The 64,302-nt window shown below is 36.3% G+C and overlaps 3 protein-coding genes across 5 annotated transcripts; all 3 read left to right on the forward strand.

Moving 5' to 3' along the window:
* Positions 1-18,014: 18,014 nt before the first annotated feature.
* LOC146164250 (uncharacterized) lies at positions 18,015-23,371 on the forward strand. The gene is made up of 6 exons (XM_083382363.1): positions 18,015-18,211; positions 20,508-20,739; positions 21,300-21,424; positions 22,239-22,283; positions 22,392-22,537; positions 22,726-23,371. Exons 1-6 carry the CDS (start codon positions 18,082-18,084, stop codon positions 23,083-23,085), a joined length of 1,038 nt encoding a protein of 345 aa, XP_083238489.1. The 5' UTR covers positions 18,015-18,081; the 3' UTR covers positions 23,086-23,371.
* A 15,385-nt stretch (positions 23,372-38,756) lies between these two features.
* Positions 38,757-49,371, forward strand: LOC146164251 (aldo-keto reductase family 1 member B1-like). 2 transcript variants are annotated; one of them, XM_083383069.1, is made up of 8 exons: positions 38,757-38,956; positions 43,441-43,608; positions 43,731-43,847; positions 43,922-43,999; positions 44,088-44,311; positions 47,207-47,372; positions 48,368-48,450; positions 48,710-49,371. In XM_083383069.1, the coding sequence occupies exons 1-8, from the start codon at positions 38,888-38,890 to the stop codon at positions 48,753-48,755; spliced, it is 951 nt and encodes a 316-aa protein (XP_083239195.1). In that variant the 5' UTR covers positions 38,757-38,887; the 3' UTR covers positions 48,756-49,371. The 2 variants fall into 2 exon arrangements, with proteins under 2 accessions (XP_083239195.1, XP_083239196.1); XM_083383070.1 differs by lacking the exon at positions 38,757-38,956 and adding an exon at positions 42,288-43,100.
* Positions 49,372-53,532: 4,161 nt separating this feature from the next.
* Positions 53,533-62,850, forward strand: LOC146164252 (cannabinoid receptor 2-like). Of its 2 annotated transcripts, XM_083381604.1 has the most exons (7): positions 53,533-54,028; positions 55,565-55,787; positions 56,877-57,109; positions 58,454-58,477; positions 59,920-60,049; positions 61,175-61,310; positions 62,150-62,850. In XM_083381604.1, exons 1-7 carry the CDS (start codon positions 53,663-53,665, stop codon positions 62,388-62,390), a joined length of 1,353 nt encoding a protein of 450 aa, XP_083237730.1. In that variant the 5' UTR covers positions 53,533-53,662; the 3' UTR covers positions 62,391-62,850. The 2 variants fall into 2 exon arrangements, with proteins under 2 accessions (XP_083237730.1, XP_083237731.1); XM_083381605.1 differs by lacking the exon at positions 58,454-58,477.
* Positions 62,851-64,302: the final 1,452 nt, after the last annotated feature.

The raw sequence follows: 64,302 nt of genomic DNA on the forward strand, positions 1-64,302 counted from the left end.
GCCAGGGCAGTTTACAGCCTTGGAAAACATGTTCGACAAAGACCATTTACCGAACAAGAGGAGGTCAATGCAGGCTCTTCCATAGTGGGAGTGGGGCAGATAGCAGTTGGTAGGTGTAATTTTGCTTAGACATAACCGTATATGGTGTAATTCGATGTTTTCATCATTTACAGACAATGAAGAGCCAAACGACGATTTCGTTTTTTCTCAACAGTTCAACAAGCACAAATATTTCTGGTAAGTATTTAATGGATGTGTAACAAAACAACAAAATACAATATATTTTTAATTTACAGCAACTAACGAAACTCTTGAAGACCAGTTATTAATTAATGAAATCAATAACAGAAGCCAAGAACACAAATGAAGAAAACAACAGCACGAGGTCGAGTGGAAAAGACAAAACACGAATTGAAACGACAAAGGCATCAAATAAAAATGTTACTCTTACGAAAATCTTTATATGAATAGTACTTATAAAGCGTTTTTGTTTTTGTCTTTTCCACTCTTGCTGTTGCTTTCATAAATAAATAAAAAACAGTTTAAGAAAAAAGTTCTGCACAATCTGCTGGCGATAACGATTTCCAGCAATGTCCTCGCCCTCTCCTTCAACAACGACTGTCATCCCTTCCTCAATAAATGGTAGTAATTCCTCTTCAATTTCATCTTTAAGCTTAATAGCCAGATTTTGAAGGCATATCGTCGCAATTATAACTGGTAATGAGTTGGCTAGTTGTTATCGCTAAAGAATTCGAAGACAACGGAACCTTTGTTTTAGTACACTGAATGTCCGTTCCACAACTCTCCGCGTTTTAATTTGTGCCTTGTTATACTTTTGCTGATACCCATCGAACACAAAACGTTTTTAGGTTATCTTCAAATCGTTTTAATCTCGCACTCGTCTTGGTCTTATATAGGTCTTCAGAATGTATAAAATCGTAACGGTAATAAACGTGGGCTACAACCCGACTAGTAGACGTACTAAAAAATCGCATTTAAATCGATTACAAAAACGTCTTTATGGCACCTTTTAATCGTCTAAAAGTCGTTTTCGTTTTGGTCTTGTTTACGTCTATGTGAAATCGTAACGGTAAAACACGATCATAAAAATCGTTTAAAAAACGATTTCAGATTTTCGGGGGCTTTAAGACGTCTTTAGGCCATCTTTAATTCGTCCTAAACACATCCACTAATCGTCTAGGTCTTTTCGACCATAGACGTGTCTTTTTAAATTTAACTAACGTGTGGCAATATCAGCGTATTCCTTGCTTTCACCGCAACATATTAAACTTGCAAACTACAAAACAAAATATGATAAGATCAAGCTACAGTTTTATTTACATATCAATGTTCACAGTGGTAATATTAATCATGTGCTCTTTATAAAGGGCAACACAATGACGTGATCAATATTTCAGCATGATGTTGACGAAGAGTTTGTAGAAACTGTAAAGATATAAAAAAATAAACATCTTATAAAACCACATTCCTTTTATTGAATATAAAATACTAATAGGATACAAAATTAAGAATTCACTAAACAAAAAATATAGCCTACTTCTTTTAACTACATCAGGGAATAATGGTTGTTATAGGCAGGTTATGTGCACCCGATCCGTTAGAAATTAGTGCATTTCTAAGCAAAAAAGTCTACGACAATTAGGGCATCCAGAAAAGTCTAGACTTTTAGACCTTGAGGTCCTGGCAATGCACTAATTTGAACCTTTAGGTAAACTCCCGGCGTAGATAAATTGAAAATATTCGTTGAACATTCACAAAAGATTACAAAAAGTGTGAGATGGCATTAATAAAACTTGACCCATCCTAACCCAAACCCGAACCCGAACCCTAACCCAAATAATGTGCGTTAATGTAATAAAAATATAGTTTCTCGTCTATGGTATCATAGGATTGTTACGTCACAAATTTAGGTATTGGAGCCTAAAGCGTTTATGTAATTCTTAATTCAATGCACATTATTTGGGTTAGGGTGCTGGTTAGCGTTTGGGTTTAGGTAGGTCAAGTATTATTAAACTTAATCTTTTGAAGCACATTGATAAGTCAAATTAGTGCATTGTCCGAGACCTCAAAGTCTAAAAGTCGGGCTTTTTGATCCTTTGGATGCACTAATTGCCGTAGACCTTTTTGCTTAGAAATGCACTAATTCGGATCGGGTGTTATGTGGGACTTAAAATTTCTTTTTTTTTCAACGAATCTTAAAAAACCTGTGTACAGCTCAAATTAGGAATAATTTTTTATAAATAAACATTTCTCTAAAAAATGAAGATGTCCTACACAAAGATCATAAATATAAAAAACGTTCTGAACTAAATTAATAGCTCCTATCTATGACAAATATAATTTAACAAAACTAATTGTTGCAACAAAATCATTGATCCCTACTTTTCTTAATTCAATATTCAAAAACCACATGAGTTACTTCCGACTGCCCTGTATATACACAGCCAAAAATGTACAAAAGTCCTGTAAAAGGAATCCGATGAATTATTGTTTTTAGAACATTTGGTTAGGTGTACCACCAATGATTTGTTAATTGGTGTGCTTCAAGGGTGGAATATTAACACAAATTTTAAATCGAAATTTTGCTATTTTAAATAAGGCAAACTCAGGTATTTAGTTACAAGGTGAATATACACTGAAAATAACAGAAAAAGAATGATTGTACGTCATATTTCATTCACATCCTGATTATAAACAACTTGTTTATTTTAAACACTCACTGTTATTTTTACTGGGCTGCTTTAAAAAAGACATAAACTTGGGATGGCCTGCGGTGCGCTAAATTTGCTCACCTTATGCCTTTATGGACTCAGATAAATCTCACAATCAATTAGCACCGGCTTTTACTTTGCATGATGCTTAACAAAACCACACGATTTGATCAAATTCCAAAAATTGTTTATTTCACTGTACCTTCAAACCACATCAAACCAGGAACAACAGAATGTCATATATCAAAAAAACTCAAATAAAAAACAGGATCAACAAATGTATTATCATACGCATTTACAACAAACCAACAGTTCTGTTAACCTGCAAAACTAAAATAGGATATATATACCATAATTACCCACTTTTGAAAAACAGCTAGGCTAGCATTATGTCAATACAAATTCAAAAAAACAGTCACAAATTTCATAAATATACATCCAAGAAGGTTCACCAGTAAAGTCATTCTATTTTCATACAAACTTGAAAGTTTAAATAAAACAACACACACAATCACTGTATATATTACAAGCCAGCAGACCTTATAACATACCAGATCCAATACATTTAAATCTGTTAATGACACCTATTTTGACCTAGCTTTATAATATAAGTGTATTACTAAATTCAGAATTCTCTGATTGCCTTGAAGAAGCCCAAATTGTACACAGTCCACAAATCACAAACCTCTGACCGCAAGCAACTAAAGACCCATGAACATTTATGGCGACTTGGTGACTATGTCGATTTTTTATCTAAAGAAATAAAAAAATAAAAACTTTTTTTAAAATACTCAATTTCAATCATAGAATTGTTGTGTGTTTGCAGTTTTACTTGTTTTTTACCAGTACTCCTATATTGAATTAAAAAGCCATCACAATATAAATAGACATGATGCTACTCGCATGGGCATATTGAGTATGTACCAGGCTATCCATCTCCACCTATAGCCTAAACCTAAACTATATTTTTGGCTCTTTTAATTATGGTATGTTAACTCAAAAAATGTTTGCTCCATGCAGAAGCTTTGGCCTAGTTTTGTTATGTTTGTGTTTCTGTGTAAAGCAAATTTATTCAGCACAAAGCACCATGCAAACTATGGCATGTTGCACTGTGTGATACATAACCTCGACGAACAATTTCTGTTGACTTGGACTATCAATATCGTTATTTCTAGCATTAGAAGTTGAAAATTTCTCCCAAATTAACCAAAGATTTTTTTTTGCGCTTTTCATTGCACACAAGTTCGCCAAAAACAGCTGATTGATGTAACAGCGTCAAAGTAAGAAAAGCGTTATTTTGTGCCATCAACGCAACTATTAGTTACAAAGTATATATAGGGAATTGGTTTAATAGCTAAAATTAGATTTTACTTAGACAACTATGAGCTACATCTTCAATTCACATCCACATTCAGTATTGTGTTTTGCGGTCATACGCAGCACTCCAAAAACTAGAATACTCCCATGTACAATAAATGTATTTTGAGATTTTTTTCACTTTTGAGAAACAACTTGAAATAGTTTTATCGACAAAAAAGGTTAAAGAACCACTGAGATCATTCATTTTGATGCTTTATTGAACGCCACAGGCTAGTATTTATTTTTATGCAACATCTTCTTATGTTCATATTTTTGTTTTTGTATGAAGCAATCTGCTCTAATTTTTGCAATTTTAACTTTGTGTTGTGAGCTAATTAATTTTTTTATTTACATGGTAAAAAAAATATCAAAGCCCATACAGATGTAGGTATCATTTTGAACGTTGTGAATAGCCCTCTATTGATTTTTAACATGACTACTTCTGTATGGGCTTTGATATTCTAAAGCAGTGCTTTTCAACCTCTTTGCTGGAGTGGAACCCTATGGAAAAATTTCACTGGCTCGAGGAACCCCAGTGCAATAATTCCACTGGCTCGAGGAACCTCTGTAATAAACACACCTCAATTAGCTAAACAATTTAGAAATTGCGAGACCCTGGTTGAAAACCACTGTTCTAAAGTATGTCCTACTACAACCTCCAACCATTATGCTCCTAAATTTATTTTGTTTTTGATTGTTAAAATGGAGTTACTACTAAAGGTATTTAATGTAGAATATCGGATACCAACTAAATTTGCTGGTTATATCAGGCAAATCTAAATTTTATGTGGGTGGCCAGTTTCCAATAAGGTTCATGTTAGTGACAAAACAAATTTAGTGCTTGCTATAAATATTGACATGGAGTGCGGCGTTAGCGTTTTTTGAGGAAGGCAACCAGTTGCTTGCTAATAACCTTTACTCCTGACCTATTTTAAAAAGTTTTATTCAAAAGTTAGTGGGGCTAACACTTCATACCACATGCAGCGATTTTGCAATTTCCTCAAAAGGCGTGAAGTTGCCAAAGTAACATTACATCATAAAACACTCAAAAGTATAGTATGCGGTTGGTAACCCAAGGTCATCATTAGGCCAATATTCAACTTATTTGACATCCAAATTTGTAGTAAAGTACAGATATAACAGCGGTTCTCAACCTTTTAAGTACACGGACCGATAAAGTTTAAAAATAAATTTTGCAGACTGGTGAACCTTCAAAATTTAAAATCAGCCCAAAATTTAATTACGCAACAGTGGGCAACTAAAACCCTTCTTAGCTTTCACATACAACTGGTATTAAAGTTTGAGACTTAAACGGGTTGCACGTTGCAGTCTACTTTTAAAAAGTGAAGCAAAGCACTTGCAGCATTGTGACGTACAATGAAGTCCAAAGTAGACCATTAACTCATATGTTAAGTCGTTAGAATGCTGCAAATTATGTAGCTGGCGGAGTTCTCTAAATTTGATGGATAAGCCTTCAACATCCTACATTTTGTAATTTGTAATATATTTGGCAAACCGTGAAATTTACTTACATTTAAGCAACGCTCCATGCAGTGTCATACTATACAAAGTTAAAATCTAGTTTAATTCTTTAGGTCAGCAATTTTGGATGTGGAATGCAAGTAGTTTTAGGTGGGTTAGGGGTAAATATATTGGGGTAAATAGAAGCCATGTAAAATCGCTGTGAAATAATGTGTTTAGCTGCGAAAAGTATGCAATACTCAAAGGTTCAAGCTTTAAATTCAAAAGACCTCAGAGAGTTGACGATTTACCTGCTTTGATTTTAAAAGGAAATTTGGATGTTTTTTATAACAGGGAGTCGAAGCGAAACCGCACCGGCACTTTATGAACCGGTTTTGGGCCAATTTTCGAACCGTAACAGAACCCGAACCGTTTTTTGTAAGATTGTAAGGACACGTACCCGAACTTTAACCAAATCCAAACCTGTCAAAAAAATCAGTTCACTCCAACATGTATTTTACTGGGTTAAGTTATGCCATGTTCGAAATTGTATGAAAAAATTATAAATAATTCATTAAATAAAACAATGCTTTTTATTTTTTGGATAACTCAGTAATGAGATGATGTTTTTTCAATACGTTATGCAACTTAATAAAATTGACTTACAATTCAAAGATTATTCTCTACAATATTAACCAACATTTTAAGATTTAACGGAACTTATCCGAACCGGAACTTTACTAACCGGTTTTGAAACACTGATGGCCAAACCAGAACTTTTAAATTAATCGAAACCGAACCAGATTTCGAACCCAAAAAGTCAAACGGTTCGACTACCTGCTCTATAATATTTATTTTCCCCACAAAAAATTCTCATGAAACCTACTTCACTAGATAAGAGTTTGTCCAAAACTAACCCAACCCAGTACCGCCTAAATTCAAAGCGTGTGGTTAGGACTAAAATTAAAAACAAAAAATGCAACAACCAATGAAAGACTCTTGTAACTTACCAACAATTGTTTCTCAGGCAGCATCTACTTGATTGCTAAATCGAAGATGACATCAACAGCAGCAAAGCGTAATCCATCAGATTAAAAAAATAGTGAAAACTAAGACGATATTAACGGACTTATACCTTAAATTTGTTATCGTTAAAAGTCCTGTTTTGAACAAAGCTTTTATCCCTTTTCCCGCCACTCACTGTTTCAACGTTCTAGAAATTCGAAATTACGTCATAGCAAATCACATGTTGCGTGACCAATCTTCATATTTTTAGGATCTTAAAGGAGACACATTTTTTAATTTTTCGTCGGGTACGAAATAAACCATTGTTAAATATGTTATTGCACTAATGTTTACACACAAGAATTAGTATTCTTTGATTAGCTATCCATTTTAAACATTTCTATTTAGGTTTATGAAAATCGCTTCATTGGTCGACGTAAAAAGTTTACAGTGAAATCCTATTCATTTCCTGTCATCGAAATACGTTTCAAAGTAACGAAATTGCATGGGCGCCAGCATAAAATTTTAATCTTTCGTTTGCCGAAAATGCCACGAGAAAAACAAACAAAGTTTTAGCAGCAAGTTGTACAATAGAGTTGAAAAACCACCTCTATTTTTTGTGTGTTGATAATATTTCACGGGCTTGTCGCTGTCTTCTACAAACCTTGAACTGAGACGGTTTCCTTTGCAAAGAACGTGTAAGACAATATAATATCGTGCCGAAAATGTTAAAAATGTATCACGGATACCAAAAAATGCTCTCTTCCCGTAATTTCTAAAATAACGTGTTGTCGTCGTTGTACGTATATAGCAGCCACTTCGTCATATTGTGTTTACACAGAGAATTTTTTGTTTTAATCGATGTGTCGTAACGGAAAATTTTCAGTAAAAATCTATGGCCTAAATTCTTTGCAATCCCTTTCAATGTTTGCGTTACTTCTTGCAGCCAATGTGCAAACGATAAACGGAGAGTTTTCGGTAAAATTCCGTTACCTAGATTTCTTGCAACCACATTCTCAATGTTTGCGTTATCCTTGCAGCGAATTTGCAAAATTCCAATTGTTGACACCAATTTTTATGCGTCAAGGCATTTACATCCGTTTTAGCATATGTTTTCAAAACGCCGCGGTCTGAACATAAACCAGTTTCCCCGGTCGTGTGATTTCAAACTGTTGTCATTTAACTGAAGTCAGAAGCTGTTTCGCAATCGCGTTTTGACGTAAAAATTGTATGTTTCGCGTCAGAAATAAGTGCAAAGAAGGTTTTGAGGGATCCGCCCTTGTCACGTGAACTTTTATTAGATATTGTAAGAATTAATGACGTAAATCTTTCTTTGTTCGCAGAAATTTTCTTAACTGATTCTCGTCTATAAATAGCGTGTTCAATCAATATAAAATGGGCTTTTACGGCTTTTACTCAGACAGCAAACTCGAGTGCTTTTGTGACTGAACCAGTATCAACCAGTATCACCCAGTACTGCCTAGTGCAGAGAGAAAATACTGAGACAGCAAAATTGACTGTTCATGTATCTGAACTAAAGGAAAGAATTGGACCTGTCTGGCCTTACGACAGGCCATCTCAAATCTTGAAGGAGTGTGGTCGATTCATCTTGGCAATTATATAAATGATGACTCATTAATCAGACCCACCCCCTCACGTAAAACGTTTTAAAATGTTTTGGTTTGAAAATATACATTTTATATTGGTTTAAGAATAAATGTTTTAGGGAAATTATGGTGTGAAGCGTTCAATAAACGTTTTTTACACAAAAATTAGAAACGTTTTTCTATAATTTCTGTAGCAACGGTTTTCAGTTGTTTTAAGTAAAACGTTGTAAAGATTTGTGTTCGCAACGTTTAATTAACGTCTTTTAAACATTAAGTAAAAACCTTTAAATTTCCGCTAAGAAAATACGTTTTGGAATGGTTTTTAACAAAAGGTTTTAAAAAGGTTGTTTTTTCACGATTATTAAACCTTTTTTTGACGAATTATGAAAACACATCTATTTAGGTTTAGCATGTACGTTTTTTGATGGTTTTCAAAAAAGCGTTTTTTACAAACCGATTATTATACAACTTGTAGAGGTCTTCTTAAGACCACACAATATTCATAATTTTCTTGTATTTCCAAAAACGTCTCAAGACGTTTCTAAGTCGTCAAATTTAAGTCGAAGACGAGTTTTCCAGATGTACACCAAAATAAAACGTTTTCTAGCCAAGACGTGTTCAATGGGTACCTATTTGAAGGGCATCTGTAGGGTGTCATTAGACATGACCGGCAAGGGTAACCGCCATCTCCGAGCAACAAACCAGTGACCAACCCTGATTCGAATTTTGATCTCATAATACTATTATCAAATATTCTCGAATCATTGGTCGATCCCGGCCAACGAGCAACAAATCGGTCACCATCATATTTGCATTACAAACGCATTGGACGTTCAAAGAAAAGTAATCTTTCCGGTTTCTAAAGACCTCAGCTTGGTCACCTTCAGGTAAAGAAATCGGGATATGCCTGCAGTCAATCGCGCCAATAACACCAGGAAAACCAGCAATCCTGTGAAACATGTCTTTGACTTGAATGGCCTCATTTGCCGAAGTAGGAAATTTTATAAAAATATCTCTGTTAGCTGCATTTTTTTTACAATTCGACACACACTGCCGTGACTGCAGTGTATTAGGTCACCATCGGTTGTCTGAAAGTGTCCTGTTGCCAAGAATCGTACTGTGATTAATAATTTAAAAATTTCCGGAATGCCATGTCTCCGCGGACCTTCCAAATCTCTTCTTATTAGACGATACAGAAACGAGACAGACTCTTTGGAAAACCTGTATCGCTTCTTAAATTGCCTTTCGTCGTAAAACTCGATCGGATTTTGTACATCGAATAGTCTTCTTTTAGGAAGTGAATTACTTTGTTCACATAAATCTACAACGTTAATAACTGAAATAATTGACATTTTGTATTATACTCTTTTCAGCATATACTGTATTTCGGCAATGACTCAGAATAGCGTTGATCGCAGCCGCCAAGGTTAAAGTTGTGGTAACCGGCTTTATAATATCATATTGGCTATTAATTAAAAAAATCCTATTTAATGTAATTACAAGCCCCACAGGATGTAAAGTATATGTATAGCGTGGTATTTATTCTAAAATTTATAATTATTCTTCGAAAAAATCAACAAAAATGCCTTTTTTAAATAGCTGATCCACCTATTTTTTCGGATCAAAATCATGGATCAACATGACGCATTTTGATCTCGAATCAAGTTTGATCCGAGTTTGTGGAATGAAAACAGGAATGTTGATCCCGGATCAAGGTGAACTGATCCGTGATCCGAGTTTATTGTTAAGCTAACGACAAAACAGGATTGCTATGAAACTGTATGTTGAATCGTCAGCCGTTTCAAATGCAGTAGCGCAAAATAGTTTGCATCAACCTTAACGCAATTATTTTGTTTGTAAATTAATGTCCTGTTACCTATACGAGGTATGCACCTACGCCATTAATTTAGTTCAATTTATACACATGCTTACTAAAATTCATATAGTGAATGTATGTTAGACAATCTAAAACATGTAAATATTAACTTAAACATAAACATATAACGCAGGTACACCATTCATAATAACATAGTTATTCATTTTATACTTATGGTAAAATACCTGCCTTAGTGTATGCAATTGTTTACGTTTACTGACTATAAGACGGTAACTTTAGAAAGCGATAAAATATATTGATCAGTATGCGGCACCTATTGAAGTTTTAAGGTAAATATGTACCAGAGCAATTGTCACCAGATGCTGTTTAGTGCATATAAACAATTAAGTTTAGCCAGAGACAATCACAGGTTTTAAACAACTTTCACATAATTTGCCGATTTTACATTTAAGCGCCCTGTCTGTGCGATGTTTCCATTCACCTGAAAACACTGCCTGAATAGTATACAGATCATTGTGTCCATTGTCCACGCAGCATTATTTTTTTGAAGAGCGGGGCGCGAGTTTTGAGTAAATAGTGTCATGTAGCGCGCGACCACAAAAGTTTGTCAACTCCGTCGTTAGACAATAATCTTATGATATAGACTTCTAATTAGTATATGGTAATGTCTATAAGTTTACTTTTAACAGAATGGTTACACGGTGTAAAGACGAAGGTCTTGGATAATACAGTGTCAAATAAATGTTTTTCACATAAGTTAATCTAACATATGTGGTAACTCCTAACTTCTTACACAAAATTGCAAATTTTACGTCATTTATAGCAATTTTTATTGATGATGCCTTAACGATTTCATAACTTGGAATAATTAATCGATTTGCTTCAATTGACATTTTGGTTACCCTGATTTTTTTAAATATTAAACTAATCTTGAGTGTCTGACAGATTTTCTAGACCAGTGGTTCTCAACCTTTTATGCTTCGTAGCCCCCTTTGAAAGGTTCTCGACTCTCGTGGCCCCCTGCTTATAAAAATACCAAGCATTGTGTTTAACGTATTTGGCCTACTTGTTTTACTTCTTCGCGTTAAAAACAAATACAGCCATTAATCAACGAATAAATGCACTTACTTTTGAAAATTGTACAAATAAGGCATTTTAAATTAAATTAACTTATAGTTAGTCATTACAAATCTTGTTCTTCGATGCCGTCTGGTTATTTTTCATATTCGGCTCTGATTTGTACCGAGCCAGGCGATGTCATTACTTTCGTCGAGATGATTTCTCGATTTTCCTTTTATTAATGCGTTACTATTTACCTACTTGACAAATAAGTTGTGCATGAACCGCTGAATGTTGGCCTAAAAATGACCTTGAATAACCCTGTAGCATACTTTATGCCAGTGGTCGGCAAACTTTTTGTCAAAAGTACTCTTTTTCAGGGCTATTGAAGGCCCACGTAAAACCACTACGAAAAAGTGGCGGATTCAGGATACTTGATTATAAGATGAAATAGAACACGCCGCCTTGGTGAATAAAAGACTGCCATATCATAACGTAAAACATTTTCTAAAACGATTTTTTTTAATTACATACAAAAATAAAATATATAGTAAAAAAAATATAGTTCGACAGGCTCTCAGGACCCCATTTGGCCCGCGGCCTTTCCAAGTTAAACAATTTAAAAATGCTATGCCACACCAACTTTAAAATAAAGTGCAATGAGTGTACGAATGTACGACTATCACGCGGCCCACAATTACTTTATAACACAAAGCTATATTCAAAAGTAACTCGCGGGCCGCGGATCACAATTTGCCGACCACTGCTTTATGCGTTTTACGATGGAACGTTTTTTTTGCAACTGAACGCCCTCAAAGGAATTTGCACAACCGAGGGTCACGGATGAGAAACCCTCTTCTAGAGCATAACTAATACGTATGACGTCAGTATGACGTCTTGAACACTACATATTTAGGTGACTTTTTGGAAATTCCTGCCTTACTTGTTTGATTTCGTCGAAAAACCTTCTCATGTAATTTGTTTAGATTTTTAACTCTGTTTGCTGGCCTATTGCTTAATGTATTTTTTTTTTATCTAACAATAAGCTAGCGCAGTGATCGTCATATTGTGTGCGCTGCATAGTGTGCATCAAGATATTCTAAAGTGTGCCGCGAAACTTTTAGCAATTTAAAAATATATATAAAACCTATTTATATTACAAATAAGCATGCAGGCAAGCATACGAGACTTGAATGCATACTACCCTTTAGAAAACTTGTTAGGCCTATATTAACATGCATACCTTTTGTTTTGCCTGTATTAAGGGTGATTATCAAGTTACGCTATTGTTGTTTTATGGAAAGTGAATTTTTTTAATCTTTTAATGTGCTGCAAGCTAAAAAAAGTTTGAGAGCCACTAACCCAGGGGTCGGCAACCCCTAGCACGCGTGCCAAAAGTGACACCTTAGATGATTTGTCAGGGCACGCCAAATGATTTAACGCGCATGTTAATATCACCTTAAGAAAGTACAACATTACATCACCACCACATCAATAACATTATTATTTAGGGCTACCATATCTTCAGCACCCAAAAAGAGGACAGTTTTTGCCTGCAAGTAAACGAAAGTGGAATTGTGGCGGAGCCCGAAATTTGTTTGCAGTTTTAATGTAAAAGTTGGCAAAAACAGAGTTTGTACAGCACTGTAGGAATGATTTACAACCAAAACGAAACCAATAGAATCATTGCAAAAAACTTAAATAGTAACTTAGAGCTCGCGCCCCCGGTTAAGAACCGCTGCTATATACTCACTAGACAAACTTCTGTAAGTAATAAGAACATAGCTTACCATACAGTAACACTGATAGTAGTCCTACCAAATTCACAACTTTGCTTTATAAATAGGCCTTTTCAAGTGTAAGGTTCTGTTGCCTTTTTTCGGGCGCAATGTTTACAATAACAATCAAGAAGGTAGGGCTGGTAGGGCAATTTGTTTCAAAACCTGTTTTAAACCAGCAATTCAGCATGTTTCATGGCTACAGTATTTTTTGGAAATAAATACAACGTCTCGCCTAAAAGTCTTATTGAAAGCAACTTACTCGAAATGCGAAAAAAGAGGACATTTGGACATTTTTAAGCGTCCTCGGAGGACCATTCAGTTTTCTTGAGAAAAGAGGACAAATCCTCCTAAAAGAGGACATATGGTAGGCCTATATTATTACATCACTAACACTAGCGCTAACTAAATGATTGCACAAATGCACATATTTCCAGTTCTATCTGTAGGGTTCGTGTCACAACTTAGTGTCTTAACTGTTATATTTAACATTATTTTTGTTGGGGTTAAACTTGTTGTTTACGCCGAACCGTTAGTAATACGTCACAATGCCCTAAAATTGGCGTGATGTCGACTGCGTTAAAGCAGGGCATTCTACACTATTAAGCATGTGTATTTTTGTGTCACTGAGAAACCAGGCTAAAAGCGAAACTGCGCAGGGTTAGGGTATCTTTACAGAATTTGACTTATGAAATTAGATTTTTAATAGCGCCCAAGGTACGTAAATTATATGTCAGATGACAGCAGGGCTGGGGAGTTGGATTCGGGACTCAAGTAAGACTAGTTAAAACTATCCGAGTCCCGAGTCCGAATTTTGAAACTGATATTACCGCAAACTGCAAATTGTAATGGTGGAATAGCATATGGTGGCATGTTTTCCATGACCCTTATGAATGGATTGCTGAAAATCCATCTTATTTTTGTTGCATAAATTGGCGGTACACAGGCTGTAGAGTCTGATCCGGACTCGGGACTCGATGAAATTATACATTTGGCCGAGGTCGGACTCGGGTTGTTTAAAACCAAACATAGAAAAATGTTTGGCACGCGAGTTATTAATATTTTAAAATTATTCATATACTGGGCACACTACACACGAAAGGTTGCCGACCCCTGCACTAACCTATAGCACAACGTGAAATTACTCACCTCCAAAATCCAATTTCGGTCAATTTTATTTGAGTAATGCAAATTTTCGTATAGCGTCACTAGTGTTGCAGGATTTTTATCGCAAATTAGACTCTTAAGAATAAATAAAAGCGAGTTAAACGCACCGCCTGCATTTTTGATTTATTTGTGATGTTTAACGTGCCAAACAACTTGATAACCACAAGCACATTGGGTGCCATTATTAGGGTTGCCATACGTCAGGATTTTCCCTGACATGCCAGGGAACTTAGTTTTGAAATCTGCGTCAGGGAGAAATGGCAAAATCTGCTTATATGTCCGGGATTTAACTGTACTGTATGAAGTATATCAGCCATACATTCACAATTTCGAAAAGGATAATTGTAATAATTGTAAGGTACTAAAATTAGTTGAAATTTTTGTTCTGTTTAGTAAATAGCTTTGTTTTCACAGAAGTTACTTGTGCGTGCTTTTCATTGATACGTCACTTGCGACCAACTTTTAATCATTTTGCTTTCGCTTTAGAAAATAGCAGGCTGGCAGAATCTTGCCAGCCTTCTTTTTTGCCTAAATTCTTCGGTTTTTGGTCGCACCCCTAAAGTTAAATGATGTGTTTGCCCAAGGAATGTATGAACCTTGCCATGTTTGGGCAATAAACAAGGCTATTAATAAGTAAATAAAATAAAAAAAAGTTGCGCCGAAGGCGCAAAATTTTTTTGTGACATTAAGTCATTAACAAATACATAAGGGACATGTGAAGGTACAATCTGGGGTCTGGGGGTGCACATGTCTGCTCTTCTTACTCCTGTTACATAGATAAGCTGTTTTCCGGGGAACTTGTGTGAAAACATGCAGCTCAAAACCAAATTAAAAAGCAGGAAAAATATTCTTTGGATAAATTTCCAATTTATATTGCTCGAAATAATGATATTTATAATTAAATTGAATAGAAATTGTCACAATCTTGAACAGAAATTTGTCACAGTGCAACATGGCGCATAGTATGCATATTACCTTTGGGATATATAGATTTGTTGAAAACAAAGACACATAGACCCAGCAAAACCAGGCTGAAGCGCGGAACTTTTTTGCGTTTGCGTAATTAAAACAACAAAATATACTTTAGGCCTTAGATGGAGAAGCATAGCCTGGTACATCCTCAATATGCCGATGCGAATGTTATACCTGTACATTTAACAGGAAGGGGGAATTTAACTCAATGTACAGGAATTCAACTCAAAATAGGAGTATCAAAGCAAACCTGCCAACACATAACAATTCTATGATCAAAATTGTGTACTTTTTAAAATAATAAACAATCTTTATATGCCTTATACTGTTTTTTTCTTACTAAACAACGTGTTTCACACTACCGTGACTTTTTTCAAAATGGCATAATAAAATTAATTTTTGCCAATGGTAGTGTGAAATTTTTTATTACATATTACTGATTTTTTAAAAATAGACGTGGGTAAATATGTATGGAAACAACCACAAGGTATTTTGTAAAATGAATCTAGGAAAAAAAAAATTGAAAATTTTTGAAAATTTTTCAATTTTTTTTTTTTATAATTTTTTTTTACTCAGAATTTTTTGCACCAATTTTTTCGGTTTTCTGGCTGATTCTTCGGCCGACATAGTCGCCAAGTCGCCAGCTTTTTGCCATACTGGAAAATAGTTTTTGTGTATTGCTTTCTATTTTAGTCAGTTTTAGTTAGAAACGTTTAACCAGTAGTATGTTTGTTTATTTTTATACTGTAAGTTAAATAATGTCTAAACCAGCAAGATTAAATAGTTTTTTTTTACCAAATATGGAACAGCAGATAAACATTAATTGGACCTACAAGAACGCCTACTGTTGAAACATACTTGCTTTAATCAAGAGGTGTGGGAAACCAATTATTTGGCAAACGCACAAATTTTACCCGGCCAAAGTTCTGTTTATTAGATCAATTGTTTGGCTATATTATATATTACCCTTTAAGGTTCAAGTCCAGTTTGTTAATAAATAAATCTAAAATTTACGTCGTTGTTTCACTGCCCAATGTAATTGCTTTGCAAAATCTGTAGCAGGTAGTTGATTATTCATCTTCTGCTTCGTATTAAGCCTTAGCTCAGAAAACAACCACTCGAATTTGTTGTCTGCGTATTGGGCATTCTTTATTGATTGTGCACATTATTTATAGACGAAAATCAGTTAGAAAATTTCTGTGGAAAGAGGAAGGATTTACGTAGTCAATTCTTACAACATTTAACAAAAATTCACGTGACAAAGGGCGTTATCTAAAACTTTTTTCTATACATATCTCTGACGCGAAAATACAATTTCTACGTCAAAAATTGCGATTGCAACATAGGGCTGGCTTCACACAAATATCAACAATGTACATTTCACGAGGCTGCGGAAATATAAGTTTTGTTTACACCACGGCGCTTTAAAACATATGTTATTTTTATGAAACGGATGAGCGTGACATAAGATACAGCTCTGACGCATAAAATTGGTGTCAAACAGCTTTCGTTGCAAACTTTTGCTGCAATGTTTTTTTTACAGTATTTTGCCATGACGAAACATGCAGCGATAAAACAAAGAATTTTCTGTGATAAATAACAATTTGATGACGTGTCGCTACAAATCTAAGTTAAGTATTTTTGACTATGTTTTAGCTTGTCTTGGTAAAACCGGATTAGCGTGATTGCGCCGTGTGTCTTATCGCACACTCAAAAATGAAATTTTGGTCAACTCTGTACCAAGTCATTTTTTTAACGTTGTACGCGAGACACGAGTGTTTTGCATCTATTTAATTTTAAAATACATCACGTTTTGTAGTTTTATGACGTAACTTCCGACGTTCTCTGATCTGAAGTTAGTGAATGAAACCGCAGTAAATTTGTCCGGGATTTCGCGTTTCAAAATATGGTAACCCTATTATAAATGCCATTTGTATCGGGGTTGCCATTTTCCGGGCAAAATCTCAGACACATTTAAAACTTTTAAAGGAAAAAGTGTTCGACAAAACGCCCAACGTTGTAGCAACACTATTTATAGTTATCAATTTGCATCTATGATCGATTCGCCATATCTCTTTGAGAACCGTTAAAACGCAGTGTCGTGATACTAATAAGTTTAGGAACCACTTTTCTAAACAAAGAGTAGGCACTTTCTTTAAAAAATGGTTTATTATCGTTTTATTAATTGTTATTCGAAGAATCTCACAAAAGAGACGAATTAGTGAAACACCCTGAACGGGTCAAATATTTAATCATTACCAATTGACTACTCTTTGCAACACACAAACATCCCGAGGGGAAACGTGCGTCCTTCGCCCAATGGCGACATGCCCGAAATCGATCTATTCGTGACGGCCTTAAAACCAGCGAAAGTCGTTGCCCAACAAGCAGATGCGATAAGATAAGAGAGTAAAGAATCTTTGCTGTTAGGGTCAACGTTTTAACAAGTTATCAAGAAAGAAAAACACCCAGGTAGTGTAATCAAAGATAAACAAATTTGCTACAAGGCAGTTAGTCCCAAATGATGTTTGATAGCCGCACATTTCACAAAGAGAACGCTATTGACCTATTTTTTTAACGAACGAGATTTAAATCCTTTTCAACCAAATAATAAGCTGGAAGCGTTGCTAGCAATCACGTGCTACCAACCACATCCTAATAGATTTTAATATTAGGGCCGTTGCAAGCGTAGTAGTATCTCTTACCAATATAAAAGTACCACGATTCAATGATGTACCAAGAATGAGCTTTGTTTGATGACCGCTAATTTAGTGCATGAGCGCACTCTAGAGAAAAACAGCCACAGCTTCAAGCTTCAATTTTTAATGAGAAGTAGTAACGTGAGAATACCATTCAATAGCTTTGAGTCAGTGTTGTGAAAGGAATGAGATTGCAAAGTAAAAAAATTAGTATTCACTTTATTTACTTAAAACTACATTTATAAAAGGACATTGGCTGACAAATCGATGTACCAAATAGCCTTTGTTACGGTGATACCTAAAATGAATCTGTTCAGAATAACACGACATGTTGGATATTTACGAAATCGTAATTTTTAATTGTTGGTATTCTTGCTGTTAAGGATATTTTTCAAATCGGTAATAATGTTGAAGAATCGTGAAGCATCTAACCCCTACCGTGTGCCTCCTCAGCCGACACCAGTTTGGATCAAAATTTGCATTAGCTGTTTGTTTGTTTGGGTTCTAGGTCTCATGGGAGCTGTACTATTTAACAGTAAGTTGACGTATTTTAGTTAATATTCAGTATACAAAACTGATAGATAAAACTTAACAATTCCGTGACAAAAATCCTGAATGCAATCGCATACTTGCGTAATGAATACATATGGGAGATGCCATACTTTATAAGATAGTGCATACATTTTCATTGTAACAGTACTATAGCCTCACATAGGAATTTTTTCTATTTTCTAAGCCAATTGCGTAAACGATCTATCAAGAATATGAGTAACATTTGGTCTACTAAACGAAACAAAATTAGCCTATAACAAACAGAAACGGTATTTGGTTAGCGTTTAACATGAATTACAATAAAACATTGGATTTTTTTAATGTATATATGTTGTGTAATTTAATTAACAAAAGCAGCAATCGAGAAGCTTGATTTAAACGGAACCTTATGGTGAAATTAGTTGTATGAAAATAGTCCAGTGGTTCCACAACATATTTTCCAACCCATTGCAACGTTAACGAACAGGATACCAAAAAAACACAAACAAAAATACAAAATGTCTATAAAAGTATATTGCGATTTACGTTTTTGTATTTAGTAGATTTATTTGTTACATGAAGAATCCCGTTTTTGTATGACCCGACTTTTGTCTGAGCGTTCAGTGATCATATAGGCTGCGTAAAGTAACATTGTTTTAAATTATTGACTTCTGTACATTTTTACAATGTATTGCTGCCAATTTTATTATTATGAAAACCTAACATTTAAACAGCGCAAAATGGTTTAAGCAGCGCTTCTCACCAGGTAGGTCGATCAAGGAGGCCGATCAAGGAGGCCGTCCAATTTCAGCTATTTAAATTTATGTTTGGGCAATAGAAGCTATGAAACTGTTGACTGTAGAATTAAGTTATTTTTGGGATTTAGTACGAATCAATTTTCGCTAATTCCTGCATACCAAAGACAGTGGCAATGGAAAACATGCACTGATTTGACATCTCAGTTTTGGACTTGTATTGTATTTGTATTGTAATTTATCACCATATCTTATTGTTGCCCTAATATAAGTTCCCAGGCAAAGTGATCGGACAGGTAAAAAAGATAGTTAAAGTTGGCCGACCTTTAAAAAATCTTGAGAAGCATTGGTTTAGATTTAGAACATAAAAAAACACCTGACTGAGGTTAATATCCACGAAATTGTGCTAACGATTAGCACGCGATTTTAATTTGATCAAATAAAATTATTTGTAACGTATTGTAACAGTTTTCTGTTAGTGGCAGTTTTACGTTTTCCGGGTAAATGCAAAAAGAAACAAACATATTATAAGAACACACGAATTCTCAAAAAATCGATTGAACGAGGTTAGATAAGCGAATAAATCAGCAGCAGCGAATGCAATTTTGTCGTCCCTAGTGTACTGCTAACACTTTGCCCTCCAAAACGGATCGATAAGCAACTCCCCTGTTGCGTATATGTCAAATTTATTTTCTAACACAAAAAACACTGGATGCCTTCAAACGGGATAATCGAAATCAGTTGATTAATTAAGATCGCAGTCATACACACCTGTCTATGATTTTTTTAGTAAAACATACTTAACATGTTAGTTTGGTTATTCTAATTAGCCTAAACTAAATGTTATGATTTGGTAAATCATCTTTAAAAATCTAATATCTCTTCGGTATTTTGTTTTACTCGGAAAAAGTAGGGCATAAATTCAAGTTACTAAGAATTTAGAAAATCTTATCTAATTTTAACTTAATTGTGTTTTTTTGGTTTTGCCTTTCGGCTTTATCGATCAACTTGTACACATCAATAGAGCGAGAGCTTGCTGTATGGCGAAAAATTAGTCTTTAAATATTGATGTCGCCACGGCATAAATAATTTAGAGCCTTTGCAAGCCATCTGAAGACAGCAAAGTGTATTATTTTATTCACTTTGTTTGCGGCACCGTGTCCCGGCTGTCTGCGTTCGACGCATAATGTGGTCGTTTTGCTGCCATATCACCATCTGCTGCTTTCCTGCAGTGACGTGCACAAGAACCATGCGCTTTCTAAAGGAAATCGATACACTTTCATTTAAATATTGTACCTTTGTTGCAGTTACACAGTAACAATCACTTTAAAGTATTTATTACATTTAATATCAATATATATCGCTTGGTCATAAATTAAAACGGTTGAGCATCCATAAACGTAAAATTGCACGAGTCATTTCTAAAGCAAACTACGTAGCAATCGTGTTATTGAAAGCTGACGTAACAAACGATCAGAAAATCTTTTAAGATCGCCATCAAATAGGCACAAGAATTGTAGCATAATGCAATATATTTTTATCCAGTGGTAGGTCCACCTCGGTGTTCACAAGTGTGCGATTCAATCCCAAACACGAAAGAAGCAAAACCAAAGTCGATATCTCCAAAAAAGTCGGTAGTGATGGCTGACGAGGGGTCCTCAGTGAAAAAACTAATCGAAAACGACAACACTCAGCGACTTGTAAAGCGGGTCGATTCTCTTACTGCAGCAGTAGCCAGAATGCAGTCACGTGTTAGTGTTCTCGAGGAGTCATACAGGTTGTTCATGTTTTAAAGTGGTCTTATCACCCATACATTTTACGTTTTGAAGTCAAATAGTATATCTAATTTCTTGTTTTATAAATTGTTACACTTAGGTAGGTTCGACAAAGAGTTATGGTTGGATAAAAAACAAACTATAGAAATCGTATCAAAGTTCTTAAAAAAAAAAGTTTGCCTTAAAACATTAAAAGTTGGCCTTAAAACATTTATATCCGAATTCCGTCGGTAAGTATTGGTGACCAAAAGTGGTTCACTTTCACAAAAGTTATACATCTCTGCCCTGGAAGTTGTGTATATTGCAGGGGTGTGAAACCTGCGTTCGGCTAAGCTAAAATATGTGACCCGCGGTACGGTTAAATTACACCCAAACTCTTACGAGCATATTTATGACTCTTTTTAATAAATATGATCAATAATGTAAACATCCCTTGTTTCAATATTTGACTCCGTGTTGGCCACTACTTGCATGATACTTTCAAACAGGAACTTAAAAAAACACACACCGTAAATGCCTGAAATTGCTCATAACGCAAAGTTTTATATAATTGCTTGTACAGGACAAGCAAAACACGTGAATTTATCGAAGATTCGCCAACTGGAACTTCATCGTCGTCTAATTTGTCACCGACCGAGCTGTCAATTGTACTGAACAAAGTTCCTCAGCTGGAAGCTAACACTAGAGGTAGTGAATTGACTAGACTTAAATTTACTTGAGGGTTTTGTAATTCTATCCTATATTCAATGTTGACTGTAGTTTATGTAATTGTAGAACCTTCAAAATCACCACAAACCGGTGACAATAAAAATAGTTTGGTTATAGAAATTAAACTCTAAGCAAAACGCTTAAGAATATTTATGAAAGTTATCTAGGTATAGTTATCAAGTTTGATTTAGATATTTCCTTCGAAGGTGAATCAAATCTAGAATTTAACCTACCAAAATGAAAATTTGATGAACCATTTTAGAGCAAAAGCTACTCTTCCAATTTATTTTTCAATTTCCATTCAATGATCAAATTGATTAAAATGCATATTTATGTCACACTTTGTATTGCATTACGCTGGCGCATACTTTGTTGTTGTTTAATAATTTTGCTTCTCTCTTCTGTAGATGGAAATGCTTAGTGTCAAATCCCTTTTCTTGTTTTGAAATTGTTTCACCACTCCAGGAACTAAGAATAAATGCATTCTTATATGAGATTTTTAACATTTAAAAAAATAAATTTAAACATTTCTCTTATAGCTGTCCGTTAAAAACAATCTAAGTTGAAACGAAGCACTTATCTGTAACGTCATTCTAATAAATAATACTATTTTTTTGAAGTTTTTGTTTTAGTGCTCCTTGTTAGTACATGTATATTGTACTTTAAATTTGTCGCAGTTTTCCTAGGACCTAGAGGGATTGGTCTAAAGTTACCTAAAAGCACGATTTTTCTTTGTTTAATAAAATGGGTTCAACGTAGTTCGTTGGTCAATCTGTTATTTTGTATTTTACAGATCTCGAAGCTAAGCTTACTAAATACATGAGTGTTGCGAAAAAAGGTAAGTCATTTTTTGTTTTTGTAAATAGGCAGGCTGAATAATCATATTAAACTCCACAGTGCTACAAAATAATAATTACTGATGTGTACATATAAATTTGTATTTTAGTTTGCAAGAGTGGACATTATCGTTTTGGAGTCCACTGCTACGTGGTCGTAGATGCAGCTTTAACACAGCATGATGCAAAAAGTTGGTGCAAAACTAATTATGGTGACCAAGCAAATCTGGCAATAATCAAGGACAAACTGGCACAGGTTAACAACGAGAGTACCTTAATTAATTATTATTACTTTTGGTGTAATCAAGGAATTTCTCAGGAATTTCAAAAAACAAAGAATTTAATTTTCTAAAAGTCGACTGGTAGGACAATGAGTATTCTTGTTTACTAGGTGCCTGCGTTTTTATATTTTAAAGTCTAAATTGCCTTTTCAATAACTTACAGGACTTTATATCAAAAAAACTGCCCGATCGTCTGCATTCGTATTGGATCGGGATAGAACGGCAATCCCCAGCAAATTATGGAAACTTTTACCAGCCACTTTATCTATCTACTTCAGTCCCTATGACACCACTAGGTATAAGAAGTAACCAATTTGAATATGGTGACGGGACCCGAGTGCAAAATAAAAGTTGGCAAATGTGGCGTTCGAAGACTGATATCGAAGACGACGGCACCGACACAGGACCCAAAAACTGCGCTGGATTGTCATACGACCGATCGAGTGTGCAGTGGCGTTGGGATGAGAAGATATGCACAGAACGCATGGGTTACGTTTGCCAGTATTATATCATGACGCCCTAAATGTAGCAACAGTTAACATAACGTTTTAATTTTTTAATTCACATCTCGCAGATAGCCGACCATTTCTTGTATTGTGATTGTTTTACCCATACCACAGAAATAATAAATAGATTGCGGCGTGTGTTTTGTCGTAGTTTCACTACAAACAGAACTGGAACAACACAATCAACAGCTCATTTTTGGAAAAATATTATTTAATTCATTTTACTTTAATCTTATTTAAAAATTATATCAAAAGGCCTACCAATAGGGCAAAAATTAGATTCGTAAAACTTCTGAAATACCTCTCGGCACTCTTGGGCATCTTATAAAATGGCACCTCGGTTGGGAACCAATGTTTTAATATTACAAAATGCTCATCATTGATATTCCCTTATGGCTTGTTTTTATTATATTCGGTTAACCCATAAACATTAGTTACAATTAAGATATTTATCCACGCGTCTTTCGCCAAACATAATTTTGCAATAAGGCCTCAATGTTACTAACAATACCATAGTTAGTATTACTTCAATTACCAAAAAATCATAATTATATATATAGAAATTTACCTTTCTTTCTTGTTGTTATTCAAATAGTATGAAGTTGAATGTAAAGTTATCAATGCATAAACGTTTGATGCTTTCTCTTCGTTATGCTGTTGTCGTTTTGCCAGTTTGCGAGGTGCATACCAAGGTAAACTAAAATATATACATGGGTGGGCCAGTAAACAAAGTAAAAAATAATTAAGCAAACTGATCGCAACGGAAGGTTTTTTATTGGTTCATGACTAGAGGTTGTCAGGATCTCCCTCAAAAAGTTCCTGGGAAATATAGGGTTAAGAACCAAAAATACCAAAAATTCAAAATGACGATAGATATCCCAGATTGATTTCATACTATAGGACAGGGTGGTCCAAACCCAGGCCCGCGGGCCTCATTTGGCCCGCGACATCATTTTTTGTGGCCCGCGAAGCACTGTTGAATTATTATAATACGTAAAGTTGAGGGTTTATTCAAAGAAATATAAGTGACCAACGATTAGCAAGCATATTGCAATTGTTTGGGTATAGGCCTAGTTACAATATTAAATAAATTAACCGATTTACTATCGCCCATCAAGTTTTAATGCAGGGTTGGCAAGAACGCCTAATTTTGGTATGTGTTGGACCGGTTTAAAAGTAACAGTACGTCCTATATGGAACTTTCTAAAATGTCTGTTTTGCGAACTTGTATAGGTTACATTTGCGTTTTGTTTACGTCTTTTTAATGTACCGGTAAACATAACATAAAAAGTACGACCCTATATAAATTACTATTTTTGCTACTTTAAGGTAATTGAACGATGAAATATATAGCGCTTCGGAAAAGTATTGTTTTACAGGATTTCACTGTGACTAAAGGTTAACGCCCTGGACCTTTCCAACGTGCAATTCTAGCCAAATGTATCTAGTTAAAAACCATTCAACGCCTATAAATGCAGTATTCTGTTTTGTTAACTATGACTCATTTTTTTCAGCAGTCTCTTTATCACATTACTTTTTGACGATGCTTTTTGTCGTCATGTTTAAACATTTCATGCCCGGCCTTACGAAAAACGTTGATCGCTCCTAGCACGCATGTCGCATATATAGCCTACTTTATGTGGCCCGCCAAGTATATCAAAGAAATATTGTGGCCCGCGATGCTGTCAACCTTGGACCACCCTGCTATAGGATATGATGATCGAAACAATAAAGCCTATTGTACCAAATTGATTAGTCCAAGTTATAATGTCATACAAGCGCTATCAACAAAAAGCTATAAATGTATTTGCAAAATTAGTTTGGAAAAAGCACAGACCATTAATTTTAAGTATTGATCCAAGACTTGATGTGACGTACATTTCACACGCGTCTTTATGCAGTTACACAATATGACAGCGAGGAGATGTATAAAGTCCCAAACAATTGTTATCGCGCATTGGATTAGAATCACCATGTAAACTTTTGAAAACATATCCTTGACAAATCTATAGCATTTGTTTTCCCCAAAAAAACATTTCGCTAATGGTGATTTGCTAAGTGTGAAATGGCGTTTCTGTAAAAATAATTCCTATTTAAGGCGTGTTATGTAAGCTTAAAGTGCCCCAATGATGTGGTCAATGTTTCCTGCGACATTGGAAGAGTATCTAGGTTAGTGGTTTATCTAGGTTACCCAACCTTTTTGTTGTCGCGATCCCCATTTGATTTTTGAAAAGTTTTGCGACACAAAATTTTGTGTAGCCTATTACGGATCAATCAAATTTAAATGGAATCATATTCGAATTAGAAAAACGTTTACATTTCCGACCAAAACGTTTTCAAAATAAGAAAGTGAGGATTTATGATAAGTGAATGTACAATTAAGGCCATGTTTTAAGGCCTTATTCGCGTTATTTCGACCTGATGACCAAACATGTATTGTGCGCTTATGACGTAACAATGGAAAATTGAGTTCATATAAATTCGTAAATTAACTTGAACAAGTTGCATAGAGTAGATCAGTGGTTCTCAACCTTTTCAGCATACGGACGGTAAAATTTCAAAACAAAATTTGCGGACCGGTGGACCTTCAAAAATCAAAATTAGCCAAAAATGTAATTACAAAAAAATATGCAACAAGCAAGGAATGGAAATTTATTTAACAATTTTCTGCTGTCTTTTTGATATCATACGTGGTACACGTGGCTCTATTGAAGTTTTACATACAACTGTTTTTAAAGTTTAATACTAAAACGAGTTATAGCCTACCGTACTTTAAAGTTTAAACAGTTGGACAAAACACTTGCAGCATTGTGACGTACGATAGGTCCAGACCATTAACTCTATGTTACTTCACATTGCTTGCTGCAAATTACGGAACTGGCGAAGTTCTAAATTTGTCGGACAAGCCTTCAACATCTTGCATTTTACATGTGAGATATAAAATTGCAATATTAGGCGGACCGGCACCTGTCCGTGGACCGGCGGTTTAGAAACACTGGAGTAGATCGTATAGACTGGTTCAAACTATACGCGTATGCTTCTGGAGTCCGTTAGCGTCTGGCGCGGAACGCTAGCGCCGTCCGGTAGCGTTAACGGTAAATTTCCTCGCTTCTAATCGAAAGGGTCAAAGTTGAAGTATTTCAACTTTCAGCAACCAAGCGCGTTTAAAAAAAACGTTTCAATTTAAAGCCAGACGCGTCTAGTGTGAACCAACCTTAACGCTTGTAGAATCCTTTTCCACGCCAGATTACGTACACAACACGAAGTTAAAAAACCTTGGGTTACAAACAGTATTTTTGCCAGCGCTTATTCTGTAAATTCAATTTGTACGGTACGTTGCGCCATGTGGCCAATAACCTCCAAAAAGTAAAATTTATTTTTAAATTTACTGTAAATGCCGTTATTTCAAGCTATATCAGAATCTATTTATGTGCTAAGTGCCCACCTTTTAAATCAAAAGTTCTGCCAATTTAAACCAAATAAATGCACGCTTCGCGCGATGATACTGTTTTAGCTTCGTGAGTTCGTTCGAGAACAACAGATGGATTTCATTGCTTATGACTTGGTAACTTTGTAACATAATAAAAAACAAAACTATATTGTCATGCCATTGCAGTATATGCTGTCTTTTATTTGCTTTGCTTGTTACGGTCCTCAGCATTTTGCGTTGTGCAGACCTGCTGATATAAAAATTTGGCCTATATAATATAGTCTGACTGGGTATTTCACTTTTTGGGCAAATTTTTATTATTTTTTCAAGTCATAGCGACGTAAATTGTATTATCAAAACCAAGCTTCAAAACCAAGCCTGGCTCCGCTCTATGATAGACGATTCAAAGTTCTTGGCAGAAAGCGACAAATATTTCAAGCTCGACAAAAATGGAAAACCCGACGAAGTATCCATTGACCGCTTGAAAACCGCCTACGCCGCAAATGGAACAGACCACATCAAGGGAGGCGCAAACTAACATCATCAATACACCTGAGCCCGGCGACTATAAGGCAGGATGGATTAACAGGTGTTTCCTACAATGTCTTACATCAAAGCAACAACACGACCAAAATACAGCTGAGCGTCAACGTAAAACAACTGCAACTTTGACAACTCATGTGTTTTAACGCGTTCAACCACGCAAAAAACTAAATTCTACCTAATTTGAAAGAAACCACTTTGCTGAGTTTAAGACGCAACCATTTGGCCGGGTGAACGTCCTCGAAAAGAACTTCCCAAGCTACAGTAAGTCTACCTATTTTCACAGAGTTTCCTATATACACAAGAGCTATGCCAGTTGGAATTTCGGCATAGTCCAACGATGCCGCTCACAACGCACTTCGTAAACATTCCACTGAACTTCAAACCACAACCTGGTGTGAATGTGCTTCACACATTAACTCATCGAAGTTCAACCGACCGCTGTGTCTGCAATGAATTCTATAGGCCTGATAATAAATTGACGTCGTTTTACTGAAAAATCATTAGACCGCGTGGAACGTAAACTTAAAACAATTCTGGAAATTCTCCAGCAAGAAGTCGACTATGCATATCAGCTAGAATACACTCAGATGGCTTCACAAACCAAACAACCCTAGTTCCTCTTACGAACCTAAACCCCTCTTACTAACATACTAATATCCGCAGCAATACCCCTGAAAGAGTTGGTGTCTGACAGCGCTAATAGCGACACAGAGGCTCAAATTATATGTTTGTAAAATAACCCTGAAGCCAAATGCCAGACTTACCGAATCGTGCATGAAATATATCACTATGTATACACTTATTGATGTACCGCGTTTTATCAATGTATATCATAAATTGTTTCGTGTCGAAAAGGGTTCGATCAACCAAAAATAATTCATTATTAACAAAACAGACAGCCTTTAGCTGCCCATTTGAGTGGCTGTAGTCATAGAATCCACAGCCAATAATTTATGTTTCTTGTATTGTATTTTGAAATCGTTTGTGTGCACATTAATCGCAGAGAAAAATCTTTTAACAATTTCGCATCAACCCTTCCTATGTCTGGCTTGTTCAGTGGTGGGGAGTTTATATAGCATTTATCTAGTGTCAATATTACTCTGCATTGCCTAATTTGACGTCACTATACATGTGACCGGTGTTCACTAAGGCGTGGCCAAGCGCCGATACGAGTGTTTTGCCGTTCGATTGGATAACAATTCTGTTCGCTTGTATTCAACACGTCATAATAGACTAGCGGCTTGAATCCCCGTGTTACGTTATTGTGTGCACTAAGATTTGTAAATGTATACTCAACGAGCCATATCAACTGAGTGAAGTGACTCTGTCTAGAGTTCAAGAAGTTAAGGTCAGGTATTTTGGAGGCCTGCTCTTTTGGAGTCAGATACCTACAGTACACGCACAAGGAACGTGTAAGCGACTTAAGCAGGCGTCGGCTCTCGTCTTAAGATCCAGCGCTTACTTACTCGGGTAAAAACAGCACCTTATTAGCTAAAGTTGTTAGGAATCTAGTGTAACAATGCAGAATGTTATCTGTTAAAATTGTTCGGTACCACAGTGTCGACATGCCAAATTTGACACTAGGAAAGTATCGTTAATACGTCTTAACGACCCTTTGAAACAAATTAAACTAGATTAAAGTAAAGGCGCTGGTCTAGAATCCTACCAATTTTTTTTTTTTTTTTTTTTTTTTAGCGGCAAAAGGTACAGTAGCAAAATTTAGTTTTTTAAATGTAAATTCCAAAGGTTACAGTAAAGCTGGTTAGGCTGGACATATTTTTCCCAAAGGTGAAAGCATTTTCCCTATAAATTTGTACATGGAGGTATTATCTTGCAACTGGCGACACCTGGCGTATTTTATTGCAGGTTCACGGTCATTTATGTTTGCATTTTGCCCGAATTTAGAATTCTGTAGTTGCCGTTATGCTGTCAGAAAGAGCCAACCCTCTTCTGTAAAGCGAGAGCAAAAAAACCCCTATATGCATGGTGCGACGCCTAGCGGAACTCTTTAGCGTACCCTATATTATAAAAATAACTTGTCACTAGGTGGCAGCACAGAAACTCTGGTCCAGTCTTGGGGTAGCCTTATTCTATTCCTAAAACGTAACTATGGGTGCTTAGTGCATTAGCCTTTCTTTACGGAGGCCATTCTTTGAGGGTAATTTTGCTGGAATATCTACGGCCGCCTAGCATACGCAATTGCATTGACGTGCGCAAGTCTAGAATCCTACCAAAATATTGATGAACACGCCGCCAGAAAGAGTCAACCATATTCTGTACAGCGAGAGCAGTAACCCCTATATGCATGGTGCGACGCTTAGCGGAACTCTTAGCGTACCCTACCACAATATTTCGGCTTTTTGCCCAAACAACAAAACGCTGTTTCTTTAAAACTACCAATTTTCTGGACTTCAAACCCGCGCGTGTGGTTTCAGCAGACCGAAGCACACTTAGCTCTGAAACCAATAACTGCTGATGACACAAAGTATCTACGCCGTGTCCGCGTTAGATCAAGAAGCAGCCCGAAGAGGCTTATAGATCTTTCGGAAAAAGACCAAGATCATCACAAATACGATGATCTAAAAGGGCGCTTGCTATCGACTTCTTCCATGTCCAGTCACGAAAGAGCAGCAAAATTGATCAACATGCCAGAACTCGGCGACCGCAAGCCATTCGCATTAATGGATGACAATAATGACATGCTAAGTTTGCTTGAAAGACACAAAATGTTTTCTTTTTGATCACATTTTCCTAGAAACTATATGCGCGTTGTTCGTGCAACAGAGATTTCACTGACCTGCGCTTGTCGATGCAACGCGCAGATACTCTAAGGTTGGCACGCATTCCAACACAGTGGCTATCTGTTGTAAAAAAGAGCCATCTCGCCGTCAAACATGGCATAAACCTGACAAAAAAGTGAATGGCTGTGCTTTTACCACCGCCGCTTTGGAGATAAAGCCCGATAATTTCAGGGAAACGATCAAGCCGGTCGCCCCTAAAAAAATCGCCCCTGGTAACATTGGCGGCTGTCAAGCCGCAAAACCATTTTTATGTTTTTGAAACTATCTGGCTGCAAATTTCTGGTTGACGCAGGTGCTGAATTAAGCGTTCCGCCAGCAACGACAAAGGAACGCAGCGAGCACAACAACAAGGACCTGATTTGGTAGCAGCAAATTGAAGCACTATTCGCACATACGGCACGCGTGTTGTTTCCTTACCTGACGGGGGTCTAACCGGATCACTATGGGGTTTGTGTCCTGGCATTTTTTTCCCGGGTAAAACCGTTTTTTTTTTTGGCCAGTATAAAAACTAAAATTATTACTATTACTGACACTACTATTATTACCTTATTACCTACACCCAAACAAAAAGGCGAAAATGTTCACCTTCTACCAATGCGCAGTTATAACTCGGGCCCTACCTCCATGTGGCGGCACCATCTCCCTTTGGGAATGGTTGTCCTGAGGACTGGGCCTGAACCGATGCTGACATGTCAGGCATTCCCGGCCTCCTTTTGGCTAATGGGAAGATAAAGCCACTACCCCTTTTACATTTTACTTTACTCTTACTTTCATTGCTTTCTTTTAGTAAGCCAAAAAAAAAAAACGCGTGTTGTTTCCCTCAAGCTGGTTTCAAGCACACTTTGTTGGAAATTTATTTTAGCGAATGGCTCCCGCACCCTCTTAATTTTCTCAGAGCTCACTCAATATTGGGGGAACTGCGGCGCCGACGCCTTGTAGATGCTATGTCGTTCACTAGCATCGCCTTGCACACAGCGTCACAAGCGCCTCAAGGATTGTACACAGTAGCAAAGTTGAAAAGTCGCTACAATGACATAATCATGGAGTTTCCTCATATTTCCTGTTCAAGCTTTTTGCAAACCATGACGAAACATGGTGTGGACTTCATATTCTTACCGCAGGACCTTCGATTCACGCAAGAGCACGAAGACTGCCACCAGAAAAATTGCAACTTGCAAAACCTGAATTCAGCAAAATGCTGGAAATGGATTTTATTCGGCGTTCCGCAAGTTGTTAGTCATCAATCACCCTTGATCTTGTGGCAGGTATCGTCGACTTAATGCAGTCACAGAACCAGATCGCTACGCAATTCCTCATATACAAGATTTTTCTGCGCTCTTGTTTGGCGCAAATGTTTTTTCAAAAGCCACTGGACCAGGACGCTAGCAGGTTTGACCTCGGTGATTTACCTAAACAGTCTATCGTACAAATCGCATCTGGTCAAAGGCCTCATTCCTTCGTTAATATTATGATAGAAAACCTGTCAGTGCGCGCCCTTGTTGATACGGGCTTAGCAGTTACCATCATACGAGAAAGGTATGGAACTGTTTGAAGGCTAAAGTTAAGCGTAACCTGTCGAAGTGTCCCGAAATCCTGTAATTTGCCCATGCCACATAAGGTCACAAACTAAATATGGATGGTTTACTTCCAGTATAACTTCCAGTAGCTGCTAAAGAGTTACGTATAAATGTTTTTGTTTGTGATTCTGTTTCATTCGATTGCATTCATGAGATAGATTTACTAGAAACGTAGGAGTGCGCCGTTTGTTACCGCAACAAAGTCCTGAAGATCGACAACAGCATCGCACCCCTATTCGATATGCCATTCGTTAACACACCCATGTTATTGTAATGACCAGGGATGCGTGGACTTTTCTTGTTCTACCCAACAGAGCGTCAGCTTCGTATGCCCAACTGAAGAAAACCGCAAGGATTTTACAGACGAAATTGAAATTTGAGCGAGCTCGCACGGATACAGACCTTTTGCAACAGGGTCACAGATCGTTCGCAACCCACTCTGCAGAAATAGGACGAACTGATCTCATCGAACTTGTGATTAACACCAGAGATGCTCGCCCAGTGCGACAACCCTTTTGTCGGATGCCACCACCTGAGAAGAAGAAAGTGCAAGAAATCGTCCACGAGTTGAAGACCCAAGGTATTATACGTCCATCGTCATTCCTATGGTCGAGGAGCCCGATCGTATTCGTGAGGAAAAGTCAGATGAAATTCGTTTTTGCATTGATTATCGGGGCCTAAATGAGGTGACAAAGAAAAACATTTACAGTAGACCGAAGCCTCGATATTTTATCTAGCTCCACCTATTTTAGTAGCCTACATTATTTAAAATCTGGGTATTGGCAAATTTCCATGGATAAGACTTCCCGCGAAAAGGACCGCTGTCGCGAGCCACATGGGTATGTTCGAGTTTAATGTGATGCCAATGGGTCTTTGCAATTCCGCTGCTGGTTTCCAGCAACTAATGCGTATTGTTTTGAATGGCATAGAACGGCAAGAAGTACTCGCTTATTTTCGATGATATCATTGTGTATGGGCGCACCATTCAGGGGCATATGGAGCGACTGGAGGGCGTGCTACAACGGTCGACGCGGGCCTGACACTCAAGCCCAAGAAGTGCGCTCCTTTCAAGAAAGAGGTAAAGTTTTAGGCCACATATAAATCAAAAACATCTCCTCTGGTAAAGGCCATTTGCATGGTCGGACGAGTGTCAAACAAGCTTTGCCAAACTGAAATCATTTTTGATAAGATCACCAGTCCTTCGCTACCCTGATTTCCAGAAGCCTTTCGTATTAGACACCGACGCGTCCTATTTTGCCATTTGATGCGTGTTAGCGCAGTGGCAAGAGGGGAAAGAACACGTTATAGCCTATGGCAGCAGAACTTAAACAGGAAGAAATCATTCCACCACGCGCAAAAAAAGATTTTTGGTCGTTTATGCCAGGGTTTCCCAAACTGTGGTCCGCGGACCATTGGTGGTCCGCGACGACTGCACAGGAGGTCCGTGGCGATATGACAAGAAATTAAAAAGTTACACATATACGTTGTACAGCAGGGGTCGACAACCTACGGTCCGCGAACGTAATTTATCCGACCCGCAGCCTCTTTAACAAACTAGACACGAGTCCATTTCTCATACTTTTTGACTATTTTAACTACGTAAGTGCGAAAAATTTTCGCGCTTTGCGTTAACGATCTTTATACATCAGGTTTATTTACGTTATGAGGCTGTCATTTGAGCTAGATTAGCGCTTCTTGCGCTGTGGAAGACTGACTGTCAAGTGCCAAGGTGCTTCGCGTACAAAAGGAAAACGTATTCAAAAATATTGGACATACATTTTGAATTTTTATTTTTGAAATGTAATAAAAATTTGCAAGAAATGCCGGTATACCCAAAAAAATCGCGCTCGCTTCGCTCGCCAGGTCCGCCCGGACTTAAATGCATTAACAAACGCTTAACTGGGTTAAACATTAAGCTTGGCGCGTTTTCTCAAAGTGTTGTTATTTCACTTTTCAATGTGAATAACGACGTGTGGACTCGAATTTTAAACCAAACAAACGCCTTTTTTCCGCTTTACGTCAACACACTTTATTCTCTTGCCTCCTTAAAAGTAACTAAACGCGTTTTCAAGTGAAAAAACATATCCGAAGCCCGCCTGATTTACAGTTGTTTTAATTTTAATAACATATAATAACACCTAATGACATTTTGGAGCATAATGGTTGAAGGTTGTAGTAAGACGTAATAAGAATATCAAAGCCCATACAGAAGTAGGTAACATAATTCTTCCTAACCTAATAACATAATTCTTCGAAAAATGTTGCCGACCCCTGTTGTACAGTATGTGTATGTAATCAAGGATAATTAAATTGCCGCAGTTATTCACAACTTATTGATTTCGAAAGCTTTTGCTGTCCAGTGTCGTAAATCTTACGTGTTGCGCTTTGAATTTATGATGAATTGATGATTTAAGCAGAGGGAAGCAATCCCATCCGTCCCATTGATGTTGTCAGTTTTGTAAATATATAAAATTTGGATTTATTTATTTTTTGCTTTGTATTGCGGTCCGAGAAAAAACAGATTTACAAATCGTGGTCCGTGGTCCAAAAAAGTTTGGCAAACCCTGGTTTATGCCACAAAGTTATTTCGCTTCTACCTCCTAGGCCAGCACCTGGTCCAGCACCTGTCGCAACACGATTTTAATCTAATACATCGTACGGGTGTCAAACATAAAAATGCAGATGCTCTTAGATGAATGGGCGAAGAGCAGTTGACCGACGCGCCAAAAGTTGCTACTATCGATGTTCGTGCCTCTAGTGCAGACCTGGGCAACATACCGTCCACCAAGCGAATTACTCCGGCCCGCGGCCTTTTTTTCTTGCAATACATAAGCTTAGCGAAAACACGGACGAGTTTCTACATGTTCGGTTATATCTTAAACACTCTTTCCGGGGACGGATCTAGCCGTGAACCCTTTATTTTTAGCCGGTTTTAAATACTAAAATTGACATTGCTTTTCGCCCCTCGCTTCGCCCGAATCTCTTCTGTGATTCTCGTAAATTCCATGCGATAGTTTGGCATCGTTCCAGATAAAAGTCCTTTGCTCTATGGCCTGCTCCCCGACGAAAATTTAACAAACTTATCCTAATATTTATTTTTTGAGTTTCGGTTGAATCTATTCCGTCTTTAAAATATGAATGAAATATCGGCCGTTTTCTAAACTGTTAAACATGCCGATTCACATTTTGTCAACCTAATTTATTTATTGTCATGTACGTTTCACCCGATTTATCGTCTTGGCAATATGGCCATTGTACCGGAAGTAACACATTGGTAACTACATTTTCAAAAGCAAAACACACTGCAAGATTTTTGTGCGAAATATTTACGTATTTAAACTTAATTTTTGGGTCACCCGCCCCACAATTTTTCTAACGCTAAAATATCCAGTAATGTACATTGATTTTCTGTGTTCGATGGTCGACGTCTTGTTCTCTGTTTAAATTAAAGTTTGCTTTTAAAACAAATAGCCTATAGTCGCAATGTTTTTCTTTCTTATAAGTGCGACGCTCAACTCCTAACCTAAAATAACAAGTTAATTAGCTTATTTGTTTTATAGCATTGTAATATGACGTCACATCAGGGGCGTATCCAGAAATCCAAAAAGGGGGTGTTTCGAATTTTCAACTTAGGGAATTCACCGTTTCGTCCGTCTGACGTTAAAGTTTTGTCCGTCTGACGCGACGGAAATGACGTCATAAAATAGCGATTGTAATGACGTCATATGCCTTTCATGGCGCAACGATAAAGAAGCGCTGATCTATTTGCAAAGACAGCGTCAAAACGTAAACAAACCGGACGTAGGAAGATCATTCGCGAAAAATTTTTTGCACTTTCGTAGTTAAATGGCCCAAAAGTGTTTGAAATGGACTCTTGTATAGTTTGTCAAAGAGGCGGTGGGCGGATCCGGCCCGCAGGCCGTAGGTTGCCCACCCCTGTCTCACACCGATATCTGATATTAACGCGGACAGCAGACAGCGAGAAACATCAGCACCGCCTAACTCGACGTTTTTAGCGAGTCAACGGCGGAGACCGCTTGATTTATTGTTGCTGATTGTCGAACACACACTTGCTGATTAGCCAACCCGAACGAATAACGAAAGGCGAATGAGAAAAACTATCTAGCGTGTACGGTTGACCGAACAAGAAAAGAAAAACGGCGTTTTGCGTTTGATTTTAATTTCGCATTGGCTTAAGACGCGTGACCTAATTACATTAAAAAAATTGCCGATTAGAACGGTGAGTAAAACCCTGACAAAACCGTACATAAAACGATAATGTCATTTACAAAAAGGGGGGGGGGGTCCGTACCCCCAACCCTCCCCCCCCTGGATACGCCACTGCGTCACATTGATTGTATTTGAGATCCTATTTTTGACCGACTCGCCACAACATTTTAAGTTTCTCATGCGGCCTGCAGTAAAAAAGTTGCCCACCCCTGCTCAAGTGGGTTGACAAAGGGTGAGATTGCCCAAGCACAGGAGCAAGACCCAATAAATAGCTTCAGCTTTCCAATGGTTAAGGCAATGCTAGGCGGCCGTAGATATTCCAGCAAAATTACCCTTAAATAATGGACTCTGTAAAGAAAGGCTAATTCACTAAGCACTCATAGTTACGTTTTAGGAATAGAATAAGGCTACTCCAAGACTCGACCAGGGTTTCTGTGCTGCCACCTAGTGACAAGTATTTTATAATATAAGGTACGCTAAGAGTTCCGCTAAGCGTCGCACCATGTATATAGGGTTTTTTTGCTCTCGCTGTACAGAAGAGGGTTGGCTCTTTCTGACGGGGTGTTCATCATTAGGGTAGACCCAGCACAACGGCAACTACACAATTTTAAAGTGGTAGGATTCTAGACCAGCGCCCAAAGTTATGCTAAAGTCCAAGTATGAAATTACAATACGATTTATAGCCTTAGTTAGTGGAAATATTTATTTCAAAATTTTGTGTAGAACATACCGTTCTTGAAAATGAACATACACCTGTATGACGGTTCTCACAATCACGATAAAACAAAGAGCATAACTATAAAAATCGGCAGCCGATTGCCTAATTGCATTTAGTTATTTTTTAGTGCTACTGCAGCGCTCCCAAAAGTGTTAAAACAAGAACAGTTTTGTTGTACACAACTAACAACGTAGAAAACGAAGAAAAAAGGCAATAGTACGCTTCAGTGTGGTAACTCTAGTATGGCGTTGTTTAGGTTACCCTCGAGCTGTTGTACGACAGCAATCATGCTGGAGGGGAACTGCATGCATAGAGTCGCTACGAAACTTAGAAATATAATGCACATCTTAAGCAATAATTAACCCAGAACACTGGATCGCTACCAGCCATATAGATAGTTGTTCATTGTGTGTCTACTAATCTAAAAGTAAACACTGAGCGGGTCACAGCAAACAGTTCAGGTTGGGCAAACTTTGCCATCCAGGAGTTCATATTAATTCACATGAGACGTGGCTACACCGGTCGTAAGTAACACGTGTGATGTCACTGTGAGGTATCAGATCGTAGCCCATGGAATTTACCTTGTAAAGCGAAGAAAGCATTTAATGATATTATAGGTGTTATATGATATCTACCGCTACGCAATATAGTTAGTATAAATATATATTAGTCAGTACATAGATATGTATTCAGTTGAAGCCACGTCGTCCAACATTGTTGCGTAAGTTAAGGGTTACAAGTTTCTTTAGTGAATCTGTGAGAGTTTATAATTATATTATACACACCTCCATTGCTCATTGGTATGATTTTTCACATAGCACATTTCTCACAGAGATAATCACTATAACATAGGCCTGCCTCTTTTAGGAGGATTGGTCCTCTTTTCTCAAGAAAAGTTAAAGGTCCTCCGAGAACGCTCAAAAGTGCTCAAATGTCCTCGTTTTTTTGCATTTCGAGTTAGTTGCTTATACTTTCAACAAGACTTTTAGGCGAGATATTGTATTTATTTCCAAAAAAATTCTGTAGCCATGAAACATGCTAAATTGCTTGTTTAAAAACGTTTCCAACAAATTGCCCTACCAGTCCTACCTTCTTGATTGTTATTGCAAACATTACGCCAGAAAAATTGCAACCGGACCTCACATGAAAAAAGGGTCCATTAATAAAGCAAAGGTGTGTGATTATTCACTTTAAAACGTAGGATTATAAATCGTCGCTTTTAACTTTCTTCGTAGCCGCCAACAGTAAACCATCGCGCTCGCAACAAATAGATTAATAATATTCGCTCGAATCTGCCAGCAACACCAAATTTCCTATCGAAAGTTAATCCGAGAATCCCAAACAACCAAATTAAACATCTTTAAAATCAGCTAAAACATCATTAAACTCTAACGTAACAATTCTACTTTCGTTTTACTTTCCGGCAAAAAATTGTACCCTTTTCGGTTGCTAAAAATATGGTAGCCCTACTATAACACAAAATTTAACATTTTACTAAACAACATAGTCTGTACTTCGTGTGGTTTTGTAGTAAAATACTTTACTTGGAAGCTGCTTAGGTCAAATTGTCATGATAATTAACGAAAGTAAGAAAAATTTGAAATACTTGCCTCGGCGACAATTTTTTTAAATCGCTACTATATATACCTAAATTTATGACGACCGGAAAAAGTCGCCCGATTAGCGAAATAATAACTTTTACGGAGCTAATTTGGAGCGAAAAAAAAATCCTCATTGACACGTTTTTCTAATCATTATACATTACATGTTTATTCTAATCAATACTTCGCATTCCCATGTGCTGGAAAAAAATATGACCACATTAAAGAGCCTATTTACTCAGACAAATGTTTCAACAGTTTGCCTGCATTCATCCATGTGACACTTAATGCTCTACTTTTTTTCAAATATTTTTACGAACTGCAGCCAAGATTGATTTATACAATTTGAAACAAGGCGATAATATTGAGGACAAAAATCCAAAAGTAATTGGTATTCTATGGGTTTCGGCTGTATGAATAGTCTCCCTTTACTCTGGTATAAATGTTAAAAAACATTGCTGTATCTTTTAGACGCGCTTATCCCCTTGCAGTTGAGTTGGTTAAAAACATTATAGGCTATTTCGAAGTATGACTTTTGGCCAATGAAAGTAACATATGTTTAAAAAGGTATAAATTTTAAAAGAAGGTAAAAAAGACAGATAAAATTTCCTTTACTGAGCATTTGTTGTTTCTTAAGGCCGCCGCGACAAAATTTCAGTTTTAAACCGGTCCGCAGTGTAAAAAAGGTTGCCGACCCCTGATATACAGTATGTAGAAATAGTAAGATTATAAACTCCTCTTATCTATGAAATATAATCGGTTGTCGGTATTCGCCAAAAATGATATCGATTAATCTCTGCGTCATATTTCCAACACTTAGTTTGGCATAACAAATGTATTTCTTTCAGGACCCAAGTTTAGTTTGTTAAAGATAAGTCTGCGTTGTTATCAAGCTTATCATATCTGATATATTAAAATGGCTGTTCCAAATGTTAGGTTGAATTCTGGACTTAACATGCCAATGATTGGTCTAGGAACATGGAAGGTAAGGTGACTGACGGCTATGTTCATTGTAAAATATTGTCGGAAATTTAAAACGAAACATATCTAAGGAAGATTCCACACCTGGGATAATATTTGTTCGTCATATATAAAGTTTATATCAGCGAATCGAACCAAACTTAAACTGAAGTTTTATGAAACTGGTGGATTATTTTAAGCATACCTGCACCTTTGAAATTATTTAACCTAAACATGCTCCGGCGTGGCGCCACGCCTTATATTTTGATAATTATATAGTTCAAATTGGACAAGGTTTATTTGGATGTCAGTATAAAAAAGTGCACGCAGGATAACTTAGCATTAGTTAACCAAATTTTTATCATGCTAGTTACTCAAGGAATAAATATAAGGCAATAATACTACTTGTGAAGATAAGCTTAAATAGGATATACAGGTCGCAAAATCAAGAAAACCACTGCTATCATACAAAAAGTGTAGAGGCATAATAGGTAACTAGGGTGTTTCAATTCTTTTAACTTTGGGAAGTGTTAGGTTCCCAAATATATTGACAACATGAACAAAATTCCCTTGGAAAAAACAAAAATATTTATTTGGTATGCGTAAGGCGCTCAAAGTTTGTCAGACAAACACACAAAAATCGGAAAATCCTCCATTGTGAAGCGAATAATCGCACACGTGACGGACTGGTGTTGGTATTAATAGCTTATGAACTATCCTTATTAGGACTTAAAACAAGCTATATAGGCCTTGAATAAAGGCCTTGAAAACACCTTTTTGGATTGCATTTATTTAGAAAGTTATGCACATGAGTTAGGCACCAGGCCATGTCATCCCACAATATATATTTTTTTGCAAACTTTAACGATTTAACTGCAAAAAATACTTTAGCTTAAAGTCTCTGTGCATATACCATTGCATGTTTTCTGTCTAATAAAAAAATTTTATCAAAAGCATAGAAAATAATTTAATTGCATTTTTTGTCAAGTTTGATAAACGACAAAAGTCCCCGAATAATTTATATTATTTTTGTTATGTGACAACAGGCTAAACAGCGGTAGGACTAAGATTTTTTGGCGTTGGCTCGAATATACCCTTTGAAACGGTTGTTCTTAACCATTTATGCTTCGTGGCCCCCTTTGATAGGCTCTCAACCCTCCTGCCCCCCTGCTTATTAAAATACCTATCATTGTAATTACGTGTTTTTACTTATTTTAATTTTTCACGTTAATAACAACGAATAAATGCACTTGATCTTGCCAAAGCATTTTTGAATGCGGCTCTGTTGAGCCAGGTGAATGTTATTACATTCTTTGAGATGATTTATGGAATTTCGTTTAATTAATGAATTACTACTATTACTTTACATGCATAACCTAGCTAAATATTGGCCTAAAATTTTCCTTGAGTAACCCTACAGCAGTGGTTCTTAAACTTGGCCCATTTTCGTTAAACAAAAACTCCGTGGCTCAATACATTTTTATGAAAAAAATATATTAAATAGGTTTAGAACAAAAAACAGCCGAAAATATTTCAAAGCATATTATTTATTCAACCTTGCATTAGTGAGAAACTTGCTGGCCGAGAGTAGAAACGAAACCGAACCGGAACCTTATGAACCGGTTTTGGGTCATTTTTTTCGAACCGTAACTCAGGGGTCGGCAACTTACGGCCCGCGGGCCGGCCAATGTAATTCATCCGGCCCGCGGCCTCTTTGGACAAACTATAGACTTTTTGACTATTTTAACTACGCAAGTGCGTAAAATTTTTTCAACTTTGTCTTTTCAACAAGAATAGCGCTTCTTTACCGTTGCGCCGTGAAAGACTGTCAAGTGCGTCGCGGACGAACGGAAAACTTATTAAAAAATATTGGGCATATATTTTTAATTTTTTTTGTATTTTATTTTTTTGGCAATGTAATAAAAACTTAATTTTTTTTTCGAAATTTTTTGGAAATGCCAGTATAGCAAAAAAAAATAGCAACAAAAAAATAGCCAAAAAAATGGCAAAAAAAAAATCGCGCTCGCTTCGATCGCCAGGTGGACACAAAAAGGTTAATAAACACTGAAGTAGATTAATTATTATAGTTATCGCGCTTCCTCAAAGTAGTTTTATTACACTTTTTATTAGTAGTATATGGATGACGACGTGTGAACTTGAATTTTAAACCAAACAAACGCTTTTTTCGCGCTTTGCGCCAACTCTTTACTGCCTCCTTAAATGTAATTAAACACGTTTTTAAGGGCAAAAAAAAGATCCGAGGCCCGCCTGAATCACAGTTCAATAACGCAATTCTTAGTTAACATTTTGTGCGGCCCGCAGAGACCTTTCTGGGTTTGGTTCGGCCCGTGACTAGAATAAGGTTGCCGACGCCTGCCGTAACCGAACCTGAACCGTCCGGGATTACTTGCTTGAATATCATGCAATGCGAACAATGGCTGCTACAACTTAAGGTTTTACGTTTGTGAATGATTCACTGTTGATATATGTCCAAGATGTTTCACAGTCACGCAGATAATTGCGATAATTTATACGCCATCCGATTAAATCGATATACATATCACAAAATTTCGTTCCGTTTTAGCTGGTTGGGTTAGCGCCTATTGACTAAAAAACCACCCCAAAAATGATCTGGCGCCGGAAATACGTATTTGTGAGGGCCGACCATCGCTTTCGCTAAATTGTAATGGTGTTGCCATTGCAACACTGGCTGTATCCTTAAAAGGTTTATTTTAAACGTGTATATTGACGATTTATTCTAGACACAATACGGAACATTGCCAAATCGTTTACATGCTAAGTTGCTACACGTAATTTTTAAATAATCCGTTATAAAGCGAGATATGAGCACACTGACACGATGTGGGTCAAATGGCCACCCGAGAACGATTTGGCACCGGTAAATTACTTTTTACGGGATTTTCTTTTGTTGGACGCAGTGTGGTATATACCGGGATTACGTATTTGCTTGAATTTCGCGCAATTCGAACAATTGTTGCTACGACGTTCCTTTTTTAGTGATGTCCGATCGATACATGTCACGGGTTTCCGTTACGCAAAATATGTGAGACGTGCTTACCCAAAGTTGTGGGTTTAGTTGTTCATTTAAACAAAACACTCAACTGTTACAACGTAAGTCGTAATGTACAATAGTGATGAAGAGCCCACAGCATGATGTATTTACTTTTAATAAAAAAACACGTAATATGAAATTTATTTTACCAAACGTGTAGCTCCACGTAGCGCCACGATTAGAGAAATTAAAATGTTTTACCACTTCACACACTATTTTCGCGCTATTTATCACTCTAGCCAGTATACAGAATGTTACGATATCCATAACAATACTATGCCTATTTAGTAACACCGGCAATAACACGCGCCTCAAGTGACTCAGGGTACAACATAATATGTAATAGTTATTAAGAGGCCAAGCAGCGCATTTTCCAATATGAAGGGTCTAATATTGTTGCTGGTTTCACAAGGGCCGCATCCTACTTTAATTGTGAGAAAGTATTTACTCGACCCATTTTATACACAATACGGAGCATTACATTCGGTTACATGTTAAGTTACACAATCAAATATACTTACACAAAAATGGTATACATAATATGCGATGGTGATTAACGATCAATAGCGTGATGGCTTCATACAAGTTTAGCCACGCAAAATCGGGCCATTGCACGATTGCTCGTAATATACCGCGCTTATTGCAAAAGGCTTTATATTATTGTTACAAGTAATTTAATAAGTTGCTGTTTTTTTAATACGTCACGCAACTTAGATTAAATGACTAAAAAATTCAAAGTATTCTCTACATTTATTGACCACATTTTTAGATTTAACGCGACTTATATTGATCCGAACCGGAACTTTGTGAACCGGTTTTCAAATAACGACGGTCGAACCGGCGCTAAACCGGAACTTTTAAATTGCTCGAAACCGATACCGGAACTGAACCGGGTTCCGAAAATATCCTTGAATCCGAACCGAACCGGAACCGGAAAAGTCTTTCTTGCTGCTAAACAAAAATTTACATTCCATTTACATTCCTTCGCAATTCCTCCCCAAGCCATTATTCCTGCAAAATTAAGTATTTTTACACAAACGAAACTAAGGAACATATGTCCTACTGGTTGAGAACCGCTGCTTTACAACAAGATCAGGTGAGTAACGATACTATCATTTGACATATCGACTCCGATCAATGTTGACAGGTATCGACCAACAGACAGTTTGACAAACAAGTTAAAAACATGTTAACTACTTCATGAAACTCGGACTAATTACAGTTAAGATGGTTTATAATTCTTCTATATGTTGACGAGCTAACAATTTTTGGTTTTGCGTGAACCGAACCAGGACTTATTCATCCGATTTTGAAACAACTTGGGTCATACTAAAACTAAAGTCATACTTTTAAATTGCTCGTCTTTGAAGACGCAATACACCTGAACCAGTAAAGCCAAACGTTTGGTCTTATTTTAACCGTTACATTGAATTTAGTCCAAACCTGGTGAAGTACGAGCGGCTGTGGAATGTGCAATTGATGCCGGGTATCGTCACATAGATTGTGCGGCTGCTTACCAAAATGAAGCTGAAGTGGGTGAAGCAATTACAAGCAAGCTTAAAAAAGGCGAAGTTAAACGGGAAGATCTATTCATAACAAGCAAAGTAAGAATAGAAATATACCTGCTTGCCTGCCTGCATGGTCTTATTTATTTATATTTTATATGTTGTCTAGTCGTATTTTAAGAATTGTTGTACGTTATTTCCTTCATTACATTTGTTGTAAGCTATGGAATGTTCATCACGACCCAAAAGATGTCAAACCAGCTTTAGAAGCATCACTTAACAAACTTGGTTTGGATTATCTTGACCTCTACCTTGTTCACTGGCCAATGGGCTATGTTGTACGTATGCTGTTTTATTTCTCATTGGTGATATGTTAAATTTGTTGAATTTTTTTATTTATTTTATATGAAAGAACAATGGTAACATGTTTCCAAAAGACGATAATGGAAAATTTCTGATAACGGAAACTGACTACGTTAGTACGTGGAAGGTGGGCAATATCTGCATTATTTTATTAACATGTCCATGAATGTCATTGCATTACTAAACGTCATGATGTACATATTTTTGTTTGTTAGGCAATGGAGGAGGTGCACAAAGAAGGGTTAGCAAAAACCATTGGCATTTCGAATTTTAATGAATTTCAAATAAAGAGAATTTTAAAAGAAGGAAGTATAGTTCCAGCAAATAATCAGATTGAAATACATCCTTATTTGGTTCAAGAAGACATGGTGAAGTTTTGCTTAAGCAATGGTATCTCTGTCACTGCATACAGCCCACTTGGTTCAGCAGATCGACCATGGTATGATATATTGAAAACTTAATATTAAGTAACTGCACAGAGAATACACTTTTGGTACAACATAATTTGATCATTAGTTTTAGTAAAAATGAAATTGGAATTTTCCAAAAACATTTATATTAGCAAGTATGTTCGATAAAACAGAAAAAGCGTAGTTGGGCATTTATGTTATTTATTTTAAATAAAAATGTCGCAAAAAGAAAAAAAAATACGCTAGGATTGACTGTTGATTACTTTTTAATATATTAGGAATATATCGTCACTGGACATTGCTGCAAATGGCATTTAACGCATTTACAAGTGTCTATACAACATGTCCGGTTTATCACAAAAGCCGCGTTTACTTATAACCGTGTGGAAACGTTTCACATTTTTGATCGCATTGTGAAGCGTGTGCCACCAGGGGCAAATCGTGAGGGAAAACGGTTCCATTCACCCTTAAAATAAAATTTTTGGCAGTCTAAATAGTGTTAAGGCATTTTTTGCTTTGAGCGTAATCTTTAACGGCTTTGTAATATGGCTTTGAATTCTAAGTATCGCCTCTCTGCCCTAAAGTTTGCGAAGATAGCGCCTTGTTTGAAGTTCTTTATCACTTTATCCATGACAAAGTGATGTCACGTTATGACGTAACGTTGTTACGCCATCTTTAAAAAATATTTCCTTGCGAAAACTTTTTTCCGGCGAAGGTTTAGTAACATGGCGATATTAATCGGTTTCAAACACCATATATCACAAACCGTGCTTTTATTATGATTGAAAAAATAAACTAAAGAGTAACCAGCGTCGCTTATACGAATAGGCCATATCGTACTACCGACGAATGTAGTTAAAGCAGTGATTCTCAACCATTTATGGCTTACAGCACATAAAAATTCTGAAATACCTATATGCGCCGTGGCACCCCGGTTGAGAACCATTGTATAATATGGGCTACTATAATAAGTTCCGTGCAAATCTTTTTTGCATTTTTCTACAGTTACAACAGCCAAAAAATGTAATAGAATTAAAACTACCGCATTTAGGTTGCCCAATTAGATGACAATTAGAATTTTAAAGTTCTTAAAACCTAAATAGCAAAATATAATTTAAACTAGAATAATGTTCAATTAAGTCACCATTAACTTTGATAAACCGTATTTCTTCCTTTTATAATGTAAAAGCAAAACATCTTAACATGGGTAAAAAAGCTTTACAAATAACTCACATGAAAAGACTTTACAAATACGTCTTTTATTGCAAACAACATTTTGTCAATAATGTTATTTTGTTCATATATAAGCTATTGCTGCCAGGCATAATATCAAGTTTGTAGAGCTCTTCTGGCAAATGTAATTTTTATTCGAAAAACGTCGAAAACGTCGGAATAAAAATTACATTTGCCAGAAGAGCTCTACAAACTTGATATTATTTTGTTATCTCTTTCTTGAGATTGATGACAATTTGAAGCCTTCTAGGTATGGAATCAGGAGTGGATCACAAAGTAGGTTAAATCCAGGGTTACCCAGAGTTTTGTTTTAGATCCTGCTACAGATTTTTAATATTAAAGGATTACCATTCTGCGCTTTTTTCTAAGATTTGTGCTTATTAAGTGTCTTAGAAAGTAGTAATGTTCTTGTTCTTAAAAAACGTAGAAATATTTTATTATTAGGAATGTTTTTTGTCAATTCGTACTCTTTGAATTGAGGATTAATATTTGTTGTTCTTTTTCTTCCTTTCAATATGCAAATGAAAAATGTGGTAGTTCGAATTTTTGAACTCAAAATTTTGCTCAAAGAAATACTTAAAACTTACAATAAATAATTACATGCGGTAAACTACTAAACGTCATTACAGAAAAGCGTATATTTTGGTCTCGGAAGTTGTAACCGCGTTGATATTGCTTGGTCCTAAAAAAAAATTGGTTTTGAAGAAATTTCAGGCATTTTCAAGCGGATTAAGGTCTGGCAAATTACGAGGCCCACTAAAACCTTGCTATTAAATTTCAAAATGGAGAGGTGTTTCCTACAATACAGAGTACAATACAATGACAAAATTGCAAAGAGATTATAGATTGGCGCAAAGCGCGAAAAACAACTTCAACTCTATATATTTGACAAAAATTGCATTTATGGAGATCTGTTTATCTACGCTTGGCTGGTATAACGACAGTTGGACACAATACAAATGTGCAATTAAAATGCTTTCTGTAAGCAATCCTAATTTTTATCGTTCATCTAGTTTAATTTGGCAAAATTTGTAACATGAGCAAAGCCCTTTTGCTCTGGATGTTGTCTCTACGCTTCTAAACTCATTGTTTTCCTTTAAGCTTGGTTTTCATGTGTAGACATTTAATTCTACGTGAGATTAAAAAAACATACAAAGCATGGATGATAAAAAACGATTAGGCAAAGTAATTTACAGTAAAACATGTATTAGCGTACTTCACAATGGTCTATGCGGATTTGATTTGTTTACTGGATTTTACCTACAAGCATTATAAAAAAATGGAACTGCGAAATACTCATAAGTGTGGTGGCTCAAATTCTTGGTCTTTGTGTTATCTTTATGATATTTGTCTTCTATTGACTTTCTATAGTTACGTTTTATTAAGATAAAGACCATGCAGGCCCTACATCAGTGGTTTTCAACCAGGGTTCCGCGGAACCTTAGGGTTCCGCTAGTACAGTCCAGGAGTTCCGCAGATTGTAAATTGTTTAGCTAATTGAGGTGTGTTTATTACACTGGGGTTCCTCGAGCCAGTGGACTTATTGCACTGGGGTTCCTCGAGCCATTGGAATGTTTCCATAGGGTTCCACTCCTTCAAAAAGGTTGAAAAGCATTGCCCTACATTGTCAGATTAATCATCAGAAAACTGCCATTCAACTATAACGCATGCTGTATTGCGTTTATTTTCAGGGCAAAAAAAGATGAACCTGTTTTGTTGGAAGACCCCAAGTTAAAAAAGATTGCTAATCGCCTCAATAAAACTCCGGCACAAATACTCCTGCGTTACCAAATACAGAGAGGAATTATTGTCATTCCGAAAAGTGTCACTCCTTCGAGAATCAAAAGCAACTTTCAGGTTGGTTGATGGTTTTGTCGTAAAAGTTTTTTTGTAATAGTTATCATTTAAATTTAAATTGTGAGTTGAACAACGGCATTTTCTTTGATTTAAAAAATATTTGGTGTAGCGTTAACTATTTTAAATGTTAAGAGCAATCGAGAAACGAGTCCTGGGCTATAAATGCCTATAAAAATATTTTCTTATTAAAAAGTTAAGCCAAGGCATCTACGTTCGTGACACGGTTTCGTGGTTACGCTCATACACATTTTTTAGTTCGCTTTACAGTTTAAACACGTTTGATAGTTGTAAATAAAACTACGATGGTATTATCCATTAACAAAGGCCTCTGCGAGTAAAATTCAAGTCGCAAAAAACAAAGGACGTAAAATAATCCAACTATGTCATGATGGAAATCAATGTCAAAATACAAACAGAACTTTATTGAAGCTCGAAAAAGTTTGCAGCCTAACTTGAACACAAATTAGTGGATAAATCAACTAAGTTCTTCCAAGTGCAGAGAATACTGTATGTAACAAGTTTTGTTGATTGCAAAAGTTGTTTTTATAAAGCAAATAACCACGACCTTTGTATTTTATTTGATATTGCCTACCTAAGTTTAGCTTTGTACCGATGTTTCATGACCAGAAATAACGGATTTTATCGACTGTGATAAAAAAAATGTTTAAGCGTAAAAATATTTTTTATAGATGTTCGATCAAATATAAAAAGCGAATTAAACTGCCGATTTTTTCTTTACTGGGTGTATTAAAACGTACACAGCCCAGTCGCGCCGGGAGAAAACGTTATATCTAAACGCTCGGTAAAAAAAATTGAACATCTTCTAAATTATTTTCAAGCGGTTTAAAGCTGTTTTGAATATAACTCGATAGAATAAAAATCGTATTATAGCGCTATATTCCTTTGGGTGAATACATTGACCCATCATTTATCTTTCAAAGTTTTCCGACGAAGAGTATCTGGTTAGGACTTAGGACTTATGTTTTTATTTTTAGATATTTGACTTCGAAATTACAGATGATGACATGAAGACAATCAACTCATTTGACCATAAATTCAGGGGATGTGGTTTGGAATGGTAAGCCGAATTGATTTGCAATATTTAGACTTGTTGATTGGTGAATGAATCAAAGTTCAATTATTATAGGCTCATGTCAGATTTAAAAATAAAATACAAAAACGTTTTTTATCGGCGCTATATAACTATTAATTTGAACTGATCTTTACTGTAATATTTCCATATTAGATCCTTATTGGTAAATATAGGCATAAAATCGAGCAAACGATTTTACAAGTTACTTCACATGTTTTTCATTTAATCGTTTTTTCTATTTCAGGGTTCAACACAAATTCCATCCATTTCAAGAAAATTATTGTGAATGATGCTTTTCAAAAGTGATGTTTGTAATTCGGCCTATTAATTTCCTAATGTTCTATTCGTAGCGTTAAATGTGACAAATTATTTGCAATATTTAACCCTGTAATTTAATTAATTTTTCGTTGCTTTATAATTTTTTTCTTGTTGATTCTGACTCTTAATTTTTGTGTTTCTGTCGAAAAATTAAGAAAAAATTAGGTTACAGCCTTAACCATAAAAATGTCAAAATATTTCGCACAAACGATGGTGGACTTATATACATTAGCCAGCAATATGCGGCTTAGGAGCAGTATGCGTTTTTTTAGTCTGGGTGCTTCAGCTTCGTGACTGAGAGACAAGCTCACAACGTGAATGAAATATGGTGTATTTGATAGTTGCAGAACATAGCATTGTTTTTCAACGAAGTTGAAAGCCAATTCCAGAAAATGCTTTAGTTGTGTTTCTCTTAGTTATTTCACGTATTTAATTTAAACATATACCATCGCTTAAATATAATAATCCTTTTGAAAAAAATGTGAATATCTACCAAATAAAAAATCATATTATTCTTTAGCATTATTTCGAGGAAATTTATGTTGTGGGCGTTAACCCAAAAATTATGGTTAAATAAAATACGTAAAATTTCGCACAAAAATCATGTTTTTTTGGCTTATTAAGGCTTTAATTTGCCGATGTGTTACTTGCGCTACAATGGCCATGTTGCCAAGCATTATAAATCGGTAGAAACACAAAACATGGCATTAACTAAATTAGGTTCACAAAATGGGAATCGGTATATTTCAGAGTTTAGAAAACGGACTGTATTTCGTTCATATTTTAAAGACGGAATACATTCGACCGAAGCGCAAAAAATATGTAAATATTAGGATAAGTTTGTAACTTTCGGTGGGGAGAGTGCCACAGTGCAGAGGACGCTTTTGGTCTGCAAAGATGCCAAAAAATCGCGTGGAACTTTCGAGAACAATAGAAGATATTCGCGTTAGGCGCGAAAACTATTTATCTTTTAGTATTTAAAACAGGCTAAAAATAGAGTTTGGCGTAGTTATGACTAGATCCGTACCTGGAAATAATGTTTACCATACAACCAAACGTGTAAAAACTCACCCTTGTTTTCGATTATCTTATGTATGTTAGTTAAAAATAAGCCACGGGCTGTGGGATATTACCACAAACTTTGCTCACTACAGTGGCAGGTATCGACCTGGTGGCTAAAGTGAGAAAATACCACCACATGCGCAAGAGTTATCAGCTGACAGGGAAGAAGACAATGTAATAATCAGAGCAACTGGTACAGACATTGCTCTCATACTCCTGTATCACTGCAACAGATTTAAATTAACGACACACTTAGGCTATTCTTTTATCTACAAAAAAACTTGAACCTGATACGTCTGCTGCAATTCCTGGCTTCCATGCATTCACCGGTTCATACTGCATCTGCATTTGTCAGAAAGGATAAAGCAAAACCCTTTAAGATGGTGTAGAAGAACCAAGAGTACCAGAAGGCAGTAAGTGACCTAGCAACACAAGACAATGTGTCTACAGGCATGGTTAAACATCTGGAAAAGTTCACTGCTTGCATATTTGGAGCGAAAGAATCAACTTGCACTGGCCTAAATAAGTTCAAAAACGAGAAGTTTGTGAAAACATATTAGCTTAAATGAGTAGGAGCAAATCTCTTATAGAGACTGAAATTTATCCATGCCAGTTTACCTCCATGAAAGACAGAACTTGTGACACACATTAACCGAGTAGCATTTGTGGCGCGGATTCGGGTTAGAGCCAACAACGCTACTCTACATTAGCAACCAGGCGAAAAGGATGGATGGGAGTTAGTAGATAGCTATAATACAATAAGTCACACTTGTTCACAGGAAATAGGCTCCCATACAGCCTGCTGCTTGATGATCCAGAAACAGATAATCTTGATCAAGAAGATGACGATGATGAAGATATTGAAGTTACTCAAAGTGACACTTCTGGGGATGATAAAACATCAGACGAAGACAATAAACTATTTGTAACTACAAGTTATTAGGAACCTCAGTGAATTAAAACAACTCATCTGATCAGATAAAAGATCAGATGAGAGAAAAGGACAATGAGTATCCTACCAGAAATTTAGAATTATCAGTTACCACTTTTCAAAACTCATCCACGTGGATAATTAATACCACAGTGGAAAGTTCTAGTGAAAAATAAACAATAACAGACAAAATAATACAAAAAAATATCAGAACTTTTTGAAAAAATAAAAGTATTTTTTCAATTTGATAAAGATATTAACCTTTAAGTAATACGCCTTATTTATAATAAGACCTTAAAAGTGTAAACACAAATGATTTTCTTTTGATTAATATATTTTGTTCATGTTTTTTATAATCGTACATTTACACAAACGTTATTTTAACAAATTAAGTTACAAAGGGATAACATGGATAATATTGACATTAGCATTCAATTGTTTTAAACAAGCTTAAGATTGTAAGATTTTTGACAACCTCCTCCATTGGCATTTCATTCCTCTTATTTTACCATGAGACGAAAATTATATAGTACCGGTAGGCCTACAACCGTTCTTAAAATTTTTTTTATAAAAAGAACAACATCCCAGTTTTAGGGGGAATCTAAATTCTTAAAAAATAAACAGCGCCATCTATCGATGTTTATGGTTAGGTACCTGTGCTACATTTGACCCGTATGTAAATGTATTTTGCACCAAAATATCAAACTTCTGGAGGATATAAATTTTCTCTAGACCCAGATTAATTAATTACTTGAAATGATATTTAAAACGGACATGGCGACCAAATAAAGGGTGTTCTTAAATGGGTTTCGCACCATATCCCGCACTTGAGAACGGCCATTTATTCACCACTGATATGTGCTGTAACATTTAAGATATGTTTGATCGATGTACATTTTAATAACACAATTCTTAGTTATCATTTTGTGCGGCCCGCAGAGACCTTTTTAAGTTTGGTTTTGGCCCGCGACTAGAAAAAGGTTGCCGACCCCTGCTCTAAACGAAGTAGTCAAACCTTTTGTACTCGACGTGCTATTTAAATCTCTGCTAGCTCCCTGGTTAAATGCCATTCATGTTAATTCTCGTTGGAACAATAAACAGAATGAAAAAGTTCAATAGGCATCTGACTACCACACAGCCCCAGATCCATGAAAACCTTAATCCGGCCCTGCCTGGCTTGATATAAGTCTCTGATGATGACACGAAAACGATCAACTAGATGCTGTCAACCTTGGACCACCCTGCTGTAAGATAATATGGTAAGTAACATCCTCAAGAGTTAAAAAAACTTAAAGATCGTCAGTCTTGAAAATTGTCAATCTTTGAGATTTGATGATATTTAATCTTAAGAAGGCCGCTTCACGTAAATATGTTCAGATATAGGCCTAACAGTTTATCAATAGCCAGTTCGGAAATGGTTGGGTACCCCTTTCTTTCTTTTTTTACGGCGCTTAGCTACACTATAACGATACAGTAGAAATACAATTTGCTTAACGCTGATATATTTTTAAATTCAAATCACCTACCCCAATGCCCACGCATATATACGACTTCTTTTTATAGACAAAGAGAACGTTTCCAAAATCTTCCCCCTTATATTTTTATTACTATTGTGATCCTTTCATTTAAAAAACAAAAAAGAAAGACGGCCAAAATGCAAAACAGAACCTATCAAGAAGCGACAGGTTGGGCTAAGGCGTTATGAAAAAGTTTTTCCGGAGTTGTAGCCTATTTGGAGAAAACGCATAAGTCTCGTTCCTACTTTTTTGTTGATTTTGGGGGCGAACAAATGTAAGTATTGTGCTTAATGCAACCTTATTTTGTCTTTCGAGATAGACTCTAAGTCATTTTTAGTTGTGAAGCGTTCAATTTAGGGTGGTTTAGGCTTGACAGGTTTAGGTACATTTGTGAGTGAACGCATTTCGTTTTCCGTCTTTTGTATAGGTATTAAACAAATTTAAAAAGTCTTGTTGATTTTTCATTTTTGGTTTTCCATTTCAAGACTGTAAATCGATTTTTAACCGCATGTCGTTTATCTAAATTAAGAAAATGTTTAGTTTTTGATGCGCCCTGCTTATTGCCTAATGCGCCCGGTTTCTAAATAAAGACTTTTTGTTTGGTATTTTGTTAGTTGATTCAGTTTGCTTTTACATTGTGTTAATTTTATCGCAAGCCCCGGGTCAGCAGGCTGTTGGCGCGACTTACAGACTATACTTCAGCGCTTATGTTTTTCTCTTCAGTTAATTCTGGCGAGTAGTGTTCTATTTTTTAATCTAGCACTAAGTTTTAGCGAAGCGCCGCGTAGGACAGCTTTAAGAGCATTCCACCTAACGTAGAGATTAACATGATTTTCAGGGTTGGTTATAATGTAATCGTTGATTTATTTTATTAAGTCTATATTGTTTGTATTAAGTTAAGCTACCAAACACGTTTTCAAACATGCTTTAACAGGACGCATAACATATAATGACAAACTACACACAATCTAGTATAGGCTAGGTTTTTACTTGGCTTTTAAGACATGCTTCGCCACGTATTGGATCATCTGTCTCAAAACAAATATTCCACCACATCGTTTAATATTTCATATAATGAATAACTGTTTTAAAAGTTTAGTAGTTTAGAGTCACATTTGCCCCAAACCAGGTAATTCATACGGGAAGTAGGTAGCGAGCATTTTTTCGTGGCCTGTTGCAATACTAACCGGTACGCCTTTTTCCTGATATTGCCCCTTCACCGTCATATTGTCAAAGCAAGGCTGCTGGACGGTAGCACAAAGAGAAAGTAAATTTTCTTTTTAAAACTATAAAACAGTTATTGGTTTAGCATCATTAGGGCTAAAGATTTTACAGTTAATAATATCCAGGTTGGCCATTTACCGCAAAAATGAGCGGAGTACAGACAAATGCTTTTCAAGGCATTGAAAGATACGATGTTGAAGTAGCAAGCCAGCCAAATTTTCAAAACATTTCGCTAAAAAATGCAAGTTTGTACGAGGATGTTCTTTGTCAAAAAAGCAATGGGCGACAAGTGACTTTAGCTGAAGCCATTGCTTGTCTTATTTCACTTCTAACCGTTATTGAGAACTTTATCATATTGGTGGCTATCATAAAGGGTCCCAGAAGCTTGCGAAAACCGCCGTACTGGTTTATTGCCAGTCTGGCTGCTGCTGATCTACTAACAGGTGTCGAAGTGGTTATGGCCATTTTTGTCCCAGTCGGAACATCACCACTATCAAGAATAGTGCTTAAGGTTTGTGTCTAATTCATGTTATCAATCTGTAATAAATTAAGTTGTACTATAGTTTAATTAGGCTGACTTTTGGCTAGTATATATGTATGAACTAGTGCTCATCAGTGATACTGTGAAGTGAAAAGTCGTTCATACTTTAAACATTGTTGCGATATCCGCATATAGGGGCCTTTCCTAGTATACCATCAACTAAACGTGATAGTAATATTAGGTACCGCACACGCGACTATGAAAAGCCAGCATGAAACTTGACGCCGGTTCGCCGACGCAGAGGAAGGCGCAACAGGCTTGCACACGCAACCAAACGGTTCATTATAGAAAACGGTTGGCGAATGGCATATGCTTGTGGATTAATCCGAAAAAAGCTACAAAGCCTGCCGTAATTTGCCCTGCTTAATTCATGTCTCTAAACATATTGTAGTTCAGTGTGGTCCACGGTTGACTGCATCGCGGGCTTGCATATATTTTGCGGGCCACATAAAGTAGGCTACATGCGTTCCAGGAGCGGATTAACGATTTTCGTTTGATCGGGACATGAAATGATTAAAGATAACGTCACAAAGTAACATTGAAAGGCATATAAGCTCCAGAAACTTGCTTCTGTCGTCGAACTTGTGCGCAAATAAAATCGAATGTTATGAGACTGGGGAAAACGGTGCGCGCGAAGCGCGAAAAATTTGCGTATTTGACATAAATTGTAATTAGAAGACTGCATTTTATAAGCGTAGAATGCTCGCGTAAGCGATATGTTGCATACTACACAATCGCTAAATTACAAAGACGTTATCGTTTTGCGCAAAAAGGTTTTATTAACCACTTCGATTTGGTTTAAATTGCAACTTGGAAAGGGTCAGGGCGTTTAACAAGACTTTCGAGCAGCGCGATATATTTTATCGTATATTTGCTTTAAAACGCAAATATAACTTATAAGTTGGCAAAACAGCCATTTAAGAAAGAAAGTGCCATATAGGACGCACTTCTCTTAAACCGGTCTATCCCAAAAATTAGGCGTTCTTGCCACCCCTGGATCCGAATTTGGTGAGCGTTCGTTGGATACTTAGATTTCTTTGAATACACCATCAAAGGTACGCGTTGCAAAAATTCAATAGTGCTTCGCGGGCCACGAAAAATGATGTCGCGGGCCACATTTTGGATCACCCTGTTGTAGTTCATCATTTTAATATTTTTTTTATTTTTCACTAATCACATCAGCAATGTAAACATTGGTATTTTCTGTGTATTGTTGGCTACATAGTTACGCGGTAAAGTGTGGTGTTCTAAAGGTTGAACCCTTTTCGAAAAAAAAAATCAATTAACTGTCGCCGTCTGCTGCCGAACATAAAAACATATATACAACTGCTAGCGATCGCTATTTTTTACCTAAATTGTAATATATTTTAAACATCTATTAGTTGAAAGTAAATTGTTGGTTTATAAATGTACCTACCGGTACATAAATTATAATTACACAATTAGTTAGGCATATAAATGTTTTGACGTTTCGAAAAGGCTTAAACGGTTTATTTATCATTAAAGGGAATGGCGGTGGTGACTTTCATCGTGTCTATCAACAGTTTGTTGCTGGTGTCACTTGATCGCTACCTGAGAATCACACATCACATGAACTACGAAAAAATTCTCACAAGACGGATGATCATAACGTTGATAGCACTCTCTTGGGTTGCATCTTTCGCCATGTTTTTGGCTGCGCCGCTTCTTGGCTGGTCATGCGCGGAAGAGCATTGCTGTGCTGACGATGGTAAGCTGCGTGTTGCAAGCATGTCGCAATATCCTGAATGTCTCCATTTACGTGTTCTTATAAGGGACGGATATAAATTTTTTGTTTAGGGGAAGGAGTTCATTAAAATGGGTTAATCTATTTTTTAATTTCAATTATGCAAACAACAATGTACTCATAAGGTACATTTTAAAACCCAAAGACGTCAATAAGAAAAAAAAAAAAAAGTAAAATACAGAGAAACAGGGCGTATCCAGTGTACACAGCTTTAAATTTCAAACTATTTTTCCACTTGCTTCTCACCAAAATGAAAACTTTGCAACCTAATTTAAATGATGCAACATTTTCGCGCTTATCGTCAATTAATAACGTCTTAGTAACATGACGATTGTATTATGAGTAACGCCTGTCAACCTTTAACAATATAAAGGCACTGTATTTCCTAATGGCAATGCATTTGTACAATTTTATGCGCTGTTCTGGTGCAGCCATGTAGCTTTTGGGTAATCTAGATACTCTTTAGAAATATTTTTTTTGGGGCGAACAATGTTTCTTGTCTCCAAAATTTCTACCATATTTAACGCAATTTTTGGCCATTTGATACATCTTGACTTGATTTTAGTTCACGTTTTTACGCAAGTTCCACCTTGTCTTCTTATGACGTCATACTTGAAATGTCAAGTCAGAGAAATGTTGAGATGTCATCTCTGTAAATATGTCATGCCCCTCCATACAAATCCTTGAGCCACCCCTGCTAGAAAATAATTGAAAATATATTTTAAAAAGCGCAGAAATATTCTCATTACTTCAGAGGAGACACGGCTCCCTGCCTTAGCCAAATACCCGCGATCCCGCTGGTTGCGTGAATGCTTAAATATTAACTGTAAAAACCCGTTTATTTTTTTATCACGGTTAAACATCACGACTTTAAAAGCCTAAAATTTCGCTTTTTACAAGCATTCCTAGGATTTAAAATTTGGTTTGACCAGTCAACTCAAATCGTTATATCCGATTTTTTGCAACTAGTTGTCTTGGTGCGTCATAATTTACTAAAAGGGAAATTAGTTTTGTCTATTTCAAATTTATAAAGCAAGTGTTCTATATATACAGGTTTGTGTTTTTGCAAAAGGATGGAAATGGGAGCTGCCGTTTGTGAAGGCAAGTGTTCCCAGTCGTTTGTACCTTTTACAAAGACCTACATTTTATCTGGCGTAGTGTATTTTATTATATCGATCATCACAATGGTGGTTTTCTACACGGCGTTATTTAAAGAAGTCAAAAAGAAAACGTTTGGCAATAGCAGGAACAGCAGCACAAGCTCAAACGTTGATTCAAAATCAAAGGTATGAAATGTTCATACATTTACAAAAAATAGTTCAATTGTGAGTGTAGTGAGTTATGGTATATCCTAAATGGACAAATAATAGCGTGTATTCACTGGTATAATATATCCCACGGAACTTATTCTGATGCTTGTCGAAGTGCTGTTTACAATATGTAAATACCAATGTAGGCAAACAAACAACGATTGAACAAGATATGCTCTAGGCCAGTGGTTCTCAAACTTTTTTCCTATCGATCTTCAAGTTTGTTGGACCTAGCACCAAGTGACGAAGCACCAAAGTGATTTAGAATTTCGTCAGTTTTATTTAGCTGTTTGTTGGCTTGTGCCAGACACGGCCATCAAAAATAGGAAAACATACCCAAAAACTCAATTACACATATCGTATACCAATAAAAAAGCGCAAGAAATTCAGACGACGCAATCTCGCTAGAAGTTATGTAAACTCTAATCCTAGTACCGGTACCAAAAGTGTATAATTAAACATTTGTATTCATTGATAACGATACAAATTTAGCACGACGTGTGGTCTTTTAATTTAGTGTAACTTGTGGCCAGAGCTGTACATTTTCAATCAAAAAGATATCTCGGCTGATCTACGGTTGTAATGATATCATTGAGGAACTATTTTTTCTCACTTTTAGTTGAATTTCGACAGTCCCTACTGATTTTTGGTTAAAAAAATAGTCATACGTCATTAGAAACCTGTCACATGCTAAAATTAATTGGGATATTGGGAAAGTCCACTTTTTATGTGTCTAAAAAAAGTTTGCTAGCATTTGATTAATTTATTCTAGTAAAACCCTGTCGCCTTTTGTATATTGTCGATTGAACCGAAACAAATCCGCGCATGTTATTATAATATTTCAAAACGTTCATGAATACTTTATACATGTACCGAGTTACATTACATTTCAATAGAATTGACTAGTCAAAAAATAAACAGGTCAGATCGTGAGAACCCAATTTTAGACCATCGACGCCAGTCGGGCATTGGGCAATACGAAAAGTGAAAAGAGCCTTATCTGTGCAATAGCTTCGCGCCTTGCCGACGTCCGGCCTGGCCTACTTTGAAATGCTTTCAATGGCAACATCGCGGCACACTGCCCAAGTTTTCTGTCACAATAAACGGTTTCCGCAAATCCAACTTCAGACTTGTTGTTTTCAACAAACTTACTGTGGAACATGAACGGTTTCGCACAAAGACAACGCCCGTGTTTTACCTTTTAAAGCCATTGAACAGTAAACTAATAAATAAACTATGCCTTACTTTAAAATATTGTTCTAAAAGACATCCTTACGAAACTATATGTGCGTTTTAAAGCATTGTTTATCTAACTTCCAGGGTGGAGGTGGCAAATTTTCGTCGGTGAGTTAAACAACGAACAAGGGCACACGTTTTTAGTTTTTGCATGTTGCACGTCTTAAAGACTATGAAGTTTAAACTGTTAAAAATAAATTTTACTTTACGACAATAGTGAAACTGCATGTTTATAACGTGGATTAGAATTCCAATATCGAACGCCTGGTCAATTGATAAGACGTCTATTTGTTTTATTTGGTTTCACTGACATGGCCTCACATCAAACAGCTTGAGATATAAAAACGTTTACATGCCATTATGTATCTTTTAACAATGTTTTGTCGCTTTTATACATTTTTAGAAATCTGACTCAACTAATTGTTTTGTGTATTGATTTTACTTTGTTTCCCTCTTTTTACATGTTAAAAAATGCTGGACAAAACATTTACTGGAGGTATTTGTAAGCCATACAAAGAATAAGGCAAATTTGCAATGTCTAATTATTATTATCCACTAAAACGTATAGCGGTAGTTCGTCACCTAAACTTAAATTTAACGTTGTAAAATTTTGTATAAAAACTTTGGCATTCTTTAAAATATTAAATTTTTTATATGAGTAAGGGGATAACTTAACTTTACAAAAAAACATGTGACGAGTCCAAGCAAAGGACATGTAGGCCATGGCCCGTTCGAAACTAATTTAATTTTGAATAACCAACCTGTTTAAATCGACTTTCACGAAAACAAAACCATGTTAGCGTAATACAACAAATACCGCAGCCGTTTATAGATTAGATAGAGACATATCGTTATCGTTGCATTTGTTGGCCTATGAAATATTAATGATTTCGATATTTTTTAAATGCGCAACTCATTTGGAAGTTTAATAACAATTTGGGGATGTACTTGACATTTGATTGCGATACACATAGCCATACCGTAATTAAACGTTCAGAAATTTTTTTTCCAGATTGTTAGGCCAAAGATCTGCTTTTAGATTATGGTTTTAATTCTTATAATAATTATATCGGATTGCCACCGATACCACCCTAGTATCGCACGTGTAACGAAACTACCACTCGACATCTGATCTTGGCCTAATGGAAATTTTTTTTCTGGCTTACGGCGACACAAATGTAACATTATCATGCGGCCATAAAAGAAAAAGCATCGCGACGTTAAATACAAGCGTTGTTGCATATCTTTGTGCATTTGGTTTGTTGTCACACCCAGCTTGGATAAGTTGTAGGCCTACTTTATATAACACAGTAAGTTAGTTCATGTCGATATATTTTACGTCGAATCACGGTTTGTGGGCTTTAAGTTAAATAAAAAGGAATAATTAATCTTAAGAGGGTAAACAAGAACTTTTATCGCTCTTGGAATACTTTCCACTTGTGTCATGTCTCGCGTAAACTAGACACAATATTTGAAAATGCTTACCAAAAGTATAAAGCGTTTTGTCTAAATTTTATTGACAACAAAACATATAACCAACTTGTTCGCAGAAGCGTGAAGTACAGTTGACAAAAACGTTGATCATTACACTTGGTATATTCGTCCTGTGTTGGCTTCCTGTGATGGCTTTATTTGTTGCCGACTTAGTTATCAACTACCCGACAGACCAGCTATCTAAAGGTATGATCAAAAATCAATTTGCCTTGCTATGATTTTACGAGAAACTATTAGAATTTTGAAGTGTAGGTAGCCGTCAGGCATAAGAAGTTTATAGATTTATTAATATTAAGTAGGTTGCGGGAATTTGAAATCTAAATTTCGTAAAAAGTTTAGAACCGAAAACCATGCTATGTAAATTTTAAATTATTAGTAGTAGGCCTATCATCATTTTTAAGAAGTAAAACTTTTATAAAAGAATTTAGTAAAATACGATATAGTCTCTTTACTTCTACCTGTCAAACAAATCGCAGTATAAAAAATTGTCTCATCAACGATTGAGCATCATGAGGTACGGATCTTTAAATAGTTCAGTCAGGTGTGTTTGAGCGACATGCTTGCGAGCTATTGGGTCACATTTGTTTGTACTATTGCCATATCGATGATGTGGCGTCATAACATTTCGTTCTCGCTAACTTTTGGGCGTTCAAGACAAGCGTCCTCGTGCGTTATGGCACAATTTTACTAGCTGTGAACGAGAAAACACAAATAAACAACGTTATTGCACAAAAAATAATTTATGTCTTGCCCGTTTGAAGTAAAACACAAGCCTGATTGCACAAAAATCATTCACTTATAGATGTTTTACGTTATTTTGTTTGAACAACTGTAAACCGCAGTGTTGTAATGACTTAATTCAAAGACTTGAGAAAAGTGCACTTGAGTTACTGTTTTTGAATATCTTGCCTGGACGAATATTTTTGGTAAAATCACTTGACTTGACTTAAGTCATTTACAAAAATCAATTGAATTTTGTTACGGTGCTTCATTCAAATATTTTTTTACTGAAATTCGGTTATTTAATCCATTTGTTAAATGCAAACAATGTTAACTTGCTTTTTGTTGTGTTTGCTTTGCAAAATTTTGGTCAAAATACAACGTGTTCATCGTTTTTAGACGTTTAATATTTCGTTGCCACTGCTGTGACTTGAAATTAACTTGCGTCACTAATGACTTAGACTGGGACTTAACTTTGACTTATGGGATTTTGCAAATGACTTGACTTGACTTTGACCTAAGTTATTTGATATGACTTGTTTATGTAACACTGGTAAATAGACTGTTCTGATTTATTGTTTAACTTTACAGTGTTCGATTACGCCTTGGTTCCGTCAGTCATTAACAGTTTTCTGAACCCCATCATTTACTCCATTCGTCTTCCACGCATGCGCGTTACAATTCAGAGGATTACTTTGCCGTGTATATTCAGCAAATCTGACCAGAGGTACGTATTTTACATGTTAAAAAGCCAGAATGATACTCTCAACTATAACTGACGTTAGCAGTAACCAATATCCGTTTGCAATGCGGGTTATGTCCGGTGGACTTACTATTGTTCTAGCAAATACTTCCGTCCAATTGCAATCGATTGATTATTTAATGACTCGTAGGAACTAATCTAATCTAAAGGATGTTGGTATAAAACATTCCTTTTAATCAATTTAGCAATGTAATTAATCTAATAGAAAAACCAGCCTACAAAAAAAATAACAGTTTGCAACTATTTTGAGGATTTGATCATTAACTTAGAGTGTCGTATACTTTATACTTGACTTTTATGAATTAACAACGATTACAACCTTAAATGCAGGCTTAGCGATTTTTGTGCAACCTGGGGAAACGCGGATAAAGGTCGCGGTAAAGCATATTATAGTGAATTACAAATGTGGGGATTGACGAGCGCTTAATCATTTAAAAATGCTTCACAGCGGAACAACGTCATATATTTATTGTTTTTATTTCTATATGCCCCTTCCGGTTGATCGGTGATGACACAAGTAACGAGGGTTGAGAAAACTTATTGCTTGTTGATGAGGCGACACAGAATTAATTACCGGAAACGTGTCAGGCACAAAGCGCTAAACAAAAATAAAACTATTGCAGCAAACGTATTTTTGGTAATTAAACGTATTTTAGTATACTAATATAATTAGATTGAGTTTACATAATTACAGTACCTCAAACCGCAAATAAAAGGCCACAAACGAGAGATTATAGGTCATTTATATTGTGATTGTGTGCAGATTTTATTATTATAATTTGTCCTGCATTTCTTAACAACAGGTTTTTGGGTGCAACGTGGGCAACCAACAACACCTCATTTGATCGTTCGAACAGACGGAAATCTGTGCGTAAGCGAATTGAGAAACTGAGAGGGGCCTCGGACGAACTCAGTAGCAACGCCAGCAGTTCGCGGTCGGCAAGTGGACGGAAGGCAAGATCACGACTTGCATCAAACAAGTCAATGAACAGTGAAATGTCAATGAGTAGGGATTCGACACTAAATTCGCCATCTGGTCATTGATTCCGTATAACTGATGCCTGGTCAACTGTTTCTTATATCAATAACATTGATAAAAAACAGACAGGTCGGCTAACGTGGACCTATTTTATCGGGAGATACAGCAGCGACGCATTGACAGTAACCAGTTGTGCAGACCAATGTAGCCTATCGTCGTCACAGCATTCATTATATTATTGGAATGACAATTTGCCATAACTGATTTTATATTTCCGAAGGCGTCCTTACTGTGTATTTCAAAGCCATTTTTACGCAATCTGACATTGCAACATTGACGACGTAAAATATAGGCACATTATAACTTGGATAAAAGATTCAAGAAACAAATATTTTGTTGTTTGGGTCCAGTTCCAAAAACGAACTTTTATTTATGTATTGACATGTTTCATAAGTTTACGTTCCTTTGCTGTGAAAACCATTGTGGCGTTATTTTGTAAAATGATGTTTACGAATAAATTTACGTTGTTCAATAACTATTTTCGTTAAGACGCAATTTTATCAAAACGACGTAAATGTTTAAAATGGGCTGGGCAACAACAACCTGACCTGAACGCATTGGGGTAACAGTAGTCAAGGGTAAAGAAACTTTCTTCCGTCGATGATAAAACATGTGTCAGCTATAATTACAAATGAAACGTAGGCCTATATCTACCAACACTGGAGCGCTTTCTCCAAACAACAATTGGACGCGTTGCATCCGGTCTAGTCAAATATAGCGTCATTGCAAAGGATACGCGACAAGGAGACATTATAACTACGTGTTGTTGAAATCGTTTTAACAGTAGTTTTCTGCGCAATTTATACGTCTGCGTAACTAGAAAACTTTTAATTTTCAACAAAGTTTTGCTCTCGTTTAAGGCTGAAAACGCAGGGGTGACCAATCAGTCTTAAAACAAGATCCTCATTCTCAGTTAAACATTTCTCACTTAAACTTCAAAGAGTCACACTAAACAAATCTTTAAATGCAGCTGGGGTGTAACTAAACTTTTTAACGCTAAAGCAATTTTTGGCCGAATAACCTGACCAAAGAGTATTTGAACGTTTTAATTTCACCTACATTGTTTGTTTGAGCATAGTGATGACGTCAGTAGGTTTGCTAAAAATCAATCCAATCACGGTTTTAAAGCTTGTGGCTAATATCAAAAACGACTCGATTTCATAAAAAACAATAGCATCTATGTGCAATTAATAGGTGACTTAAGCAAATTGTCTATTCGTTTATACTTTAGGACTACGCATTCAAAAAATAAAAATAATAATATAAACGCATGAGACCAGCCAATTCTGTCCTATAGCAAAACTCTAGGAAGTTCAACAAACGATGTTTAAACCATGAATGAGTAACCTTCCACGGGCTAAATATTTGTGCCCGGATTAGATCACGGGCCAAACGCATGTTGCATCGACCAGATTTACCTAAAATAAAGTGCTTGCCCCAAGCGTTCATAAGTCAATACTAAGTAATGATGGGAATTCTTGAATCCCTATTTGGAAAAGGCTCACCCACGTTCTTTAGATGATGTCAGTCTTACAGTCACAAGTTGTGAGGCCATTAGAATTAAAAAACTGAGCCAAAAGATATTACCACAATAAGATCGGACCGGATGCTCAAGGCCTAATAAAGAAAGTCAGATAGGGTGTCACAAATTACGTCATAATTAAATTATTATTTGGAAGTGTGCGTTATCAAACGAACTGCATTGTACAAATAGGCTAAATTACGCGAAAAAATGCGTTTGTTTGAGTTTAGGCGGCCAAATCATTTGCGTTTATCTTGCTTAGAGATAAAGTTGGATATGGGTGTTAATAACGATGCAGTAGTCATATTGAAAAAAAACACACATAAATTTGCGCTAACCGCAAAGCGCTAGGCTGCGGATCGCGGCTCATCAACCTTTGGTCGCGGGCCAGAACC

The sequence above is a fragment of the Ascidiella aspersa genome, chromosome 2 (genome assembly GCF_963924565.1).
Source record: "Ascidiella aspersa chromosome 2, kaAscAspe10.2, whole genome shotgun sequence".
In the NCBI taxonomy this organism is placed as follows: domain Eukaryota; kingdom Metazoa; phylum Chordata; class Ascidiacea; order Phlebobranchia; family Ascidiidae; genus Ascidiella; species Ascidiella aspersa.

What these genes read in the sequence shown, in the direction of transcription:
- LOC146164251 (XM_083383069.1), top strand. Translation starts at nt 38,888, where the DNA reads ATGGCTGTTCCAAATGTTAGGTTGAATTCTGGACTTAACATGCCAATG. An exon ending in TTGGTCTAGGAACATGGAAG is followed by an intron (nt 38,957 to 43,440) that starts GTAAGGTGACTG and finishes CATTGAATTTAG; the next exon opens with TCCAAACCTGGTGAAGTACG. An exon ending in ATCTATTCATAACAAGCAAA is followed by an intron (nt 43,609 to 43,730) that starts GTAAGAATAGAA and finishes ATTTGTTGTAAG; the next exon opens with CTATGGAATGTTCATCACGA.
- LOC146164252 (XM_083381604.1), top strand. Translation starts at nt 53,663, where the DNA reads ATGAGCGGAGTACAGACAAATGCTTTTCAAGGCATTGAAAGATACGAT. An exon ending in ACGTTGATTCAAAATCAAAG is followed by an intron (nt 57,110 to 58,453) that starts GTATGAAATGTT and finishes TCTAACTTCCAG; the next exon opens with GGTGGAGGTGGCAAATTTTC. An exon ending in GAGGTGGCAAATTTTCGTCG is followed by an intron (nt 58,478 to 59,919) that starts GTGAGTTAAACA and finishes ACTTGTTCGCAG; the next exon opens with AAGCGTGAAGTACAGTTGAC.
- LOC146164250 (XM_083382363.1), top strand. Translation starts at nt 18,082, where the DNA reads ATGTTGAAGAATCGTGAAGCATCTAACCCCTACCGTGTGCCTCCTCAG. An exon ending in GCTGGAAGCTAACACTAGAG is followed by an intron (nt 21,425 to 22,238) that starts GTAGTGAATTGA and finishes TGTATTTTACAG; the next exon opens with ATCTCGAAGCTAAGCTTACT. An exon ending in CATGAGTGTTGCGAAAAAAG is followed by an intron (nt 22,284 to 22,391) that starts GTAAGTCATTTT and finishes TTTGTATTTTAG; the next exon opens with TTTGCAAGAGTGGACATTAT.